At 48.0% G+C, this 71,455-nt stretch overlaps 1 pseudogene across 1 annotated transcript; it reads left to right on the forward strand.

Annotated features, from left to right (window-relative positions):
• The first annotated feature begins 8,118 nt into the window (after positions 1–8,118).
• LOC308467694 (inositol polyphosphate 5-phosphatase OCRL-like) lies at positions 8,119–49,884 on the forward strand (annotated as a pseudogene). Its single transcript has 16 exons — positions 8,119–8,160; positions 23,217–23,344; positions 23,427–23,630; positions 25,152–25,334; positions 33,481–33,580; positions 33,688–33,938; positions 35,577–35,630; positions 37,621–37,724; positions 39,171–39,306; positions 41,208–41,297; positions 41,785–41,938; positions 42,764–42,972; positions 43,352–43,375; positions 44,697–44,803; positions 45,584–45,710; positions 49,778–49,884. The product of its transcript is annotated as an inositol polyphosphate 5-phosphatase OCRL-like (transcript).
• The last annotated feature ends 21,571 nt before the right edge of the window (positions 49,885–71,455 follow it).

The raw sequence follows: 71,455 nt of genomic DNA on the forward strand, positions 1-71,455 counted from the left end.
CAAAACTCCCCATGACGCTGGAAGCTTAAAGGTTTGGTAAATCCATCGGCCAGGTTACTGTGACTGGCACAGTACTTCAGTCGTATCAAACCTGACTGAACACTCTGACACACATTTCGGAAACGTATGTCCAGATGCTTGGTTCTCGCCTTAAATTGCGCAGATTCAGCCAACTTCAAACAGGGCTGATTGTCTTCCCAAACCGTGATGGGCAAGCTACAATCCCCATAGATCTCTTGCACCAAGCATCTATAGAACTCTAGTTCTCGGCACAAGTCTGACAGTGCACTGAATTCAGCCTCAGTAGAAGACAGCGCAATGAGACTTTGCTTCCGGGACTTCCACCCAACCAGTGACTTCCCAAACTTTACCACCAATCCAGACACAGACTTGCGGTCCTGCGAATTCGCCCAGTCACTGTCCGCATAGCATGTGAGCTTCGCCTCACCTTCAGCTGGCAGCTTAAGACAGAAGTCTTTGGTATGCTGCAGGTAGCGCAGTACCCGCTTGATACCGTGCCAAGCACTCACACTGGGCTTTGACGCTTCCCTACTTAGCAGGTTGGTAGCAAAGGCAATGTCTGGTCTGCTCCATTGGGACAGATACAACAGACTACCTAGAGCTGACTGAAAGAGCTCAGCATTCTCAAACTCAGCACTTTCTGCTTGCTGGCTATCTTTCACGAAGTTCGTCTCCATGGGTGTCCGAACTCCTGCACAATCGGACATTCTGAACTTCTCAAGCAACTGCTCAATCTTGCCTTTCTGACTGAGCAAGAAGCTACCATCCTCAGTTCTCGCTATCTGGACGCCTAGGTAGATCTTTACTGCACCCAGGTCCTTGAGCTGAAACCGTTTCCCAAGCTCTTTGGCAAACTTCTGCACCTGTTTGTCTGCCTTTCCAACATGGATGATGTCATCAACGTAAAACAACACCAGTTCCTGTGAGTCTCCTGATCCTCTAAGGAACAGGCAACTGTCAGCAAGACTCTTCCTGAAACCTAGCTTCTCCAAAGCTTCATTCAGGCACAAGTTCCAATTCCTGGCCGACTGCTTCAGGCCGTAAATTGACTTGTGAAGTTTCCACACAGTACCTTGCTCATTGCCCTCAAACCCTGGAGGAGGAAGCATGTACAGATCCTCCTGGAGGTCTGAGTTCAAGTAAGCAACATCCACATCAAAGTGATGCACCAGCAAACCTCTTTGTGCAGCGATGGCCAAGACCAAGCATAGAGACTCACTCCTACACGTGGGCGCATAAATCTCCGTATAATGCAACCCCCTGCGCTGCGTGAATCCTCTCGCCACTAATCTGGCCTTATACTGCGGTTCTCCTGTCGCTGTGGGCTTAAGACGGTAAACCCAGCGGCTACCCACTGCCTTTTCACCCACCGGCAACTTCGTGAGGGAGAACACACCTAGAAACTCCATTGAGTTCATCTCCTTCTTCATCGCCTCATGCCATTTCCTGGCTTCTTCCTGAGGCAGTTTCTGAACATCCTCAAAACTCTCGGGTTCACACTGTGCCATTCCGACCCACACACTAGTGACGGCAAACCTTTCAGGAGGTTTCCCCTTGGTCGTCCGCGTTGAACGGCGTAGCACTACTTCAGGAACCCCCTCTGACCCACTAGGGCCAGCCAGAACGTCCTTGGCATCAGAGAGCTCCCCCTCTGACTTACTGCGCCTTCTGGACTTCTCAGCCGAACCTGTGGGGGAAGATGGAGCACTGCGTTGCTCACTCTTCACAGCCTTGGGAGAAGTTCTCCCCTCTGCCTGCACTGGGTCTGGACTCTGAGCCTCAGTAGCAGGTTTAACCTCTTCCTCTCCTTCATCAGCAGAGTCTAGCAGACTCTCTGACAGGATGTCAGGGTTCCCATGTATCCTTGCCCAGCCACTCTGCTCACAGAATTCAGCACTGTTGCTGAGCAGAATCCTGGACTGATTCCCTGACGGATACGCAAACCTCCACCCCTTGGTCCCTGGCTCATACCCACAAAAAATCATCTTTTGGGACTTGGGTTCACCTTTCTTGCGTTTGGCTTTTGGTATGAGGACCCAAGCCTCACAGCCAAAAACGCCGAAGTAGTGCACTTTCGGTTTCTTGCCATGGAGCAAGAAATACGGTGTGCCACCTACCACTGAATTGAACAACCTGTTCAGAATAAAGTTGGCCGTTCGCCAAGCCTCCCCCCAAAAGCGCTGTGGGAGCCCGGCATCAAACAAAAGAGCTGCGGACATCTCCCCTAGAGTCCTATTCCTGCGTTCCGCGATCCCATTCTGTTGGGGACTGTGTGGAGAAGTCAACCTGTGTTGAATCCCCTTTTTGCAGAAGAAACTTTGCAGTGCAGACCCGGTGAACTCCCCACCGCGATCGCTCTGAAAGTTTTGCACCCGTGTGGAAAACTGCAGTTCCACAGCCGCAATCCAGTCTTTGATTAGCGGCGCAGCTTCATCTTTGCGCCGAAGCGTGAAACACCAAGAATTCCTCGTATGGTCATCAATCAGAACCAGCGAAAATTTGGCTCCGCCCAAACTGCTCACAGAAAACGGTCCACACAAATCTGCATGAATTAATTGAAAAGCCCTGGTGGTCACCCTCTCAGACCTAGGGTATGTGCACGTTTTCACCTTTGCGGACTTGCACGCTCTGCAATCTAGAAACTTAGCACATGATTTCATTTTGCACCCTTGCGTATACTCTGGGATCCTTTTCACCGACCCCCACGACACGTGTGCCAGGCGTCGGTGCCAGAGATGTGCACACGCATCATGAACTGGAACATTGGCACACTGCGCTTGAGCCTCCTCCGTGTCATCCGTGTCATCTGGACCTGCAACAGAAGCATTTATCACAAACAACCTGTCTTTACATTCAACACTGACTAGGTGCTGTCCATTCTTGGAAATAGAACACTTATTGTTCTCAAAACACACTCTGTAGTTCTCAGCAAGAAGTGCACTGACAGACAGCAACGCGCAGGACAGTCCTGGAACAACAAAAGCCTGGATTGAGTCCTGCAAGAAAGAACAAAACAGTGAGCCAGTCTGCGTGAGTGGGTGTCGAGTCCCATCTGCTAAACAGACAGTCTTCCCAGATTTTACAGAGGTGCAGTTCTCCAGGAATCCACCAGATGGCACGAGATGATGTGACGCTCCTGAGTCGATAACAAAAGCCAGCACAGCATCCTGTTGACAACTCTTGACTACAGCCATAGAGGCAGCCAAATGTTTACGTTCAGTGTCTCTGCCAGCTGCCTTCGGCTTGCCTTTCCCACGCTTTGAAGAAGAGCTCTTTATCTGGTTGCTACGGGAGACGGCCTTCGGCTGTTCCTGTGCCTCCACTGGACATTCTCTCACCAGATGGGAGGGGGAGCCACAGCGATAACAGCGGCGACGCGTAGCAACAGCTCTCACAGCTCCTTCTTCAGCCATTCCTTTGTTCCCAGCACCCCCACCTTTGGGCGCACAGCCTGGGCCTGCACGCTCCCCAGCACTCTGGTTGTAGGCCTCAACATCACACGGCCCCTCGGAGACAAAGCAGCTACTCCCAGCTGTAACTTCAGGAACATGGCCAGCAGCCCCCTCTGGGCTCTCAGCTTCCTCCCTGCTCTCGGCTTTCTCCCGGCCCTGGGCTCCTGCTGAGCTATCACACAGACTCCTCAGCACCTGCCAGGCGGCCTGTGCCGACTCAATGCCCTCCAGGTGGGGCAACAGGATAGCATCCACGCTTGCTCTCAACATGCAGAGCTCCCTTTGCATTCTCAGCTGTCTATCTTCCAGGAGTGCAGCCTCCAGCTCTGCTCCTCCTTCTTCAGCAGCAACTGGCATGGGTGGGGCGGGCTCCTTCTGGGTTATACTCCAGAACCCTGTGGCCAAAAACCACCCCCTGACTCTTCTAACCCAGATATCCCAGGACTGGGTTGTGAGCTTTTCAAACGGGACATCATAAAAGTCCTGGAGCTCAGCCATCTCCTCCCCCAGTGCTCCCATTGGGGCTTTGAAGTACTCACGCGTACCAGCCAGCTTCAACGGAGAGGCCTCCAGTGGCTCTTTGCAGCACACAGCATTGCAGCCAGCTTCCCTGCTTTTCTCCCAGGCGAAGCCTCAAAACAGGACTTTTGCCTTCCGGCAGCAAAACAGCAGCTTCTCAGTTTTCAGCCTTCTTAAGCACACAGCACATCAAAGGCAGGCTTCCTCTAATTGCAGTTACTGCCTCCATAACCTGTTAGATTTATTGCTCAGATAAGCGTGAGGTCCGGCACGCTTCCCCATCGCAGGCCTCTGGCCGGCATTCCAAAGGTCCGACTCATTCCGATGCTTCTGAGCAAAGCATAGCAGAGATCAACAGCGGCTAGAGGAAGCTGCAAAACACTCCAGTGCATTCTTCAGTGTGCTTAAATAAAGTCCACTCAGGATCTTAGCAGCTAAAAGCAGTTTTATTTACAGCAGACTATCCATTATCTATCACAGCGAACAGCATCGCGAAAACACGTCCTCTCTCCTCAAAAGCGAAAGTAGAGAGAACAGAACAAAGACTTGAGTCTCTCGGAACTGACGTAGGAGTTCCCCCCTCCCACTAGTAGGCAGAGCGTACACTCTGAGCTGTTTAACCCTGTAAGCTCAGGTTCTCCTCACAGCTTCTGTGTAGGAACTGTTTTTGGATGTTTTGGTTGTTTAACTGTTGTGTCTTTGCTGCCCTGGACTCCTTTGGGAGGAAGGGTGGGATATAATGATGCCGAGTAGTGCCTCCTGCCCATACCTGAAGGTTTTGTGGAGGCGCCATAGCCTCAGTGTCTCAGCACCTGCATTGCATGCAGAAGGTCCCAGGTGCAGTCCCTAGCACCTGCAGTTAGAAGCTCAATGTAGGTAGGAGCCTTTCTCTGCCCAAGACCTTGGAGAGCTTCTGCCACTCAGGCTGGAAGTGGGCAATACTGGGCTAAATGGATCAATCAGGTTTAGGATCAGGGACTTCCTTCTCTTAAATGAGCTACCTTCCCAGGTGGATGAGCCCCACTGCTCGTCACTTCCCTCTACAGCACGGGCAGAAACCACCTTCTTGACTGTTGGACCCCCTAGTGGTCTCATCTGCTCAATTGTCCGGAGCCTGGCTGTCAGGGCTGATTCAGCTGCAGTTCAGCATCAAAACTCAGAGATGAGCAGTAAGGTGGACTCTTTCTTCAGGGAGACGAAACCCGACAGAGAAACTCCACAGGCAGGACTAGCCCCAGTTGCCAGAACGGAGGATCTTAGCCTCCTCCTAAGGTAGGGCTATCAGACATCAACAGCTTCTGGGTCTTCCTTTAAGAAGCTCAACAATTTGGGGGTCTTCCTAAAAATAGCTCCACAGCTTTCGGGGTGTCTTGCTTTCTACTTTTAGAAATATGGCATCCCTATCCTAAGGCTCCTCCTCAGTCGGCTGACTTCCCAACAGTCGTGGAGGGGCTCTCTGTGCCTTTTGTTCTGCTCCATGTAATGCCTCCCTTGTTCCTGGGGACAGAGGAGGAGGGGAGCAGGGAACAGTGGACATGGCATGTGCCTGGGGATCTGTTGCAGCCTCAGTCGCCACCACCTCCTCCTCCTACTCAGCTGCCTCAGTCTCACTTAAACCTGTTGCTTGTTTAGCCTCCAAGCCATCTGCTCCCCCTTCTTCTTCTTCTTCTTCTTCTGACCTGTCTCCTGCATCCCACCAGCAGTCTCCTGGCTTGGAGCCTTCCCACTTTGATGCTTCCCTGGTGGGTTCCCTGGCTGTAGCCTCCCACCATTCCTCCTCCTCTAGCCAGTACCCGACACTAGCTTTGCATGCAGGGGAAGCCCCTAACTCACTGAGGGTTTGAGACCCATCAACTCCCCTCACCTGGTTAGCCTGCCAGTTGAAGCCATTCCTGGGGTGTGGCTGCTGCTGCAGGCTGACAGTTTCTAAGAGCCGCAGGTGAGAGCTGTAGTGACCAAAGGTGGACAAACTACCCCAGAAGGAGCACAATGTGCCCCCCACCAGAGGTACTACCCCTCCCCTCGCAACCTTGAGTCATGAAGGACAGAGAGTGGAGAGTTGAATGTGTGTAGAAACCAGCCTCCCTTAGGAAACCAAAGTTTACATTCATCACTCCACCCACTTTCACCTGTGGCCCCTTCCACCACAGGCACACGGCCCCTGGAAGGTTTCCCAGAGGAGAATATGGCCCTTAAGACTGAAAAAGAGTCCCCAACTCCGAACTAGTGACGAACTGCCATTGATGGCTCCAGCTGGATGTTGAAATCTCCCTCTAAGCTCCTTCTCAGATCCATGTTCCCTTTCAACAACTGGCTTCCTCCTGCAGGTCAGACAGTCCCCTCAGTACAAGGACCCATTGTTTCTCCATGTGCATTTTCAGCAGCCTCCCATGTGACTGCCAGTGATATCATTTTTCCCATCCTCAGATTTTGCCCCACCCCCGGCAGCCTAAAATTCTCATTAGCTTATATCTAAAAAGGAAATAAGACATCTCCAGCTGAGCAAGACCTGGTATTTTCCCCTCTTCAGATAGCTCTGGATCTTCAGCTGCGGAGGGGAAATGCCCACGGTCCTTTCAAAATTTCCAATGTATTCATAGGAACATCACCTGTCTTGGCAAAAAGGAAGGAACAAATGTCTCAGATGCAAGCCCTTTAATCTGGAATTGCTATTCTTAACTCCATGTGGCTGGGGTGTTCTGGGGCTTCTGTACCTTGAACTAATAATTTCTTGTTTGCATGTTCTACCCCAGCTGCTGCTCCCTGTTCAGTTCAGCTGAGGGATTAATTATGCCTTGTCATTTGATTCGTCAGGGTCCGTTCCATACATGCCGGGTGGATAAAACGACTAATTCATGTCATGTCTAACTGGTTTGAGCGAAAGGCTTCTCAGAAGCTAGGGCATGTCATAAAATACGGCAATGTACAAAAGCGGGTGGAGGGTGGACATTAAAATCAGTCCAAAGAAATCAAATGTCTGGGTGCTCAAGAAATGTTTAAATGATAGCACAGAGCTGTTGGCACAGAAAAGGTCTTCAAGAGATGCCTGAAAGTCAGCATTTCATTACAGATCAGCCTTCTCACGGATTCAGTCACTTGTGCAGACAGCTCAACTTCTGCAACCAATGACCTCCTGCAGAGTGTAGCCACAAAAGAGAGTTTTGGGAGGACTGGAGGACAGGCTTGCAGTTCATTCAGGGCAGAAGCAATGGGAGAAGGGCCATAGCTTAGTGGTAAAGCAGCTGCTTACATGCAGAAGCTCTCCGGTTCAATCTGTTGTATCTCCAGCTAGAATGTCCTCTGTCTGAAACCCTGGAGAGTTTTTGCCATCCATTGTGGACAAGACTGAGCTAGATAGAGCCATAGTGGGACTCAGTATAAGGCAGCCTCCTATTGTCCCAGCAACAAGCCTTTGCCACGCACAGAGGACTCCTTAAAGACATGAAATAAATAAAGCTGCCCTGGAAAGGGATGCTGAAAATTAGAAAGCCCTGGGACAACAAAACACTCAGACACAGTGCCTTTAAAGCACGGACCTGGGCCTAGGAAGCATGGGGCACCAGGTACCTGTGGCTGAGCCTTGAGAGACTGCTGTCCAAGGTGCTGAAGGGATTGAATACAAAGATGCAACTGTTAGCATGTCAAGGGGCATGATGGTGCTTTGAATGCATAAAGCAGATGCGGCCTAACTTGCACAGTTGCAGAATGAACTGAACTGAGCTGGAAGAAGCAGGACTACATGGATTGTAGAACGCTATACAGGAAATGGCTCTGGGAGAGGCACATGATGCAAAAAGCAGCAGTTTCAACCCATTCATGGGAAAGAGAGCTCTGAAATCCTGGAGAGCAGCTGCTGGCTGTGGCAGACCATACAGAACTAGATGGCCCAGTGGTCTCACTGGGTTTTCAAGCCAGAACACAGCTTCAGCGCCCCCAGGACAAACCAATTTTTAATTCCCCAAACTCTTACTAATCAGAGTTTCCTTTTTAAAGCGACAGTAGTTCAAAGCATTGACTAGGGGCTTTTCAATGTTCAAAGGCAGTTCGGATGCCTTGACTTGCAATCCTTACAACAACCCTGCAGAGCAGTTCAGTGTTATCTCGAGTTGCAGAATAGCGAGGTGCGATGCCGAGGCGGGCGCAGGGTGGCCCACCTAAGGAGTTCATGGTAGGGGGACCTAATGAGGCCAAACTCCGTCTTTTGCTCTTCTTTCAGCTGTGTCTTGGCTCTGTGCTCGCAAGTGTTCTAGTGACTTTCAGGTAACTTGGAAAGCATGGTAATGATGTCTTGGTTCTGAAGAATGATATTTCCCCCAGTCTGACTTAGTTATCCTGGTGATGATTCAGCTAGATGTTGTACACGCTGACCATATTCCAGAAGGGGTTTGTTGTCTTGGCCTTGCTTTGGCTTACTGAGATCTGTCTTCTCCCTATAGGTGCTCATTCTAAAATGGATAATTGTAACGTTTGACTTCATTGATCAGAAGGAAAATATGAATGCTCTCTATGGTTTCTTCTTCCGCTTCTTACAATATGAGAAATTGGTAAGATAAAAAGGAATGTGTTATTTTGAAGGAACTCGCTTTTATTCTGACATTAACCCAAATCAAACAATAAAGAGTACTTTCCGACCACACAACAGGACACCATGTGAAAAGTGGGACCTTAAAAATACCTCTCCCATTTCCTTCCTTTTCCTGTCTTGTTCCTTCCCAATGGGCGCCGGTCGCAGCGCCCCCCGGGTGCACGGCATGTTCAGGCAGGCAGGCAGGCAGGCAGGCAGCTATCCGATGTCGATCCCGCCCGTTCCTCCCTCCACCCCCCTCAAAGACAGCCGCGCAGGCAGCTATCCGATGGGGGGGGGGGATCCTGTTCTGCATAGCTATCAATTTGGGTGTGATAGTCTTATGTTTGCATACTTATGGGAAAATAAAACTAATTTATTTTAGAGCTTGTATTTGTGTGTATTCATGGTATCATTTGTAGACCCAGTAGATGGCAGTGTGGTGTGGAGAGTGTTTTTGGCAGCTCCTGAAAGGATAGAGGGTGGAACGTTGACCGTTCAAAGGCAGTATAAGCAATATATATATATAACTCCACATTTTCCTAGCTACGTTTCCCCATAAAAGTATACACTTGAATACATTTGAATCAAATACATTTGGAACAAGTGATTGTTACATTTAGGGAACATTCTCTAGGCGATGAGTTTGGGGGGAAATACAAAAACCCATTTGGATACATTTGGATACATTTAGAAAAGTACAGCATTTTGAGGGAAAATACATTTGAGTCGAAAACTACATTCAGATCCATTCTTAAAGTCAATGAGAAAGATACAGCAAAAAGGATACAATTTGATACAGCAAAAAAGGATCCATTCCCCAAGGCACCGTTGACCTTCTTGTAGGGTGTGAAGGCAGAATACGATCTATTTGATATTGGTAGGGTCCTTCTCCTTCATTCCCCTCTCTGACCCTGACTCTCTTATGACACAGGGACCATCCCAGAGTGTGGGCACAACTTCTGCCGGTCCGGCCTGATCCAGTGCAGCGGGGCAAAAAGGAGGCTGGCTTCCTGTCCTCAAGGCCGAGTTGGAGTCCAGAGAAGGAGCTTCGTCCGCAATCGTCAATTGGCTACCTTTGTCGAAGTAGCCAAGACTCTCAGTCTTCCAGAGGGAAAGGAGGAGTCTGTGAGAAGCACCAGGAGCCCCTGAAACTCTTTTGCAAGGAGGATGAAGCCCCCATCTGTGTGGTTTGGGGCAGATCCAAGTAGCACTAACACCACGAGGTGATTCCTCTGGAAGAGGCTGTCGAGGAATACAAGGTACCTTGAGGGGGAGAAATAGCTGTGTATTCTTCTTGGCAGGTGATCTTCTTAATTCTCAGATCCAGAGTAGGCATGGTATTCATTGGTGGTTGTTTATTACCTTAGAAGCAGCCAAGGGGAAGCCTGAGGGCTGCTGGGATGGCTGGGAGGAGGGAGTCAAAGTCTTTCTCTCTGCCAGGGGGGCCAAGGGATCTTCCCTTGAAATACAGCAGCTTCATGGGACCATGGCAGGGAGAGAAAGGGTTAACCTCATCCACATCCCCCAGCAAGGTTGCTTTGTACATATTTAGAACACTACAAATGTGAATTGCACATGTCTCCTTTGGCTAGCAGGATGTCTCCTCAATACCCTGCCAAGCAGAGAGCAGCAAGGGGTCAGCTGCAAGGGGGTGGGGACTGGGGGCCAGTGTTATAAGGAAAAAACGGCTCCTTTTCCCTTCTGGGGTACCTCAGAGCCCATATAGAGTCCTTTGGTAGCTTCTCTATCGGTAGGAGAAAATAACAGAGGCCAACCAGAGAATACTGAGAAGCAAAGCAGCTAGTAAGCCAGATCTTTATTACCTGTTGCAACAGGGTGCTCACCCCCCCCCCCCCGCACGCAGGGGAGAGGAGGAGACCCCGAACCAAGTCCTTCTATAGACATTTGAAATTGCCCACCCTGGAGCCCAAGGCCACCCCTCCATACATCATACATACATCACAGAAGGGGTGGCCTACAACAGACTCCTGTCTGGCAGGAAACCTGTTGATGGGTTTACCTGGCTGTTCATGGGTTTACCTGCATATTCTTTTGTGATGAGAACTACTTTCGGTATTTATGTATGTGTTTATATCTTAGACCTTCTAATTCTCCTAACACCAGGAATTGACCAGATGGTGCAGGATGCCCCCCCCTCCAAGTATCTGTTGGAAGCAGATTTAGGAATGGGGGGTGGAAGCACCTACTGGTGGGGACCACACTTCTTCTGGGGATGCTTCCTCCTCCTCCTCCTCCTCCTCCTCTTCCCACTTCTCCCTGGGGCCTCAAGATGAGAAGTCAGGCTGGAAGTCTCCTCGGAGAAGACAAAGGAGCAAGCATGGCTGCCTTTCCTCTTCTCCAGACCAGTTAGTTGGACTAGAAACCTTTCCCATCCCAGTTCTGCAGTGGTTTTCAAGCAGTGTGCTGTGGCAGCTGGGGTGCCTTGAATGATGGTCAGGGGTGCCGCGGGAGACACTGGCCTCTGTCCCTCTTTCCTTCCCTCCCTCCTCGGATGCCATCTCTGCCTCCCCAAGGCTTGCCCAGCTGTTCTCCCCCAGAGAATGGTGCCTCTGGGGCTGGCCAGGGGGTGTGGGTTGCCAGGAGCTGAGGCGGCCTCAGAGGAAGCAAGCCAACTGGCGAGGGGCCCTTGCTGTTGGGAATGGACAGGCAAGTCCCAGGCCCCTGGGGGGCAGCGGGGGCAGCTCAGAGACCAAGAGGAGGACTCCTAAGGAGAGGGGAGAAGAGACGAGGCTGAGAGAGCACTCCGCAAGGGAGGCTGTTCGAGAAAGGGGGAGGGGAGGCAAGCAAGGGGGGACCTAACTGGTCTCCTGAGCCCCCCAGGGGTGCCACAGAAAGAAGGGAGTTGGTCCAGGGAGCCGTGGACCCCAAAAGGTTGAAAACCTCTGTACTTTTCTTTCCTCCAGTCAATTACTTTCCTATTATAGCAAGGCCACTGGACCCAAGAAGCCAGTAGAATATTCATCTCCTCTCTTTGTCGCCGCCTGGCGATTCGGAGGAAAGAGAGAGGGGAAATTCTGGCCTATCAAGCAGACCTGGACAAGGAAAGCAAAGACCTCCTTGGAAGTGTCCCTATTCTTACTAGTGAGGGAACAAGCACTTCAAGAAGCAAGTCCGGACTGAGGAGGGAGGGGGAAATCTGCCCATTTCAACTTCTCCCCATTTCTCCTTTCTCCATATCGGTTTGTTATTTATTTATTATTCTGAAAATGAATCAAATGCTAGGGTGGCTACCTTCTCGTATGAAGATTTTGATACGTGCTTTACCCTCGTAAATACATTTTTTGTGAACATTACCTGGCTGGGTCAACCTTGAGAAATTCAGAGGTGTGAATTTCAACAGATTGCTGTTTTGGTCTCCATATTTTCCCAAGAATTGTGAATTAGGTAAGTTCACCTTTGAATGCAGCTAAATGGAATTTATTTCCCATTGTTGTTTATTATGTGAAAAGCAGTCAAGGAGAAGCCTGAGGACTTGTGAGCTGAGAGGGTGGAAGCAGTTCAATTCAAATCCTAATTCTCTTGCTGATGTTTTGAAGGCTGACCATCTTCCTCACTCCGACCGCCTCAGAACCGGAGAGGCTGAAGACTGTGGAGTAGTTGAGACAACTGCGCCAGTTCCTGGAAGAAGAAGAAGAAAAGTGTCTGCTGAATCATGTGGAAGAGGTGGAGAAGGAGATTGCAGGGAGAAGGGGTGAGCAGCTGGCCAGACTCTGCAGGAAACTCTCCTCTCTTGAGAGGATCATCCAGGTGATGGAGGAAAAGGTGTTGGGAAAAAGCACCAAGGCAAAAGCCAGCTCCAGATGGCTGGAATGCAAAACAGTGCAGATGTACTGTTGGAGAAAAGGTGGAGCCTATTCTCTGTACTGAGCACCGGATGTTAGCTCAGTGTGTCATATGATCTGTACTGGAAGTACAGGGGAGGAGTGTGTGTCTCTTCTGATGGAGACTGAAGGGTGCAGTCACATTTCTATGTACTGTTGACAGACAGGAATAAAACATGTAGAAAGGACTCCTGTCTGTCTCATTTCCCCTCCCTGGGGGAGTGCAGGGAGGGAGAGAAGGAGGAGGGTGTGTCCTGCTCACGTTTGAGGAGGATCGCCGGTTTGTTTACCTAGCCTGCCGGGAGTCGCAGACGGACGGTAAAAAACAGTATCTCGCTCAATTGCCTCGGGGGAGGCCAGGTACCTCTGCCTGTGAGCTGATGAAGATACTAACATATGGTAGCAGAGGATGGTTGCGATTCATCGGACATCTGCATGAGAGGCTGGTGGATTGTCCTCCTCTGCTCCAAGGAGGAAAGCAAGCGTCTGAAAGAAGCCAGAGGCTCCACAGACAGCTGGAGGAAAGAAGAGGTGTTTTCCAAGCAACGGAGTTCAAGGTATGCTGCTGCATTTCGGGCTAAAAGTGTGAACGCAGGAAGATTAATTCCCTGGTTCACGGAGCTGCGTTTCAAAGAAAACAAAAGCTCCGGGAGAAGAGGCCTGCATTCCACAAATTTTTGTGGTTAAGATAAGAAGTCCTATTGGAATGCATTGTTGCTAAGTAACGGAAAGTTGGAAATTTACTGGCAGAGGGGCTGGACTGTGAGCCTGGGAAAGCGAAACAAAACAAGAGAATGTTTTGGCTATAAGGTTTACGAGCCCTTGGAAGGGACTTTCATAGCAGCCAGAGTTTAGCTGCCAGGTGCAAAAGACCGTAAACAACTTGCAGTTTGCTGCGTGAGAAAGGAAAAACAACTGTTGGATTTTACAGTTTGTTTGACAGTGTGAGCTGGAGGCTTGGCTTCAAGATGGATGCCAAGAAAGGGGGAGGTTTGCCTTGCCCACCTCCCTTAACCAATGATAATTATTCATCTTGGTCTGTAAAGATGAAGGCCCTGCTGCAGAATCAGAGGCTTTTTGATGTAATTGAAAACCCCATCCCTGCAGCACCAACCAGAGGTTGGGAGTCACAGAATGTGAGGGCCAGGACTGCTATAATTCTGTGTGTCTCAGATGATCAGTTGGTGCATGTTCAGCATTTAGAAAATGCGAAAGAGGTTTGGGACACGCTGCGTACAACGCATCAGAGAGATGCTGGTTCTTCAGCGTTGCTGTATTTTGAGAAATTGACCAATCTGAGACTTGCGCCTGATGGAGATGTTCAAGCGCACCTAACAGAAATGAAGTTTCTGCGTCAACAGATGGTGGAACGCAATTTCCGTCTTCAGGAGGAAGTGTTTTGCTTCATGATGATAAACAGCCTTAGCCGCACCTACAAGGTTGTTGCCAGTCAGCTTGGTTCCCTACCGGCCGCGCAGCTGACCACAGAGAGAGTTTGTGCTGTGGTCCTGAATGAACACGACAGACTTGCTGCACTGCAAGAAAAAGACAGGGGGAGGGAAGAACAGAGTTCTAATTCCCCCACTGCTGATGCTACTAGGGAGCATGATGTAGCATTGAGTGCTGTCCGATGCTACAATTGTGGACAGACTGGGCATCTACAGCGAAACTGTAAGAAGCCGCGCCAGTCAAGAGGAGCAAAGAGCAGCTCTACGAAGCCTGAGGCGTCAGGCAAAAGCCGTACCAAGTGCCAGGTGAAACCTGCAAAGGCTATGATGGCGAAAGGAACCACGCCAGATGTTGGGAACTCGTTCATAATCGACACGGGCTGTACAAAACATTTGTGCCCGCACAGAGGACTATTTTCGACGTTGAAGAAGCAAAGCTTCGTTGTGAAACAGGCCAACGGTCAGGAGTTGGAAGCGACTGGAATTGGGACTGTGTATCTTGAGAGTCTGAACTTGACTATAAGCGATGTTTACCTGGTTCCAGAACTGAGATTTAATCTGCTGAGCGTGTCGCAGATTGCAAAGAAAGGACTGAAACTGTCCTATGATGCTAAAAGCTGCAAGATCTACAAAGATGGAGAACTGTTTCTTACTGCCAGAGAGAAAGATGGACTGTATTTGTTGACTTTTGATCAAAGTGATTACATGAAATGTAATTCTTCTGATCCTAACGAAATCTCTCTTGCAGATGTGACCAGTGTGAGCACCAGGAAGGTGACGAAGGTCGACAGAGCATTTCAGCGGGTGTATGCTGATGTGATTGGTCCTCTAGAACCATCTAGAGGCGGTGCACGATTTTACCTTGTGTGTGTGGATTGTTTCACTAATTATTCGTGGGTTTATATGATGGAGAAACCGCAAGAAACTTTAGAAAAGTTTCAGGAGTTTTGTGACAAGGTTAAAAATATGCATGATGCTAACATTGATTGTCTTTTCACAGATGACAAACAAGTTTTTCTGTTACAGAAGTTTCAGAAGTTCCTAGATGGAAAAGGGATAGACCACAAAGTGGCAGTTTCGCAAGAAGCGTGGAACAGGGGGGTCTGTGTTAGAGTGAACAAAGAATTGCAAAAGGGGATGAATGCGCAATTGCTGAGTTCACATTTGCCACATGAATATTGGGCCGAATCGCTAGCGTCCTATCTTCATGTGTGGTTGAGAAAAGTCTCAACAGAGTTGGGATGTTCTCCTTTTGAGAAGCTGTTCAATAGAAAACCTTCTGTTGCCTATTTTAAGGTTTTCGGGTCTCATGTGAGAACAGAAGCTCCAGGTGGAGTAAAGAATGCCAGAGGCATTTTTGTGGGATATGAAAAAGGTCTCTACAGAGTAATTTTGTCTGAATCTGGTCAGGTGATTCTCACAAAGTTTCTAGAGAGTGCTCCAAAGCAAGAGCGTGTAGTACAAACATTTCCCACAGGTGGCGATTCAGATGATGATGATTTTTCTGATGTCACAGATTACAGTGGTACTGATGATGATGACACTGATAGCTCAGAGAGTTCAGTTGTAACAGTCATTGAGAGAAAATCTCACACAATGGATAGACCTTCACAGATGAAGGAAGAACCACTGATTGCTACTGGTTCTCAACAAAGTCCAAAGGTTGAACCAGTGAGCACAGAGGATCAGAACCTCATACGCAGGTCTGGGAGAGTTACAAAGGGTGTACCACCAAAGAGGTACTCAAAAGAGTTTGCTAACTTAGCTGTTGCATGTGTTGCTATTGTTAACAACTCAAAGCAGGTTGAAGCAGTGTCTAAGTCAGAGACAAAGACACAACAGAGGGTAGCTAGCCAAGGTAATGCAGAAGCACTCATTCCTTGGAAGCCAGACAACCAGAGAGGTACACTGGTGAAACCAGTGGTGGGGAGTTCCAAGGGTGGAACTGAAACAACAGGGGACTGTTATATGTATAACAACTGTTTGTTCTCTTCTCTGGATCATGTTTTGCCAATTGATGCTTTTGGGGGAGGATGTTGGGAAAAAGCACCAAGGCAAAAGCCAGCTCCAGATGGCTGGAATGCAAAACAGTGCAGATGTACTGTTGGAGAAAAGGTGGAGCCTATTCTCTGTACTGAGCAGCGGATGTTAGCTCAGTGTGTCATATGATCTGTACTGGAAGTACAGGGGAGGAGTGTGTGTCTCTTCTGATGGAGACTGAAGGGTGCAGTCACATTTCTATGTACTGTTGACAGACAGGAATAAAACATGTAGAAAGGACTCCTGTCTGTCTCATTTCCCCTCCCTGGGGGAGTGCAGGGAGGGAGAGAAGGAGGAGGGTGTGTCCTGCTCACGTTTGAGGAGGATCGCCGGTTTGTTTACCTAGCCTGCCGGGAGTCGCAGACGGACGGTAAAAAACAGTATCTCGCTCAATTGCCTCGGGGGAGGCCAGGTACCTCTGCCTGTGAGCTGATGAAGAGTGAACTGCTGCAGGTAAGACGGCTCCAGGAAAAGGCTGCCTCCCATCCTTTCTGTGCCCCTTTCATGTACGCAAGGAGTGTAGGGGCTCAGTTGACGGAGCCTCGAGTCAGCTTTGTAATGGACAGGAACACCCCAGAGACCTGGGATGCTGAACTCACCTGAGTGCCGACTAGAGATTCTTCAGTCTTCTTGAGGGAAGGGGAGGGGATTTTCTGCTCCTTGCTGATGATTTGCCTCCAAATGCCTTCCCGCTGGGCAATGCTGCCTTCCTGCCCTGCCCTGGGCTTCGCCAAGGATGCAGTCAGGCCTCCTTCTGACATAAGCCAGTCTCTTGACCAAGCTTCTCTTCCCGTTCCCTCCACAACTTCTGGGTGGATCCCCTTCCCCATAGATCCTGATCGGCCCCAAATGGTGCTCGGTCACAGTGACCAAAGAGCAAGACAGAGGGACTCATCCAGACTGCGCCACCTTCTCCACTCACAATCCCATATGGCCAGACGTACAAGTGCTTCTGAACGCCCTCTTTAAGGAGGCTGAGAAGGCTGACATACTGGCAAAGGCAGGAGAAGCCCTATTACGGAATGATTGCCAGATGTCCCTGTCTCCCGGGGACAGTCCCCGGATTTACAAATCTGTCCCCAACAAAATCCGTCCCCGGAATGTCCCCGGATTTCATATAAGGCCCCCAGATTTATATGTTAAGTGTTGTAGATTTATTAGTAGGGAAGGAATGTTGCGTGATTGGTTCAACGGCACAAGACACACCATATGGGGACTTCCGGCGAGGCAAAATGGCGGGTGCCACGGCAATGAGCAGCTCCTGAAGCCAGCCAGAGCCAAGTGCACTACCAGGCTGGCTCCGGGCTGCTGAGACTGCCGCCTGCGCTGCCACTGCCGAGGGGGAACCAGGGATGCCCGGCGCGTCAACTGGGGGAACCGCTGACACACACCCCCCGGACCCAAATCGAGGCGGGAGCGAGAGCACCTGGCCACGTGGCCGACTGCCCAGCGGCACTCCAGGGCCAGTAAAAACCCCGGAGCCAACCCAGGGAGAAGGAGAAGGAAGAGAGAGAAAGAGGAAGGAGAAAAAAGAGGGGAGCCCCAACCTTGCGGCCGCTGAGGAAGAGAGGTAGGAGAGCACCAGGAGGGCAAGGACACAGGGCCGAGCCCAGGCCCGACCTGAGCCTACTTCACGGCAGATAGCACTCCAAGAGATCAGGCTGGGGCCCAGAGGAAGGCCACGTGACAGAGGAGACCCAGAAGAGAAGGTATTACTTCTTATTTTTTTTTAAAAATGATTTTTAAAAAAATAACATTTGTTTCTCTTTTGGGGAAAAAAAAGTGCCCCCGGATTCTTTGAAAAAAAATCTGGTAACCTTACCTTAAATCCTAACCTTCTAATTCCAAGTCTCTTCTTTCTCAATATCCCCATTCCGTTAACCGCACCAAGCAACAAGCTGTAAAATGCAAGTTTAAAAAGCAAGCTTTCCTTTGCATCTCACAGAACTATAAATGTAATTCATGGTTTTTTTCACCTGTCCGCCAAACTTCGGTCGTTTTGCCTTCCTTTAAATGGGAAATCAGTAGTCAAGCCATACTTTTTGGTAAAACGTTCGTCTGGATCCCGCAAGTCCTACCTGAGAAGAACAATGGGAGTGTCCGCTAGCGCCAGCCACTTCTCCTTCTGCAAGCAGCGCCACCCGAATTCCCACCTGGGATGAGCCGCTAAACTGAGCCGCCGGAGAAAGTCTGGGGCGGGCGGCAAGTGGGAGGGGGAAGTCGTGCGCTTCTGTCCCGTCAGAAAAGTGCTGGTCCTCCCCGGAGGCAGCCTGCTTGCAGAGAAGGGGGCTGGGCTGCCTCAAAGCCCATCAAGGCCACGGGCTGCTAGCATGACTCATCCCGGCTTTATCATCTGAGGGGAAAGGGTGCGTGGTCTTAAATGCTGGCCTTGGCAACTTGGCTGAGCTAGCTTGGGCCAGCTTAGCCTCCCTCACAGAGGGTTGTTCTGAAGATACACTCAGGAAAACACCCGAGGCATGAAGAAGAAGAACGAGGAGAGTCTGGAAAGGGGGGTGGGGAGCGCTCCCACCCCAGCCGCTCCAGGATGGGAAGTGCGTCCCGGGGGAAGCGGGATTCAGGCGGAGGAGGACGTCGGGTTGGGTGGGGGTTGCCAGGAGCAGCACGATGTCCCTTGAACCCCCGGCTTCCACTCTCCAGGCAGGCGCCCAACGTGGCCAGCTGGCACTCCAGCCTTGGCGTGCAGATCCCGGGTTCAGCCCCAGATCTCTGGAGCGGAAAGGCTCTTGGGCGTGACTATGAAAGGCAGCATCTGTCAGAATAGGGCATACTGAGCCAGTACAGATGAACGTGACTATTGGTTCGCTTCCTCTGCTATCTGCCAGGAGCCAGGAGTGAAACCGAAAGTAGACTGACCAGCTAGCTGAATCCAATTATATTGCTATGGGGTGGGGGGAAACCTCTAACATTGTACTTTTCGATACTTGTAGTTCCAGGGTGAATTGAATAGGTGGGGGGGGGGGGGTTGGAGGAGCGGAGGAAAGAAGAGCTAACTTCCGTGGCTGGGGGCGCAATCTGGACGGTTTTGCCGGGGCGCAAGATCACCTAACTCCTGCTCTGTGCCTCTGGACCAATTCAGGGGTGGATGGTGCTCATTGGGACTGGTAGGGTGGAATGCAAGGAGGCCAACAGTAGGTGGCGCCAGAGCCAAGGAGTGGCAGAGCCAATGCGTTCTGTATCTGAGATGGAGTGGGAAGGGGCTGGCGGCCACCGCAGCCATCCCCTGTCTGCCCTCACGGACCGGCCAGAATCCACTGGGCAAATGCTCATCTTGCCAGAGTCTGGGTCTTCTGCTGTTGCTCTCTCAGAAACCGTTCCCAGGTGGGATTTTTCATTTTTCGTAGCTGCTTCATTCCTGAGGAAGTTGGAGGTGACGCAACTCCTGCATCTCTGACGTGGGAAGGTTTTGGGGTATAACAAATTCCACCCTTCTTCCTTGGCTCCCTGGAAAGAAGGCACCTTTAAATTTTGAGCGCATTTCACAGGCCAGGAGCCAAGCACCCCTTCCTGATGGGGAGAAGAGGCCCAGAAAAGATGAGCCCTTCCCAGCCCAAAGGCGTTCCCCTGAGATTCAGCTTCCGGGCTATGGCTAACCAGGTTAGGAGCAGGAATATTGGGAGCGGGAAGGAACTGATGTCATCTGCCAGAGCAGCTGGCTAATTGAAGGGAATGAGGTGATAACAAGGCTTTCAAATCTGAACTCTTGTTTGCGGCTGATTAGGATAGAGGGAGGTGGAGAACAAGGGCAATTGGAAGCAGACTCTGAGTAGTTTGTTCCTTTTCTTTGTTCGGGTTCCTACGTCACACCAGCAGTTTAAATAGCAACACTCCTTTGCAAGATTGTCCGCCTTTTTAATTGTTTGTTATGGAAAATCAATAAAATGATAAGTTGCCCCTGCCAAAGGGTTGCATGACATCTGGCTGAAGACTTTTTGTGCTAAAAGTTGAAGCTATGCTGGTGTGTGTGTGTGTGTGTGTGTGTGTGTGTCCGTCCGTCCATGTGGCTGCTGTGTATTCAACATTCCACCCCCTCCAAAGAATCCTAAGAACCTTAGTTTTCCTTTCACAGTGCTACGATTCCCAGCACCCTTAACAAACCATTGTTCCCAGGACGTTTTGGGTGTGGGTGGGAGATGTGCTTTACATGTGCGGTGTGCAGGCATCTCCCAGCACATGTGTGTGGGGATTCAAGACTAACTCTTATGCTTTTCTTCCTTAGACCAGCTTGACGTTGAAAAAGAGGTTCTCTGGGTTGAGGAACACACGCAATTTCACAGCGAAGCAGAACACGGGCCGAATGGTCACTCTGTCATTGGATTTGGTGAAGTTAGACTGGCTTTGCAAAGGAGCTTGCCCCTGGAGCCAGTTGGTTGCCTGCCTCTGGCTGGCTGGCGGCTTGGCATCACCAAAACACAAGGAGACAGCCCCATGCAACCTCACACCCAAAGATTTCTGCCCATGCTTCAGACATGCAGCCCTAAGAGCAGCTCTGACTCCCACTCTAGGCCCCTCTGCCCCAGTCTTCCTCCTGATGTAGGCTACAGGATCTGGGAAGTTTGATCCACCTTTGAGGTGTGGTTCCATATGGCTGTTAGTACTGTTGTGTTTTTGCCAGAGAGCCACGTGGTAAGGAAGATCTCCAAGCATGCTTCCTAGGGGGTCCTCTTTAATCCTCAGATGTGCCCACAAAGGCATGATCCAGCACCCTCATGCCACAGCTGCCTCTGGAGTGACCCTCCCTCTGGTAAGAGGCGTGCCTCACAGCTGAGTGCTTGGTTGTTTGTCTAGGGCGGAGGCTGGGAATCTTGTGGGCTCCCAGATATTGCCAGATCCAATGGCCTTCTGCCTCAGCCAGCATGGCCGAGGGTCAGGGGTGATGGAATCCAACAACATCTAGAGGGCCACACAATTCCCCATCCCTGGTCTAGTGAATTTGAGGTTCTTGGTTTCTCTCCCTCTGCCCCCTTTTGCCTGGAAAAGCACTTTGGCAGATTCCTTTGGAGGATTTGGGTTTGACAAGCTGTAGCAGCGCACTGAATAAAACAACTTTGAGAAGCTGGAACACCAGGCTGTTTTCTTTTCTAATAAAAATATTCACTGTGCAGTTCACAGGCACAAAACACAATGTTGATATTGTCCAGGAAATGGGTTTTCAGTTGGAGGGCATGGGTTGCGTGAGAGCATGTTGTGCGGGATAACCAGTCTCATATAACCAACATGCTTCAGTCTAATTAGTGCATGAAGGGGTTAACACCATAGAGTAAGCTGTCCTGCCATCTTAGCCATGTCTCTTCCCCTTACCTTGGGAGTGAGTTCTGATCTATTCTGGTATTCACTTCTTCAGCGTTTAATGTACTGTAGGTTTTTCCTGATTTTATGGTTTTATCTTTCTGTAAACGGCTTTGATGTTTCTTACCATCTGGTAGTGTATAAGTTTTATGAAATAAATAAATAATTTCGAACAAATAAATAAATAAATAAATAGGAAGATGTAAAACCACAACCTCCGAAATGAAAGCTACTGTGCCTCCAGACGGATGTTTTTGCCTGGAGGGGGGCCGTATTCTGCAAAGTGCTCTCGATGCAATAATAGTGCAGCTTTCTAATGGACTGTCCACGCAAACATCATTCTGCTTTCTCAGTTGCTCTGCAATACTTCGCCAGGGTTACCACATCATGGCCAGCTGGGGGTGCGCTCCTGTGTTGTAGCTCAGCAAAAGCAGGACAAAATTCCTCTAGTACGGCTCACAGTGAGGGCTGCTGAGAGTTGGGAGAGATCTCGGAGGCCAAAGAGTTTGCTTTTCTGCTCAGTACAGGGGATCTTGCCAGCTCTTCACCCCTGACTGGCCGAAGATGCCCATCTCTCATCCAGGCAGCTCCACAGCGTGCCTGGATGATGACTCAGATGGAGCTGGACACACCATTCCTGAAGGATGCAATAATCTTGCAATTGTGGTGGACCAACTACATGCCAACAGGATGTCAGACTGAATGGGCCTTGGCCTGACCCAGCAAGGCTCTTCAAATGCGCTTATGTTCCCCTGACTTTGGGGACGCCTTGCAGGAGTCTCACCCGTCTCATGGCTATTCTTCTAGTGTGGACCAGTTCGACAAGCTCTCCCCCGAAAGCAGGTGCACCATCCAGAACATGCTGGCGCTGTACCTGAAGAAGAAAGCGAACACAGACCAGGAGGCAGGGACTTCTAGGGGAAGCGAGGCCTTCATGCGGGAAGCCTTGACTCCTCACGTGCTCCCCGGGATCAGCTTCGACCCCACCACCCAGTCTTCTGCTGGTGTCACTCTTCCACCTGGCCCAGAACAGGAGGCTCCTTCCCAACACGCAGAATGCCTTGCACGTGATCGATGGGCCTGTGCTCACTGTGACATAGGCAGGGCCGGATTTATGTATAGGCTAAGTAGGCAGAAGCCTAGGGCCTCTAGATCTAGGGGGCCTCGCCAGCCTGCCCGCCCCCCAGCGCCACAGACAGTCTTCCCTCTCCCAAATTGCAAACCCAAGACTTCATGCAGGGCATTTCTCCCCCATTTCAAGGACATTTTGCTTCAAAAGGAAAGGTGGACTTGGAGAAGGCAAGCAAAATGCGAGGGAGATAGTGAAAGATACAGGAAATTGAATGCAGATTTCCAAAAAATAGCAAGGAGAGACAAGAGGGCCTTCTTAAACGAGCAATGCAAAGAAATAGAGGAAAACAACAGAATGGGAAGAACCAGAGATCTGTTCAAGAAAACTGGAGCTATGAAAGGAACATTTCATACAACGATTACCATAATAAAGGACAAAGGTGGAAAGAACCTAACAGAAGCAGAAGACATCAAGAAGAGGTGGCAAGTATACACAGAGGAATTATACCAGAAAGATATGGATGTCTCATACACCCCAGGTAGTGTGGTTGCTGACCTTGAGCCTGACATCCTGGAGAGCAAAGTCAAATGGGCCTTAGAAAGCACTGCTAATAACAAGGCCAGTGGAAGTGATGATATTCCAGCTGAACTATTAAATTTTGTTAAAGATGATGCTGTTAAGGTGCTACACGCAATATGCCAGCAAGTTTGGAAAACTCAGCAGTGGCCAGAGGATTGGAGAAGACCAGTCTACCTCCTTTAGAGGAAAAGGCCTTGAGGGGAGGACCTGTTGCCTCCACAATCCTTCCTAAACGTGCATAAGCTGAGAGGCAATTGTCCGGCAAATGTGGTGCTGTGGGGAGGCAGGAACATTTTCCTGCAGTTAAGTATTTTCTAAGTTCCTTTCCCGAAACCTCCCCAAACGGTTCTGAAGCCTCTCTAACCTCAGAAGTCTTTTCCTCTCTCCGGAATTCTGGGATTCGAGGATAACTTCATGGAGAAGGAAAGAAACCTGCAGAATCAGCAAATGAGTGCCCGCCGGGAGCCTCCACCCCCACCGCTGCCACCAAGCAGGCTGTAAGTTGCCTTAGAGGTGTACTGTGCCCTCCCGCCTCCTTGCTTTTATGTACTACTTGAGCTCTGTTCTCATCTCCCTGAGGCGTATCCGTGACAAGGAGAGCATGAGCAAGAAGCAACCCCAATGACCCACACTATGCGCCAGCTCTTTGTGCCTTCCACACATCCGCAGTCCGGACAGAGAGAGGGACTCATCAAGCACGTCCTCGCCAAGAGAGAGAAGGAATATGTCAACACCCAGAATTTCAGGTCAGATCATGCAAAAGTGCAAAGACCAGTGGAACCTGTATCAGAGTTGGGGCTGGAGAAAGCGACATCTACATGACAGCTTTATTGTTGGGTGCCAGGCAAAGTCTGTCCTGTTCACTCAGGCCACATGGGTGGGTAATGGAAAGTATTAGTTGTGGTGGGCAATTTTCCTTGGTGCCACATACTGAACCGTGGCTTCATTTTATGAGCAGGACGGCAGCCTCTCCTCCAGGTTTGCACACCTCTCCCCCACCCCAAGCCTATTGGGAAGCTTCCACTTGGATTTTAAATTAACCACAGTTTGGTGTGTCCAGATCCTATGGTGGTTAATTTTACCAGCTTTGTAAACCCACGATTGGAAGTTGGCTTGTTTCAATGAGCCATGGTTCAAATGAAGCAGTTTGTGCAGCTTCAGACATTGTGACAAGATGCAGTTAATCCAAAACTGAAGCAAAACCTTTGGAACTCCTCCTAAAAGCTGTGCTGGAGGACAGGGAGGTGTGACCCCCCCCCCAACACTTGGTGTGGGTCATCCTTATAATGCTAAGCTTACTACTTCAAACAAAGTTTTTGCTTTGGTTATTTCCTCGTACTGTTAGTAGTAAGGTAAAGGTAAAGGGACCCCTGACCATTAGGTCCAGTCGTGGCCGACTCTGGGGTTGCGGCGCTCATCTCACTTTATTGGCCGAGGGAGCCGGCGTGCAGCTTCCGGGTCATGTGGCCAGCTGGACTAAGCCGCTTCTGGAGAACCAGAGCTGCGCACGGAAACGCCGTTTACCTTCCCGCCGGAGCGGCACCTATTGATCTACTTGCACTTGGACGTGCTTTCGAACTGCTAGGGTGGCAGGAGCAGGGACCGAGCAACGGGAGCTCACCCCGTCGTGGGGATTCGAACCACCGACCTTCTGATCTGCAAGTCCTAGGCTCTGTGGTTTAACCCACAGCGCCACCCGTGTCCCACTGTTAGTAGTACCCAGTGGCCATTTGTTTTTCATGTCTGCTTTTATGATATGTTTATCAGTATGTGGTTAGCAGCTTCAGATGCTACTGTTTTACAGAGGCTGTTTAGCTTGCTCTTTTTACCCCTTTACTAGACAGGCTGTATTTCTGTGCTGTTTTCAGAGTCGGGAATGCCCATTCCTTCATGGCCAGCATGGAAACACAGAAGGCTAGCCATTTAGGAGATTTGCAAAGAGGACAAGGGTAATCTTCTAGCAAACCAGCTTGGCACAGCAGATCTGAGAAGTGGTTTTCTGCTCCCGGAAAGCCAGCCTGGAAACCAGGTTGCCAGGTGAAGGAAGAATGGAGAGATCAACCAACTCACTTGCCTTCGAAGAATTTCTGGTTGCCTGTGGCTACTGGGATAGTGCTTAGATATCAGGCTGGCTGACACATCTTAAAAAATACAAGGAAAAAGCTTTTTTTCTTTCATTAGCAAAGCTCCTTTGGAGCCCAGAATAGCTAAGCTGAGGAAGAAGTGGCTGGTATTACTTGTTTGTTCTTGGTCCTGATCTTGCCTGCCCTTGCACACTCCTGTTGTCTTTGCATATTTAACCAGCCCGTCTGTTCCGATTGGAGTCCTATTCCTGCAGTTCCACATCCTTCTCTTTGGCACTTGGGCATTCGGTTCCAGGAGCTGGACCTGAGCACAGAGGCTTTCTTCTACTTGGACTCGACAAAGGAGCAAGAGTGGCTGACAGCTGTGGAAAAGGCTTTGCGTTCCAAATCCAAGTACAAGAAAGTAAGTCCAACCCCATCCATTTCTTCAGCAGCCAGACAGCTGTCAGGAGCTGGAGGGAGGAGGAGGAGGAGGAGGAGGAGGAGGAGGAGGAGGTCAGCAAGAAAAAACACCTGGTGTCAGTGGTGTTTTATTCAAAAGAAGCCAACATTCTTTATTCAAAGAAACCCAAACCGTGCAGGCCTCGTGATCACAGAAACCTTTCCCAACAGGTCTTGCCCCAGTGAGGTAGTTGTGAAGGCTGAAGGTTGCTACCCTCCCACCACTCTCTGAAGTCTCCTCCTCCCCCTGGTCCTTCCCAAGCAACCTGAGACTGACACCTTGCCTGTCTTTGCTCCATGCTCTTAATTTCTCTGTGTTCTGGGAGACCAGCAGGGAGGGGAGCTGATCGCAGCAGGATGGGGAGACCCCCTGGCTTCTTCAGCAGCCTGCCTGATCTCTGCTTCTTGACCCCCGCCTCCAGCCTCCACTTCTGCCTCGGATTCTGGACTGCTGTTTGCCACAGAATCTTCCTGCCCTCCTGCCTCTTCAGTTTCCAACGCCTCCTCTTGCTCACAGTCTGCTCCCTCTTCTCCCTCTGACGGCTCAGCGTCGTCGTCCCTGTGGGAATGTTCTGGGGTGCAGGAGAGGATATATTGTGGGATTATATCTTAATCCAACTTGTGCTAACAAGTTCCCAAAATATCAGCAGAGTTTATAGACATTCCCCTTTAAGTTCGCAACGGTAACGCTTGCACAGGTTCGCTAGAACCTCTATAATAATTACTCTGGTGATTTCCCCTTTTGTTCCCTCTTAAAATACAAGACACAACACAGTCTTTATAAAAGTATAAAAGAGTTTACTCACGTTCTGTTCAGAATATGATCCCAGAAGGCAGACCGCTTAAAAAGGTAAAATACACTCAGAATCTATCTTGTAGTAAAATGGTCCCGTCCTCTCTTGGCTGAGAGCCAAGAGGGCATCCTTGGATGTTTCCTCATCGAAGGAAGATGGCAGAGAGAGAGAGAGAGAGAGAGAGAGAGAGAGAGAGACTGCCTGCCCTGTGCTTTTACCATTACCTGCACAGGTGAGGCCACACCCACCTCTGGTCACATGCGGAGGGCGTCCGTCCCAGGAAGTTTACCTGCTTGCTGGACTGACATCCCTCCCCATGTTCTAACATGTACACTCTAGGAATGTTGTCATTGACTGCTCCTGTGTTTACATCCCACATACCCCTTCTCAGGCAATACAACATATACAAAACATAAACAACTTTATTCAACCACCCAGAGTCCCAGCTTGACACGTAGATTCTGGAAACTCTCTCTTGGTAGGGGTTTTGTCAGGATGTCAGCAGTCATCTCTTGGGTGCTGCAGTAGGATAGTTCCACAAGTCCATCCTGGATCATCTGGCGTATGTAGTGGTATTTAACCCCAATGTGTTTTGTTCTGGCCAGGAACTTCTCACTCTGCGTCAGCTTCAGGCAACTTTGATTGTCCTCCAGCAAGCTGACAGGCCCTTTTCTCACCAACCCAAAGTCCTTTATGAGTTGATCAAGCCAGGCGATCTCTCTGCAGGCTTCTGTTGCTGCAACGTATTCTGCTTCTGTAGTCATTGTTGTCTGGCAACTGCTTCGAATCCTGCTGATTCTTCAGGAAGTCAGTAGCCATCGGTGTAGCAACTGGATGTGCGTCTTGCATCTGCATGTGCTCAATTAGCTCGTGGATCTTCTGTCTTTGGCTGAGAAGAAATGAGCCGTCCTCTTCTCTTTCCACCTGGATCCCGAGGTAGTACTGGACATCTCCTAGCTCCTTGACCTCCACCTCTTTGCTAAGGTGTTTTACTATCTGTGTATAGTCTTTCTCACTTGCTGTGGCAATAATCAGGTCATCAACAAAAGCTAAGATATATGAGAATTGTCCATTATTTGACTTACTGTACAAGCACTTGTCAGCGTCGCCTTGCTTGTACCCAAGTTGCGTCAGCATTTTTTGTTTGTTGTTTTTTTTTAAATGATTTTTATTAAGGTTTCAATAAAAAGTTAGACAGAAAAACATAGAAAAGAAATACACAAATACACAATACATAATCCAAAAAAAGAAGAAAAACACAAAAAAACAAAAAGCAAAAAAAGAAACAGAGCAATTAAAAACAATATCACTTTTCATTTCCGTTTTTAAATTTACTTATTTTCTGGACTTCCTCATACCTCCCTCTTTTGTATTCCAGTCCAAATTGTTTGTCCAGCATTTTCTTTTCCACTTTTTTAATCCAAATCTTTAATCTTAATATAATATAACATCAAAATTTTACCTCTTAAGTACCAAATTTCCATTTCCTTAGACTTCTTTAATCCTAATCTTTAATTTTACTGTAATATAGCATTGAAATTTTACCTCTTAAGTACCAAATTACCATTTCCTTAAACTTCTTTAATCCTGATCTTTAATCTTAATCTATCTATAACTTTATCCTGTACAGCTAGAAACCACTTATTTTCAATCCAACATCACTCTAACATTCTTTAATTTTGCAGTGTTTCTGTAGATAATCTTTGTATTTCTTCCAATCTTCCTCCACCGACTCTTCTCCCTGGTCACGGATTCTGCCAGTCATTTCCGCCAATTCCATATAGTCCATCAGTTTCATCTGCCATTCCTCCAGCGTGGGAAGTTCTTGTGTCTTCCAATACTTTACGATAAGTATTCTTGCTGCTGTTGTTGCATACATAAAGAAAGTTCTATCCTTTTTTAACACCATTTGGCCGACTATGCCCAGGAGAAAGGCCTCTGGTTTCTTAGGGAAGGTATATTTAAATACCTTTTTTAATTCATTATATATCATTTCCCAGAAAGCCTTAATCTTTGGGCACGTCCACCAAAGGTGAAAAAATGTACCTTCAGTTTCTTTACATTTCCAACATTTGTTATCGGGCAAATGATAGATTTTTGCAAGCTTGACTGGGGTTATGTACCACCTGTATATCATTTTCATAATATTCTCTCTTAGGGCATTACATGCCGTAAATTTCATACCTGTGGTCCACAACTGTTCCCAGTCAGCAAACATAATGTTATGTCCAACGTCTTGTGCCCATTTAATCATAGCCGATTTTACCGTTTCATCCTGAGTGTTCCATTTCAGCAGCAAGTTATACATTCTTGACAAATTCTTAGTTTTGGGTTCTAACAGTTCAGTTTCTAATTTGGATCTTTCCACCTGGAAGCCAATTTTCTTGTCCAATTTAAATGCCTCCATTATCTGAAAATAATGAAGCCAGTCTCGCACTTTGTTTTTTAGTTTTTCAAAACTCTGCAATTTCAGTCTATCTCCATCTTGTTCCAAAATTTCCCAATATTTCGGCCATTTGACCTCCATATTGACCTTTTTCAAGGCTTTCACTTCCATTGGTGACAGCCACCTTGGGGTTTTGTTTTCTAATAAGTCCTTATATCTTATCCAAACGTTAAACAGCGCTTTCCTGACAATGTGGTTTTTGAATGCTTTATGTGCTTTGACCTTATCATACCATAGATATGCATGCCATCCAAATACATTGTTAAAACCTTCTAAATCCAAAATGTCAGTGTTTTCAAGAAGTAGCCATTCTTTCAACCAGCAAAAAGCTGCTGATTCATAGTAAAGTTTGAGGTCTGGCAGGGCAAATCCACCTCTTTCCTTTGCATCCGTTAGTATTTTAAATTTTATTCTGGGCTTCTTGCCCTGCCAGACAAATTTAGAAATATCTTTCTGCCACCTCTTGAAACAATCCATTTTGTCCACGATTTGCAAAGTTTGAAACAAAAACAACATTCTAGGCAATACATTCATTTTTATCGCAGCAATACGGCCTAGCAGTGAAAGCTTCAAATTTGACCAAATTTCTAAATCTTTTTTCACCTCAGACCAACATTTTTCATAGTTCTCTTTAAATAAGTTCCCATTTTTTGCTGTCATGTTAATCCCCAGGTATTTAACTATCTTAACCACTGTTAAACCTGTCTCATTCTGAAACCTCTCTCTTTCAATCGGTGTTAATTTTTTCTCTAAAACCTTAGTTTTTGACTTGTTCAATTTAAATCCTGCCACTTGACCAAATTCTTGAATCAGTTCTAAAACCCTTTTAGTACTAGATTCTGGCTCCTGTAACGTCAGTTGCGTCAGCATTTTATGCAACTTCTGGTTCCAGGCTCTAGCAGCCTGTTTAAGTCCATAAAGTCCTTCTGGAGTTTGCACACTAAATGTGCCTCATGTGGTTTCACAAAACCTTTGGGCTGTTTCACATAAATTTCCTCAGAAATCTGCCCATGTAGAAAAGCGGTAGCAATGTCTATGTGTTTCACCCTCATTTTCTTGGAGGCTGCAATGCTTAAAAGCATTCTTATGCTGCTGTACCTCACGGTTGGTGCAAAAACTTCATCATAGTCTTCACCAAAACGCTGTGAAAATCCCTGTGCTACAAGTCTAGCTTTGTAGCGCTGCACTTCTCCTTCTGACCCCTTCTTAACCTTGAAAACCCATTTACTGCCAATGGCCTTCTTACCGGGAGGCAGCTCAGTGAGTGTCCAGGTCTTGTTCTGATGCAGTGCATCCATCTCCTCCTGCGCGGCCTTCCTCCAGAGACTGGCTTCTGCAGCTGGCACCTCCTGTATCTCTTCCCAAGTGGAAGGTTCCTGTGGAAACGCCGACCCTGCAAAGTAGGACAGCCGTAATGGTGGGACACCTCTGTTGGTTCTGGATGAGCGCGTGACCTCTGGTTCTGCGACCGCATCAGCTTCCTCATCCTCCTCCAACGCAGGCATGTCCCCATCTGAGTCCTCCTCTTCATCTCTGGTGCCGCCAGGGTTCTGGTCCTCTGCGTCTTCTGGTGCGTCGCCTGTAGGGGGGCGCTGTAACACTCGAAGGCAGATTATTACTTTGTGGGGTCTCAAAAGGGAAATATACAAACTCTTGAGTCCTTTCTGACTCATCGGAAGAGTCCACAACAGTGTTCTTAGTGTCTACTTTTCCATATTCATCAAAATAAACCGCATGGTATGCATTTGTCTTACCAGTTTGTAAGTCCATAATTCTGTATCCTTTGCCTCCAGAGGCATATCCCACAAGGATACCTGCTTTTGCCCTGGAGTCAAGCTTGTGTCTGTGTTCCTTGGGCACGTGGAAGTAACACGGACTTCCAAACACACGTATGTGCGACAGATTGGGAGCTTTCCCATGCCAAAGTTCAAATGGTGTGCGCTCTGCTCCTTTTGTTGGCAGTCTATTCTGCAAATAGACCGAGGTGTACACTCCTTCGACCCACAGCTTCTGTGGCAAACATGCATCCTTTAGCATGCACCTTGTCATATCCATAATGGATCTAAACTTTCTCTCAGCTATGGCATTCTGCTGTGGTGTGTAAGGAATTGTGGTTACGTGTGCAATTCCTTCCTTGGCCAGGAGAGCCTGCATTTCATTTGAGCAGTACTCACCTCCATTGTCGCTCATTAACACAGCTGGAGCTCTCTGGAATTTATTCTTGACCATGGCAATGTACTCCTGGAGCTTGTCCACTATCTCACTCTTCTCTTTGAGGAAATATACAACACAAAATCTTGAAAAGTCATCCAGAAATATTAAAATATATCTATTCTTTCCCAGTGAGGGAACATTCATAGGTCCACATATGTCAGTGTGCACTATGTCAAGCACTTTGTTGCTTCTTTGTTCTGCACAACGTGGAAATGAAGGTTTTACAGCCTTCTCAGTAATACAGCTTACGCACTTTGCTGGAGCTTTGTTGCTCTGCTTTACCTGCAAACCTCTTACAAGTTCTCTTTTCTGTAGATCCAGAATGACGTTGGTGTCTCTATGTCCAAGCCTTCTGTGCCATAGGTCCAGATCTGCTTCATTCTTCTGGCTGGAATGTGCCACTTTTGCAGACTGGTTCTCTGAAAGATCAAGCTCATATACACCATTTATTAGCTTTGCTTGAGCAACCACTTTGCCATTTTTAGTCACCTTGCATTCGCCATTTCCAAATGTGATCTGGAAACCTTTCTTGTCCAAAGTGGACACGCTGATTAAATTGCAGCTCAGCTCTGGTACGTACAAAACTCTAGAGATTGTGTTCTCAATGCATTCATTGTTTATATTGCATTTCAGACTCATGGAACCTGCACCTTTTGCTTTAACAATGTTGCCATCTGCAATCTCAATTTCAAATCCTTCATCATTTCTCTCATTTATCTCATTAAAATAGTCCTTTTTATATGAAAAATGCGAACTGGCACCTGAATCTAAAATCCATTTATTACGTTTATTTTCACGATTCTGGACAGCTAAGTTCCTTTCTTGCAGTAACCATGTGCATTCACATTTCCCCTTCTTTTCCCCTTTTGGCTGAAAGCGGTAGGGTTTCTTTGTTTTAGGAGCTTTGCAATTCTTTGCAATGTGTCCTTCTTTGTTACAATTGAAACAAATCACTTTCTTAGGCATCTCTTTCGACTTTGTAAATTGCCTAGATGCATAACTGCTGTCCATGCTTCTAGCATTTCTCACTGGAGATTCAGCTCTACCTCTACATTCTTCTTTTAAATAACCAATCAAGTCTTTAAAAGTCAGACCTTGTCTATGGTCCATCAAACTTTCAAATGCGCTAAAGCGTGGTCCAAGTGATGATAACAAAAATGCTATCTTTGTATCTTCATCAAAAGCTTTGGGAGTCAGATCAATTCTTTGAATAATCTCAGTAAACTTGTTGATGTGCTCTGTGAATCCCTCTTTTGAATTCATCCTCACTCTGGTTAATTTACACACCAAGTTTCTGAAGCAGTTTATGCTAGATTCTCCATACACGCGCTCAATATCTCTTAAGATTTGAGATGCATCATCTGTACTATTTATTAATGATAGCTGCTCATCACGAAGTCCACTCAAAATTATGTGTCTAGCTTCGCTGTTCATGCGTTTCCAAGCACTTATCTTGGCTAAATCTCTCTCAGTTGTCCCTGTAGGCTGAGGCTTTAAAGCTTCCAAAATGTGCTTATAATCTAAACATGCTATCAAGCGCTGCTTCCAGTGTATGAAATTGTGTTCATTCAGCACAGGCATTCCTAGCTTTGTATCACTATCAAAAGCTGCTCTAGCCATCTTAAAATCCAAAATTTGAAAATTCTTCAAAATTTCAAAATTTCTCAAAATTTGAAAATCAAAATCTCAAAAATCTCAAAATACAAAACAGTTCTTCACTGCCTTGGGTCACTGTGAACTCTGAGGGAAGGGGGGGGGGGTTGTTTAATCCCCACTGCACAATGGAACAAAGGACCATGTGCTTACCAGGAAGTTAACTCAGAAAAATACTACTCAACTCAAAATCACAATCCAACGCAATCCTTCAAAAATACGCAGCAATATGCAATACTGGGCCCATAACCCTTTGTGGGAATGTTCTGGGGTGCAGGAGAGGATATATTGTGGGATTATATCCTAATCCAACTTGTGCTAAAAAGTTCCCAAAATATCAGCAGAGTTTATAGACATTCCCCATTAAGTTCGCAACGGTAACGCTTGCACAGGTTCGCTAGAACCTCTATAATAATTACTCTGGTAATTTCCCCTTTTGTTCCCTCTTAAAATACAAGACACAACACAGTCTTTATAAAAGTATAAAAGAGTTTACTCACGTTCTGTTCAGAATATGATCCCAGAAGGCAGACAGCTTAAAAAGGTAAAATACACTCAGAATCTATCTTGTAGTAAGATAGTCCCATCCTCTCTTGGCTGAGAGCCAAGAGGGCATCCTTGGATGTTTCCTCATCGAAGGAAGATGGCAGAGAGAGAGAGAGAGAGAGAGAGAGAGAGAGAGAGAGAGTGGCTGCCTGCCCTGTGCTTTTACCATTACCTGCACAGGTGAGGCCACACCCACCTCTGGTCACATGCGGAGGAAGTCCGTCCCAGGAAGTTTACCTGCTTGCTGGACTGACATCCCTCCCCATGTTCTAACATGTACACTCTAGGAATGTTGTCATTGACTGCTCCTGTGTTTACATCCCACAGTCCCCCCACCAGTTCCCTGGCTCTGAGCCTTCTTCCCTTGGGGGATCCCCAGTTGGTGCCACCTGCCACTCCAGGACAGCAAGCAATGAACAGAGCTGGTAGACATCCCAGTACCTTGCATCTTCTAGGTGCAGCTGGTGCTCATCTTTGTCAGGAAGGACCAGCTCAGCCGCATCAAGGAAGTGATGAGGGAGACAGTGGGCACAGGCATCATGGGGAAGACGGGGAGTAGACCCTGACAGCGGAATTCCCTACGTCTATCTTTCTGTCTGTCTATCTGTTTTTCTAATCTCTGCCAACCAGTTCCCCCCTCTTTCCTGCTTGCTCACTAACAGGCATCTTTGCTCCGCCCCTGCAGGGTAACAAGGGGTGTGTGGCCGTGAGGCTTGTCTGCAACAATACCAGCTTCTGCGTTGTCAATTCCCACCTTGCTGCCCACGTGGAAGACTTCGGGCGCCGAAACCAGGATTACAAGGATATCTGTGCCCAGATGAGCTTCCTGCCCCCTGACCAGGGTCTGCCGCAGCTGACAATCATGAAACACGAGTGCGTTTCGAGGGCTTGGAGGGAGAGAGCCTTGGCTGATGTAACTTGTTGGTCTCCGCTATCTGGAGAAGCAAATTGAGTCATGTTTCTGTAACTTTCCTGCCTGTGTGTAGCTCAGGGTAGGCAGCATTTGTTGTTGTTTAGTCGTTTAGTCGTGTCCGCCTCTGCGTGACCCCCTGGACCAGAGCACGCCAGGCCCTCCTGTCTTCCACTGCCTCCCGCACTTTGCTCAAACTCATGCTGGTAGCTTCGAGAACACTGTCCCACCACCTCGTCCTCTGTCGTCCCCTTCTCCTTGTGCCCTCCATCTTTCCCAACAACAGAGTCTTTTCCAGGGAGTCTTCTCTTCTCCTGAGGTGGCCAAAGTCTTGGAGCCTCAGCTTCAGGATCTGTCCTTCCAGTGAGCACTCAGGGCTGATTTCCTTCCGAATGGAGAGGTTTGATCTTCTTGCAGTCCATGGGACTCTCAAGAGTCTCCTCCAGCACCAGAATTCAAAAGCATCCATTCTTCGGTGATCAGCCTTCTTTATGGCAGGCAGCATTGTGCTCTCCAAATGTTGATTGACCAAAATTCCCATAATTGCTAAGAATTGGCCTTGCTGACGGGCTCATGAGAGTTCCACTTCAGCAACACCAGGAGGGTGCAGTGTTGGCGATCCCTGCTGCTGCAGCTGCACCACTAAGGTTTCTACTAGAGCAGCCAGAAGTGCCCAGCACTGTAGGCTCCTGCTTCATTCAGGGCAGGCAGATACTAAACATCTGTGGAAGCGAGTGCTGGGCTTCATTCATTAATTTCTGTTTATTGTGGGGGTTTCTTCCCCAGAGTGGCTAATTTAAAATAATAATCAGAAATGCACCTCAAGATAATTTAAAGCATTTAAACAGTACCTTAATAGCAGCGGATCTAAAGAGAGCAACATAAGCCGAGTGGCAGAGATGTATTAGATTAGATTATAGCAAATGTGGGCAACTTCTCCAGTGATCGGGGTGGGAGTTGCAGTTTGTTATGGGCAGTAACACGAAAGCAGAGCGGCCATTTTGCATGGAGAAGGTTCCCGGCTCAGTCACCAGTGTGTGCAGATCGGGCTGGGCATGATCTCTGCCTGAAAGCTGCTGCCAGTCCATGTAGTCCGTCCTGAGCTTGATGGGTCAATGGTCTGCCTCAATATAAGGTAGCTTCCTATGTTCCTGTGTCTGTGTACTACAGCAGGGTTTGGAGGGCCACAAGCGCCCTGCCCATGAATTAACGAACCAGGGGAAATTCTAAAAGTCTTTGCTGAAAGGACATCAAAGCAGGGGCCAGGTGAACCTCTTTGGGAGATTATTCTGAAAGGTCGGGTGCCATGACTGAAAAGGCCCTGCCATGCTTGAAAGAGCAGGAGTTCCCTGGGAAAGGGATTCTAGTCAGTGGAGAGGCAGTGCAAACATAAGTGGGCCTTCTTCTGGTACCCTTTTCCCAAACCTTGAAACACTTGAAAGGCCAAATGGGATGCTCTGAATTGGGCCTGGAAGCAGTTCAAGAGCCAGTCTAGTTCACAGAGCACGAGCCTCATATGATCATACTGCCCAATCCTAGTTATCAGTCTTACTACATATTGCAGGAAGTGGCAGCAGGCTGCCCCCCGCCCCCCGACCCCGTGAGCTAGCCTGTAGCTGTGGTTGCTTTGCTTTTTTCCAGCATTGTCATCTGATCACTAAAAATGAGCTTCAGAGACTTCTGACCTACGACCAGGTGAGAGACATCTTTGTGTTATATGTGGTGGTTTAGGATATTGCCCTGTTTATTTCCTTTGTCTGGGATACCCCAGCCTAGGCTAGAGAAACCACTTTCAGGCAGTTAGGAGCAAAGAACATAGGATGACTGCGACTTCTACAAATGCTTTTTAAGGTTGCAGGTTTGTGCAACCTGAATTAGAAGCAAGTCCCAATTAAGTTGGAGGGTTGCCTTGGAATAAGTAGGACTGCTCTGCAATTTCCCAGTTAGAGGGCTTTCCTAGCTCAGCACACGCTCCAGATGTTGTTGGACTCCCATCAGCCCCAGCATAGCTGCTGTCCAGCAATATCTAAAGGTCTAAGGTTTCCTGCTCTAGGTTTTGCATCTGTCTGGAAAATCTGCGTTGCTCACATGTTCTTATCAGCAGATACTTCCATTAAGTCCATTTAAATTGCTGGTGCTTTTTCTTTTACATTTTTCTCTCCAAGGTTTGTGTGTTCATCATGTTGACGACCTTTCTCCCACTTGGCATAAGGATCATTGGTATTTTGTGTTGAAACAGAGGCCTGATTGCTGCACCTTATGGTGGATTTAAACTCTGTGAGCGTAGTCATGCCTTAGCCCTTTGAGAAGGATGCTGCAAGGAAGGCAAGGGGGGCAGCCTCAGACTTCCAACATATGCAAAACCATCATAAAACATTAAAAACTTCCCTAAAGGCTGTATAGTTACTTATCTCCTTGACATCTGACGGGAGGGTGTCCCACAGGGCAGGTGCCACTACTCAGAAGGCCCTCTGCCTGGTTCCCTGTAACTTCGCTTCTCACAGTGAGGAAACCGCCAGAAGGCCCTCGGTGCTGGACCCTGATGCCTGGGCTGAACAATGGGGATGGAGACACTCTTTCAGGGCTGAGGCCATTTAGGGCTTTAAAGGTTGGCGCCAACACTCAGAATTGTGCTCAGAAACGTGCTGGGAGCCAACGTAGGATGCAAAAGGATGGTTTTGCAGTTGCTCATATTGTCGGGGGTGTATTCTGGTGGTGGTTAACAGTTTGTATGGATTATTGGTACATATAACGTTGCATATTGTAGGTATGGCTAACCTGTGGTCTGCCAGATGTTACTGAGCTGCAGTTCCTGTTGGCTCCAGCCATCATGGCCAGTAATCAGGGATGATGGGAATTGTAGTTCTGCAGCATTGTGAGGGCCACGTGTCTGCTGCTCCTGAGTTAGAGGATTTTCCTGTCGTGTGATGCAGCAAAGTAATTTAAGATGACATGGGGCAAAAATGCACAAGCATCCTGTACCTTTAATAAGTGTGTATAAGATAGGATTTCAGCAGGTATACCCCTTTTTTTGCACTTGGCTAACCTACTAGTAGGGACGCGGGTGGCGCTGTGGGTTAAACCACAGAGCCTAGGGCTTGACGATCAGAAGGTCGGCGGTTCGAATCCCCGCAACGGGCTGAGCTCCCGTTGCTCGGTCCCTGCTCCTGCCAACCTAGCAGTTCGAAAGCACGTCTAAGTGCAAGTAGATCAATAGGTACCGCTCCGGCGGGAAGGTAAACGCCGTTTCTGTGTGCTGCTCTGGTTTGCCAGAAGCGGCTTAGTCATGCTGGCCACATGACCCGGAAGCTGTACGCCGGCTCCCTTGGCCAATAAAGCGAGATGAGTGCGGCAACCCCAGAGTCGGTCACGACTGGACCTAATGGTCAGGGGTCCCTTTGTTGTTGTTGTTGTTTAGTCGTTTAGTCGTGTCCGCCTCTTCGTGACCCCATGGACCAGAGCACGCCAGGCACTCCTGTCTTCCACTGCCTCCCGCAGTTTGGTCAGACTCATGTTTGTAGCTTCGAGAACACTGTCCAACCAGGGGTCCCTTTACCTTTACCTTTAACCTACTAGTACTTCACCTTGGTCTTCCAGCACAACAGTGGCTGTTAATAGACTCCATGGTCAGGCAACAGGGGGTCTTTTGCTTCTCTGCTGATTAGCGATTTCTTTTTGGCTTTAGCTAAACATTCAGCGTACCCAAAAGACAGCTTTTGCTGATTTCACAGAGGGAGAGATCAAGTTCATCCCGACGTACAAATTCAACTCTAAAACAGATCCTGCTTGATAGTTGAGCCTTTGTAAGTAAGTCCTCTCAATCATTCTTCTGCAAGGCTTGTTTGTTTTTCCTAGTCTGCCGAGATGCTAGTAGTGTCCTGCCTTTCCATCCTCCTGAGCAGGCTAGTAAAAATATATTTTAAACATGGCTTTCTGCTAAGCAAGCTGTTGGAGGAGGGCTAGAGTTGAGGGCTGGACGGACTTCCTTTCCTCCGCAGTCAGAATGGACACCAAGCCACGGAGGAAGAGAGAGATCCAGCTCTCCTTCACCTGCTCACTTTGCTTGCATGGAATTCCGGGTTGCCAAAGGCTGCTAGGCGAGTTGTGAAATGCAAGGCTGCGATATGTTGTCTTCCTCAAGCCATCCCTGCTCTGCAAATGTTTTGGCTCCTTTTCCCCACATTTGTCCTGATAACCAGCATCCTCTGTTTCGTGGTGTGTATAAGCGGTGTTGCAGTTCCTTGAAAGGTGCAGCAGGCTGAATGAGACTCCTCTTTGTGTCAAGGAAGTCTGGGAATTAGACTTGGTGCTCTCTCAAGATGAGTCTGCCAGGGCATAAGAGCATGAGAGCAGCCCTGCTGGATCAGGCTATTGGTCCATCTGGCCCAGCATCCTGTTCTCACATTGGCCAATGAGATGCCTCTCGGGGAGCCCACAAACAGGACCTGAGTGCAACAGCACACTCCCCTCCTCCAAGCCATACTGCTTCTCTTGGTGGAGTATGTTCTGTGGCCATTATGGCTAGTAGCCATTGAGCCTCACCATCCAGGATTTGGCATGTTCTTGTGGTTCTTGACAACTGTCAGAAGCCACCTAGGCCTGCTACTTTCATTGCTCTTGCTGTGGTAATGGGGAAATCAAAAGGACAGGCGGAACATGTAGTGACGAAGCCGGAAAACGGCAGGCTCCTTTGGGCAGCATATCAGGTGCCAGAAAGGGTCTTTTGGATCACTGAAAAAATAGTGTCTGAACAAGAATAACGGGGCCCCTTGCTTTGGGGAAGGATCATCATTTGGTGGTGTGCCATATGCTTTGTATGCAGAGTCTCAAGTTGAAACTCTATGGCACCTCCACCTGAAAAAGGATTGGGCCACAGAGAGCTGCTGCCAGCCAGAGTAGACTTAATTAATGAATTGTGGGGTTGGAAGGGATCACGAGGGTCATCTAGTCCAACCCCCTGCAATGTAGGAATCCAAACTGGGGGAGGTCAGAAATTCATTCTGACCTGGTAGAAGGCAGCTTTTGATTTCCTAACAACTCTCTCCATGAGGCAAAATGCCTGCACACCTGCAAGGTCCGCCCCTTCAGAAGCTGGACTCCCAAGCCCCATCATCTCCAGCTCTTGACCGTGGTCAAGATCACAGGCCGTGTGTGGAGCCAAAGTTTGACTGCGTGAGCCTTGTGTGTTGCCTCAGCCAGTCCAACAGTCCTGGTGTCTCTCCTGTCTCCTTGCAGTGGGAAGTGCCGTGTGCCAGCATGGTGTGAGCCAATCCTCTGGAGAGGAGGCAGCGTGAATCAGCTCAGCTACCGAAGCCACATGGAATTGAAAAGGAGCGACCACAAGCCCGTCAGCTCCCTCTTCCTCACAGGGGTAACACCTGCCCTGGCCAGGGCTATCGTCTATTCGGGGTTTTTAGTTGCCTGCTATGTGGCACCTCCTCGAATCTGGGCAGGCCCTGACCAACAACCAGGCCCCTTTCCTTTTTCTTTTTTTTTAATGATATTTATTAAGGTTTCCAATAAAAAGAACACATCAATAAAAAATTAAAAAGAAAAAAGAAATACACAATTCAAAAATACACAATACATAATCCAAAAAATACAAAAAACAAAAGACAAAAAAGAAAACAATTAAAAACAATACCACCTTTTCATCTCCATTTTTAAATTTACTTATTTTCTGGACCTCCTCGTACCTCCCTCTTTTGTATTCCATTTCAAATTGTTTGTCCAGCAATTTCTTTCCCTCTTTTTTAATCCCAATCTTTAATCTTAATATAATATAACATTAAATTTTACCTCTTAAAAACCAAATTTCCATTTCCTTTAACTTTTTTAATCCTAATCCTTAATCTTAATCTATATATAACTTTAAATCCTGTACAGCTGGAAGCCACTTATTTTCAATCCAACATCACTCTAACATTCTTTAATTTTGCAATGTTTCTGCAGATAGTCTTTGAATTTCTTCCAATCTTCCTCCACCGACTCTTCTCCCTGGTCCCGGATTCTGCCAGTCATTTCCGCCAGTTCCATATAGTCCATCAGTTTCATCTGCCATTCCTCCAGTGTGGGAAGCTCTTGTGTCTTCCAATACTTTGCGATGAGTATTCTTGCTGCTGTTGTTGCGTACATAAAGAAAGTTCTCTCCTTTTTTAACACCGTTTGGCCGACTATGCCCAGGAGAAAGGCCTCTGGTTTCTTGAGGAAGGTATATTTAGATACCTTTTTTAATTCATTATATATCATTTCCCAGAAAGCCTTAATCTTTGGGCACGTCCACCAAAGGTGAAAAAATGTACCTTCAGTTTCTTTACATTTCCAACATTTATTATCGGGCAAATGATAGATTTTTGCAAGCTTGACTGGAGTTATGTACCACCTGTACATCATTTTCATAATATTCTCTCTTAGGGCATTACATGCCGTAAATTTCATACCTGTGGTCCATAACTGTTCCCAGTCAGCGAACATAATGTTGTGTCCAACGTCTTGTGCCCATTTAATCATAACAGATTTTACCGTTTCATCCTGAGTGTTCCATTTCAGCAGCAAGTTATACATTCTTGACAAATTCTTAGTTTTGGGTTCTAACAGTTCAGTTTCTAATTTGGATTTTTCCACCTGGAAGCCAATTTTCTTGTCCAATTTAAATGCCTCCATTATCTGAAAATAATGAAGCCAGTCTCGTACTTTGTTTTTTAGTTTTTCAAAACTCTGCAATTTCAGTCTATCTCCATCTTGTTCCAAAATTTCCCAATATTTCGGCCATTTGACCTCCATATTGAGCTTTTTCAAGGCTTTCACTTCCATTGGTGACAGCCACCTTGGAGTTTTATTTTCTAATAGATCCTTATATCTTATCCAACCAGGCCCCTTTCCACAGAGCTCCTCCTTGGCCAATGACATCCGGTGCAAGGAGTGGGCAGGTTTTGGCTCTGTTAAATCCCTAGGCTTCCATTCTCCACTGTTCTGAGTACACGCTGCTCCTGCCGGCATGGCAGACCACATGGGCTGAACTGTATACCTTAACCGTTGGCTCCATTCATGCAATGGAGCTTCTGTGGTACTTGGCTTGGAGCATTTGGCTTCAGCCCATTGGCTCTGGAAGTCACAGCTGCTGCCATCCCTAGGGAAGCTCTCAGAGTTACAGTACTTGCCTCTTTCAGGGCTGGGAACAGGGGGGTGCATCAGGCCTTTCTGCTCTTAGCTCATACCCCCCCCTTTTAGTCCATAGCCCCAACAAATGTGCTCTGTCCCCCCCCCCAATAGGTGAAGGTTGTGGATGACCGACGGTACCGGAAAGTGTTTGAGGATATTGTTCAGTTGATGGACAGGATGGAGAACGAATTCCTTCCCTCCCTGGAGGGAGGTAAAGACGAATAGGATCCTCTCCAACCCCTTAAAGAGGGTTTGCTGCACAAAGATCAGGGGGGGAAGAAGCCCTTGGCCCATCTAGCTCAGTCTTAAGCGGTTCCCCAGGATTTCCGGGGGATCTCTCCCAGCCCTACCTGGAGATGCTGGGGATAGAACCTGGGACCTTTGCATGCAAGGCAGATGCCCTTCCACTGAGCGGCAGCCTCTTCCTCGCAGGCAAAGACTCGAGGGGTAGCCAGCGTGGTGCCCTCCAGATGCTGGACTACAACTCCCATCATCCCCAGCCAACATGGCCAGTGGCAAGTGCAGCAAGATCTGGAGAGCCCCACGTGGACCTGTTGCATGTGCAGTCCCCTAAATGAGAGCCCGGGGCCAAGGACAAACTTCCCCCGGAGCACGTTTCCTTGCCTCTGCTGAAGGCAAGCACTCTCTTTCCTCCCCCCCCCCTTTTGCTCTGCAGTTTCCATTTGAGAATGTGAAGTTCCGGTAGCTGCAGAAGGAGAAGTTCCAGATCACAAACAACGGGCAGGTCACCCTCCACTTCTCCTTTATCCCCAAGCTCAGTGACAGCCAGTACTGGAAGCCATGGCTTTGCGCTGAGCCCTGCGAGGGATACTTGGAGCCCAGCGCGTCTCTCTCTGGAATCAGGGAACTGTAGAGTTGGAAAGGGACCCCAAGGCTCATCTAGGGAAGGCCTTGGTTTCCTTTTCATCCCCCCTTTTCCCCTCCTCTTCCCAACCCTCCTCCCTCAAACCTTGGGAGTTTGGTAGAGCAGGGGAGGCTTAACATTTGTGGGCTGCATTGCCCCATGCTCCAAGGGCCACACGTCAAAGCAGCTGAGCCCAAAGTGTAAAAGTGTGTGTGACCAGCTTTAAACAAACACACACACACAAATGAATTGAAGCCAAACAATGCTGGAGGGTCCCCAAACACCTTTTGGCATCGCAGGGAACCAGTGAGAGCAGTCCGTCCAAAAATTACTTAAAAAAAAAAAAAAGCGTATTTTTATGTTGTGGAGGCACAAAAATATCTTGGGGAACATATAGAACTAGCCAAACTTTTAAAAACTCAATGAAATGTAAACTAAAAAAGAAAGTTACATCGGGGGCGCAAAAATCCTTTCCCTTTTTATATTCTTTTGTTAGGATCACTTTCTCTCACCCCCCCAGTATCCTGTCACCATCTTCTGTGCAGCTGCTGCTTTGGAGGACTAGAGAGGAAAGTGAGGTGGGGGTGGGAACTGAGTCGCTTCTTCTCCTAATTCTTGAAGTTAAGGTTTCCCCCATACACCTGTGAGAACAGGAGGCTGTACTAGATGGGCCATTGGCCTGATCCAGCAGGCTCACATTGTGTCCTTCTGTTCAATTCTTCACCGTCTTCACTTTTAATTTACAGACAAGCCAACGTGGCTGTGCCAAAGAGTGTATCTACCTGACCTCCTCCCGTTTTAGGTGAGACGGTGGACATTTCCCTGGATGTGTACGTCAGCAAGGAAGAGAAGATTGAGGCTATCTTTGTCCTTCACCTTGACCGTGGCAAGGACTATTTCCTCACCATCAGGGGGAGCTACCTACCAAGCTGCTTCGGGACCTCCTTGGAAGCCTTGTGCTGGGTGAGGCAGCCGCTTGGCGAAGTTCCCGTCACCAGACTTATTGACCTGGTAGGGAAAGGGGTTGATTTACCTGGCAGGTTCATCTGCTGGATGTCTACCCTTCCCACTCTGCTTGCCTGCTTGAAAAACAGCTGCTCTTCCACTCAGCAATGTGGGGGCTGGGGGTCCTCCGCTGCATTCAGCTTCAGCTTCTGTAGCTGTGCATCCGCTTCCTGTGTGCTGTTCATGCCCTTTGTTTGCCTTGACTGAGTCATCCCAGGTTCTGGTCCTCCCACCTGCCCTTTCGCAGGGCCACTGAACCGTGTGCATTTCCCTGCCATCTGCCCAGATACTGTTCAGCCAACAGGCTGTTTCTTTCTCTTCTCAGGGCCTGTGCCATTAACACCCTTGGTTGTCTTTTGCTCTTGCCTTCCTCCTCTGATCTCAGGGAGAAGACAGCTTCCTAGAAAAGGTAACAGTTGGTTTGCTATCCTCTAGATGTTCTTGTAGCGGGCTCAAATCAGGTACAGGCAACGCCCCGTTTACACGGGGGTTGCGTTCCGAGGTACCGTGCGTTTAAATGAAATTGCGTATATTGGGGACAGCATTGGAAAAGCCTGCAAACACCCTCTGAACTGGGTCCTAATCAACAGCTGCCCTGGGGATGAGGGGATCAAATTCTCCATCCTTGCCAACTCCTTTTAGTGATGGGCTGCTTGCCACTGCTGTGCTCCTAAAGCTCTCTTGCTCCCCCCTCCTCTCTTTCTCTTTCTCTTTCTCTTGAATGTGGTAGCTTGAGATAGAACTAACCACCCTGAACATTTCTGGAGAGGAAGATGGGAAGGAGGCAGGAGGCATGGTTCACCAGCTGCTGTGTGCTGCATTGCCCAGACAAAGTCGTGGGCTGGGGCTCCAGCTGTTGCTCAGTTTCTACCACTGCCTCTGCAACGTGCTCTAGACAAGGGGTGGTGAACATGTGACCCCATCATCTCATCATGCTGGCTGGGGCTGCAGCCCATCAACCTATGAAGGCCCATCCATGTTCTGTTGCTGTTTTTGTTCCTTATTTCCTGCCCTTCACCCTAAGGTCCCAGGGCAGGTTCCAGCAATTTAAATAAAATGTTAGCCAAACCTCATGTCCACAGCTGCATATTCAGTAAGCTTTTGGGTGAGCTGCACATCCGGAGTGGGAGGATTACGAGCTGCATATTAATAGGGGGAGGGGGAGCTTGGATTTGGGGTGCGAGCAATTTGTTTTTTGTTTTCCCCCTTGAGATGCTTGCTGTGGCTAGGGCCGGGCGATATGTCAATATAGCTATATTTTCAAATCAGCTTGAAGTCTAGATAGTGAGACTGGTTTCATAATTTCTGACCTGGCAATATATTGCGAAACATGATGTGTGTGTGTACTATGCAAAAAAACACCATGTGGGGGGAACCGTGAAGCCAGACAATGCTTCTCGAGATTCCTGCAGCCCCTGTGGACTCTGCCGGTTCAGCTTTCCCCTGCCCTCCTGCAGGGGGCAGCAAAAATCACAATGCGGGGGGAACCGTGAAGCCAGCCAATGCCTCTACATAGCTCCATCTTATTTCAGACATCGTGATATATTGGTGTATTGCAATGTTTAGCTAGTGATATATCACCATGTTGAAAGCCAGCTATCGCCCAGCCCTACCTAGTTGTGGCCTCAGAGGGCAAGACTTGTCCACCCAGCTGGAGCAAGGAAAGAATGCATACAGGCACACACTCTGTCAGGCTCTCATGCCAGTCCCGCTTGTCATTGGACCTCCAGGAGAAGCAGTTTCTGGATATCGTACCCCAGGATGGTGATGACTCCACTGAGCGGCCAAGGAGATCTGGCTTTTGGTGGACCACCTCTTCAAGAATGCCTGCCACCAGGTGAGCTGAGGGGGACGGTACCATTGAAAGGATGGGTGTTGGCTGGAATCCAGTACCAGTTTTGGGGTGTGCAGGTTCCAAACATCCCAATTGATTTATATCTTAGCTACCGACTCGCTCTTACAAGAAGAAGAAGAAGAAGAAGAAGAGTTTGGATTTGATATCCCGCCTTTCACTCCCCTTCAGGAGTCTCAAAGCGGCTAACATTCTCCTTTCCCTTCCTTCCCCACAACAAACACTCTGTGAGGTGAGTGGGGCTGAGAGACTTCAAGGAAGTGTGACTGGCCCAAGGTCACCCAGCAGCTGCATGTGGAGGAGCGGAGACGCGAACCCGGTTCCCCAGATTACGTGACTCTTAACCACTACACCACACTAGCTCTCAAACTCCTGCTGTGAGTATAGTGGCACCTTGGTGGAGCGGCAGCGGGTGGGGCATCCAGCATACGGTCTTCCTTAGAGCGGCTCAGAAGAACCCAAGTGTTCCCAACCATTGTCTGTCTCTCCCTAGCAAAGCGGCTCTCCGAGACTCGCCACTAGAAGAAGCGGGGAATGATTTCACTCTCCCATTGCCCCAAATCAGGAGAAGGGTAGTAGGAATGCTACTGTGGAAAGCAGGCGGGATACAATTCTCAGCCCTTGTGCCAGCTCTCTTGGTGATGGGCTTCTCTCCATTGTGGCATTCCTCGACCTCACATTATGCACCCCAGGGCTGGATTGTTCTGCATGCTATCCAGGATGTACCTCATCCCTTCCGAACGCATGGGTGATACTCTGCTTCAGGAGGACCTCTTCCAGACCCCGGGCACGCAGGACGAGCTGCAGGAGAGAATTGAGTGCCTGGACACCAGCATTCCCGAGACGATCCGTATCCTCTTTGGGGGGCATTGTTGGGGAGCAGGGCTGCTTGGTGGTTTTCTTTCGCTCTTGGCTGGAGTGGACCTCACTTTTATATACCTGGTGGCTTAGGTTCCTAGGCCACCCCATCCTTAAGGCTCTGGGACACAGCACAATGAAATGCCCACAGTCAAGTCCAGTCATGCATCCAAACAGCTTCACAGCTTTAACCCCCATTTGAAAACATCAGCCTGGCTAGATAGAGCAGAGGTGGGGAATCTTGACAGGCCCGCAGGCCCCACATCTAGCATCATACGTGGTGTCAAGGTAAAGACATGGCTGCAAAGGAGCTTCAAGGGTGCGTTCAGTTGTTCTTTGGCAAGCAGGGTTTCTTGACCGCACTTTTGGAGTTGACCACTAGTATTTGCTGTTTGGATTGAAACCATGCCTGCAGAAGGACATTTCCTCAGCAGATCAGCTTTGCAGGCAGCTTCGTCAAGAGGGGAGGTGTGGGATAATTACAGTGGGGTGGCTCAGTTGGTAGAGCGTGACACCCTTAATCTCAGGGCTGCGGGTTCAAAATGTGGGGTAATAAGCAAAGGATTTTAGGTATACTAAAAACAACAAGACCGCCCATAAAATGTATGCTATTGCCATGCCAATATGAGAGAAAATTAGTTGGAGGGTGGCAAGGGATGGGGCCACGGACCCCTGATTGGGAATAACGGAACTAGATGGTCCTCGGTGTCCCTTCCAACTCCACAATTCTAGGATCCTGTGTCTTAAACACAAATCTTGAGGAATAGTGTGTGTGTGTGTGTGTGTGTGTTTCTGTTTGAACTTTCCCAGCCTTTGCTTTATTCTGATTTGCGCTTGTGTCCCTACTCCCCACGTGTAGAATTGCTATACCTTTGGATTTGGACATTCAAGCGTTTCCCGCATGGACACTTGTTTCCAACGGCCAAATCCCGGCGGCGGATGGCAACCCTACCCACTTGTGCCAGATTGCCTGGCATACATTACAAGCATCTAGTCACATAGATTCTCCAGAATCCCGGGGCTAGCCCACCTGACGGGAAGAGTCCGCGACCAGAAGGAGGAGGAGTACCAGGAAGAATGGACAAAATTCAAAGATTATTTAGCTAAATATTTCAAGATAACCTAATTGGAAAAGCTTGCAAATATGAGAGAGGCTTAGGATTTAAATATGTAAGGATAGGAATTAAGATGTTTCAAGCTAGATTAGAAAGAATGAAAGATGTGAAGTGATCAAGGTTTTTTTTGTGTGTTTTTTTGAGAAGATTGATTTTGGAAAACTGTTAAAATGAAATACAATGAAATTCAACCAGGGGGATTTGAGGAAGTCACTTAACAATGTTATCAAGATTGGTTTAATTACAATTAGGATGTATGTATGTTTGTTTGTTTGTTTGTTTGTTTGTTTGTTTGTCTTAAATATTTTTTGGAAAATTAATTTAAAAAACTGAAAAGAAAAACACCATAGATTATCCAGAATCCCAAGCACCGACACTGTGAAACTTTCATAGGAATAAAAGGTAGGGGGAAAGGAGGCACAATGTCAAGCAGGCAACAGAATAAACCCGAGCACTGTGGGTCTAAAACCGGCCTCTGAATCTCTTGCTCCCCACTCTGCCCTTCTAACAATACCATTTTTTTGCTTGCTGGATGGCTGTGTGCAATGAGACCTCAGCCACTGAGGAAGGGTGCTGGCCCAGTGGGAGAAGTATGTGCTTGGCATGCAGGCGATCCAAAAATCAATTCAAGAGCAAAATTCCAGTTCTCATGTTTTCTGTCGAAATGGCTAATTTAAAGGGGAATAGCATGGTGCCTTCCACAGAGTCAGACCACTGAGCCGCCAAACTCCTTAAGGGAGGACCAGAGCTCGCTGGTGATGCAGGTCCCAGAACAGTCTCCAGCATCTCCAGGTGAAACTGAAAACATCACCTGCCTGGAACCTTGTAGAGCCACTGCCAATCAGTACAGACAGTGCTGAGTTAGGTAGCTATGATCCATCCACCATCACCCTTTGCCCGAAGCAAAGGCACATCGCTGGTCCAAATCTTTGAAAGACTTTCCCTGCTCACCAAGCCACCTGCCCTCCTTTATGCATTGCCGATGGCTTATCAAAGGGATCCTCACTGCAAGTCTCATCAAGGCAGACAGCTTGATGAAATCTTGGTGCCCTTTCTTACAAAATGCTAACAGGGACAATGGCCCCAGTTGCCCTCTGGACTCACAGGGTGCAGCTTACTTTGGAGCCATCAATTGTACACATTTGGAATGGCCCTTGAGAAAGGATAGTCTGCCTATATTCAGCAGCTTACCACCTTGTTGTTTGTTAAAAACTTGAATAAAAAGCATGCTTAAAATAAAACAGGAAAGATGAAATTTTGCTGGCTTCTTGAGAAAAGAATAATGCCTCATTATTTGTATCTGCTTTTAAATGTTGCTTCTCTTCTCTTTGTAATGAGTTTTACTGGGTCCGTGGTCATTTTAAGTTGCTTACCTTCCCTAAAATATATAAATCTACTCGACTGGAAACTTTTATTATCCAAATTCAAACCCACTTTGGATAGCAAAATTCCTGGAGTGGGGAGGAGGGTTCAATGTTCTAATAGATTAGATATGGACAGTCCTTCAGTACAGCAAAACTTGACACTTTGAAACCTTTGAGTCCTTTCCAAAAGGACTTCACCCACTATTTAGGGGGGAAGTACGTCAGAACTGACCTTCTGCAGTACTGATTCCACATTCTTGGACTCCTAATCTTACACGTAAGTTAGAGCTGGAACCATCTCAGGCCCTATGGCTCTTGAAATGACCATGACCTATTGAGCAAAACCACAGAATCCACCTCTCTGGTGACTAAACCCCACTTGCGTTTACAAAATAAATTAACAACAGAGGAAAATCATGGAAGAAATAAAATGGCTTTTGAAATTAACAAAGGCGATTCCTTTTATCCACATGTATTACGGGACATGTTCAAAGCGCCCCTCAGGAGAAATTCTGTAAGCAAAGGTAGCAGGCACACAAGGACACATTGCTAAAAGAAACAAAGGGATTTGGAGGGACCATGCGTGAACAGGTAGTACCAGAATGTACAGAATTGTACCTAGAAAAAGGTTACAACTGGATTACCTTTTTGTAAACAAAAACAACAACAACCCCCAAAATAAAACTCGGAAGCAGCAGGACGCCCTAGGAACTCTTCAAAAAACAAAACACAAAACTGCATATCCCTACCTAGTCACCAAATGTGAGGGGAAACGTAAACCAGCATCTTACACTGCTTTAAATGATAGCCAGATTCTGCAATTTTTTACCACACCAGAAGTAAAAGCACGGGGCATTCATAAGTTTTTGAAAAATCATGCACTTCATTTGTAGGCAAGGGAAAGCTTTCTGCAATGTACAGAATCTTACAAAGACACACAATCTGTTGAAATGACCAAGCAGCGGACGAGATTCGGGGACAGTGGTGTGCCGCCTGGGGAAATGTTCCTTTCCATTCACCTTAAGCAAAGATGTGGTGACCTTGTGCATCCATAAATAACTTTCAGAAATGTATTCCATTACTTCCCAAAGCTTCTCAATGGGCTACCAAATGGCATTTCTTTCTATTTTGGATGAAACTGGGGAAGCAGCTTTAGACGAAGGGGTTGCTGACATTCGCTGGCCTGGAAAACACCTGATGCCAATATGATGGCAAATTGTGGGTGGTGCATTGATGGAGAAACTAAGGCAACAAATGGGGACATGACGCCACCGGTGTTCTAAAGATACATTTCATGTAAAGATTATGATGGGCTTCTTCAAATGCCCATAGCCTCTTACAAGCAGAGGTTTTAGATCAATTTTCTGTAAACCTCTGTCATAAATAGTTGTCACTGGAAATACGACCAAAACAATGCAATGCCGGACTCATCCCTCCCGTTAGCGTGCCTGGAAAGCACGGGTCCCAGTAGTTTCCGCCTTACTCTGCTCCTTTCTCTGTGAAAGCCTGCTCTTTAGCTTTCACATCGGAGCAAACCTCAACCCACCCCCTCCCAAAGAAACCTTTTTTATGAGCCCCCCTACTCTGCGTGTGCTTTCTTTGGCTCCTGTCTCAATGTGCAGAAATTGAGCACGTGAATTTTCCAGCATCGGGAGTTTCCCCCAAGACAGTGTCGAGATCAGGCGTGTTTGTGTGGCTCCACGCTTGCAGTTATTGGGGCTTTGGCTAAGAGGAGTGCATGCACTTCCAGCAAGACATAGCTAGCTAGCTAGCTAGACAGTTTACCTCCCTTTGCTACAGTTTAAATTTCTGCATGCCATCTGCTGTTGTGGAACAAGTCATCCCCATGATCCCTCTAGCCCAGTGTTCTCTAGGGCGGCCCACAGAAACTCTCAAGGGTTTCAGACAAAACATTTGTTCACTTCAGCATATAGCAGTCCAAAGAAATGTATGCTCTAGAAGGTCACAGGCTCCCCCGTCTTTGGGGTAGAGGTTTGACGTCTGAGACTAGATCTGCAGGACTCATAAACATTTCACTCCGTAGAGATGAGTAGTCGGCACCGTCCGAGTATAGGAGGAGGGGGGTGGGGGTGGAATACAGGGCTGAGAAATAGAAGAATGCGTTCAATCTCCTACACGAAGCCAGAGCCAATTATGAAGATTGAGCAGTTGCTTATAGATCAAATGCATGGATCATGCAGCTGCAAAGAGGTCTACCCAGCCGCTCCCACAGGCAACATGGAATTCTTCTGTGCAATTTACTGTGGTGGTGTTGTTGTTGTTGTTAAAGATGTAAGACAAGCCTATATTGCACTTCATTAAAAATGCCAGGTCACTTCACAACAATATACTGATGGACTCAGTAGAATCAGCAATCAATACTGGGGCACGGGCCTTGGCTGGCACCCTGAAATGCACGGCCCCTGCGCCAGTCCTGAGGAGGCTCAAGGCCAGGGGTCAGCAACCTTTTTCAGCCGTGGGCTGGTCCAGCGTCCCTCACAGCATGTGGGGGGCCGGACTATATTTTGGAGAGAGAAAATGAACGAATTCCTATGCCCCACCAAGAACCCAGAGATGCATTTTAAATGAAAGGACACATTCTACTCATGGAAAAACACATTGATTCCCGGACTGTCCGTGGGTCGGATTGAGAAGACGATTGGGCCGCATCCGGCCCCCGGGCCTTCGGTTGCCTACCCCTGCTCAAGGCAATCACTTCCTGCACTTCACGTTAACGCAGAAGACGGCCCAGTTGTGCTCAGATGCTCAAAATTCCCTTTTCACCTTTGAATCTTTGGAGGGTCTGTTTCAGTTGGCATCGGGACAGCTCACCTAGCAGTGCAGCTGCCTTTATTGCAGAGGCAGGAAGTTTCCTTCCTTTCATATTCAGGATTTCTGTACTCACATAGAAATAATAAAATGGTTTCTGCTGTTTGTTAAAAGTCATGAATGAACTCTCACAACTCGTTGATAAGGTAGCTTGCTTGTGTTTCGAGAAATCGTATACGAGGAGCATTCATAGGAAGTTGCACTTGACAGAGTCAATCTAGCCTAGCACTGCCTACACTGACTGGCAGCAGCGCTGCAGGGTTTTCAAACAGGGGACAGTCCCAGCCCTGACTGGTGGAGATCCTGGACTGAACCTGGGATCTCCTGCATGCAAAGCAAGGCCTCCCTCAACTCGGGAGGCGTGAGTTCTCTACTGTATTTCAACAAATGCTTTCACTTTATCATTTCATTTTCATCTGTATATTTTGTGCACATATTTTCCTGTATATTTTAGACAGAGAGGAGTAGCAATACGGTTAGAGGCAAGGTTCAGAGTTAGTGTTGTGTGAGCATTTTAAAGCAGTTGACTTTAAACAGGAGGGGATTTCACCTGAAGAGATGGCCAGCATCGTGAATGTGTAAGTAGGATTCCGTCTGCTTCTTTTTTGTAATCTTCTGGGGCGAGGGCTTGGGGTCCCCCACACGGCCAGCATCCCCATGGAATTTAACCCCTTCCTGAACAGCTTAACTTCTCTTCCCACCCGCCTTCCCATTCTCCCTCAAATCTCATTGCAGCTCAGCTGGTTAGAGGGAGCTGCAGATAGCACCAAGGTTGCAGGTCCGATTCCCATAAGGTACAGCTGCATATTCCTGCATTGCAGGGGGGTTGGACTAGATGATCCCCAGGGTACCTTCCATGATCATTCTTTTGGGATGCTTTTCATTACATTCATAGCCCACTTTTCATCCAAGCAGTTCAAGGTGGCATTTATGGCTTGCCTTTCCCCCTGTTTTTCCCCTCACAACAAACCTGTTAGGCAGGCTAGGATGAGAGTGACTGGACCCAACATCAAACAGTGCACTTCATGATTGAGTGGGGATTTGCACTCGGATCTCCCAGGTCCTCCTAGTCCAGAATTCTAGCCACTATACACCCCCTCTCTCTCTACCCAGTGGGTAGAGAGTTCGACAGTGGAATTTGCTGCCAAGGAGTGTGGTGGAGTCTCCTTCTTTGGAGGTCTTTAAGCAGAGGCTTGACAACCATATGTCAGGAGTGCTCTGATGGTGTTTCCTGCTTAGCAGGGGGTTGGACTCGATGGCCCTTGTGGTCTTTTCCAACTCTATGATTCTATGATTCTACCCCTTCTCCGTTTCTCAACTCTTCAGCCATCAACTGCAACAGACAGGCATTCTGTCAGTCTTCCTGTCAGTCACTCTGGCTCTAAGAGAGTTTTCATTGCATTCTTTGGCTCATCTATGCCTTGATGCTTTGACGACCTTCCTAGCAGCCCCCTTCCCTCTCCAGGCAGGGCTGCTGTCCTAAAAGCATTATGCTGAGGGCTCTTTTAAATGCTGGAAATGCTTCCCTTATCTTTGCTTTGCTGGGGGTGGGGGTGGGGGGAGTGTTGGAATCCCCCCCCCCCCACATACATGAGATGCACCACTGTGTTCCTGTGGAGAGCCGTTTGGGGTCTGTGGGTGCATAAAAAAACAAAAAGAGCCCTATTGCGTGGCGAGTTCCCCCCCCCCAAAGTGGAAATAAAGACACATGACACAATGATTTCAGGTTAATGGGCTAAATATGGCCACAACTTTGTTGGTTACAGGTGATCAGTGGTATTGGCTTAGGCATTGGTCCTAACTGACTATCCGGCTTCAGCCCGTCCGCTTGAAGTCCGGGAAGGGTTAACCACCAGTAGGGGGAGTCCTGCTGATGCACATCAACTCGCAAACCCACTCCCCCCAAGCGAAAAATCAGGTCCGGCAAAAGAGGGAGATCCCGGCCGCGCCAGCGATAAATAGGGCTGCTCACGCCCCCTGAGCCAGCCGATTCCCTCAGTCGCACTTTCCAGACTAAGGAGAGCCCACTCAGTAGCTGCAGCAGCCTTGCTTGGTGCAGACTTCCTGGGTCATGTGGCTGTGAAATCCTGCCACAGCACAAAGATGGCCAAACTGCAGGCTTGGAAGGAGTCGTTGCCACCAAAGACAGGATCCATAAAGCCTCCTTGTAAATAGGGTGGAATGGGGGCCAGGTCAATTTGGTGAATCAGTAAATGTGGCAGAAATTCATCTCTCTTCTCCTTCATTCTCTTCCAGATGACATAAGACTTGATGTCAGTTTCGATTATGGGGCTAAGACACAAGTTTCAAGGCTCAGCGATGATGGAGTGGCAAGTTTTGCTTGCTGTTTCATTGTGTCTTGTTGCTAATTGTGATCATTGCTGTTGTTTTAGAATTCTTTCCTATGCAATATTCCTTTTTTATTGCTTTTAAATTGTTGCTTTTTAAATTGTCCTTGTAAAGGAAAGTGTTCTGCTAATGTTGATTGTATTCTGAATTGCTTCAAGAAGCCTCATAGCAATGAATACTATTAAGAGTAATAATTATTTTACCTGCCTTAATTATAATAAAGCATTGACATGCATATTTTAAATTAGCGGTTAAGGTCTTAAACTACACATTTTAATAGTTTCACATCTGTATTCTTTACTGTGTTCTAGCTTATAGATTTTGATTTTAACCTACATATATATGAGAGCTAGTGTGGTGTAGTGGTTAAGAGCGGTAGTTACGTAATCTGGGGAACTGGGTTCGCGTCTCCGCTCCTCCACATGCAGCTGCTGGGTGACCTTGGGCCAGTCACACTTCTCTGAAGTCTCTCAGCCCCACTCACCTCACAGAGTGTTTGTTGGGGGGGGGAGGGAAAGGAGAATGTTAGCTGCTTTGAGACTCCTTAGGGTAGTGATAAAGCGGGATATCAAATCCAAACTCTTCTTCTTCTTCTACATGTTCTCTATCTCTGTATAAGTCCATATTCTGGCTTGTGGCTGTAATAAATTGATTCGTTCATTCAATAAAGCTTCGGTGGTTTTGAAATTCAGTAAACTGTCTCTGCCTCCATTTTTTGGTACTGAGGGAAACGCTCTATAAAATAATCAGAAAACATCAGGGTTGTAGTCAACATCAGTCCTTTCCACAGCAGACCTATTTAAATTGATGGGCACAAATTACGTGGCTGTGTTGATTTTGACGCATCTCTTCTGAGTAAAACTCAGTTGACTACTGTAGGGATAATCGCGGAGTGGGCAGTGGGGTCCGGAGGGAGCACACTCCCCACCAGCAGGCAGCCACAGTCTGCCTGCACGCGTGACCCTGGGGTGCGTAGCATACTCCCCCTCACAGACAAAGTCATGGCTGTCTGGAACATCGTTTCCTCTGTCTGACCTTTTGCGGTCTCAGCAGTCTACGGTGTCCTGTCTGTAACCTTTGTCCCCGAGACCTTTTGTCTCCTTTGTCATACACTGTGCAAGGGGAAAATGACGCGGTGGAAACAGGTGCCAAAATAACTTTGTACCACCCCACGATCTCGGGACCAAAGGTGTGTAAAGGTCACAGCCCAAAATGTATCTGCCTAGCTTGCATATTTGTCTCAATAAAAGGAGGCTCCACAGGACTGGTCAGCAGCTCGCTTCAGCCCACCTGTGCGCAGCTCACATGATGATCAACTCCTGTCTTGTGCCTTCACTTCAGACTACTCCTCACAGGATATCATGGAATTGTAGAGTTGGAAGGGACCACAAGAGTCATCTAGTCCACCCCCCTGCAATGCAGGAATATTTTGCCCAACGTGGGGCTCGAACCCACGACCCTGAGATGAAGAGTCTCACACTCTACTGACTGAGCTATGGGCAGATATCTTGTTTGATAAATGTGTCCCTTTGAAACATTTTGGTTTTATCCTCTCTGCAGGAGTTGCTATGCCTGATCATTCCATCTAGTTCTGTCAAAAGAGAGGTGGGGGTTGTTTTCTGATTTCTTAATTGTGAATATTTGGGGGGGAGGGGAGGCATAGGTGGAAAGGAGATACTCAGATGGACCAGAGTGAAATGGGGCCGAGTGAAATTGGGGCTTCGGGATGGCTTGGGGAAGTCTCAAAGTGTCACATCCAAACCAAAACTCTTGGTTGTTGGATGCCCCTGCCTTCTGTCATCATTTGAGCTTTCCTCTGCTTCCCTTTCAAGCTGCTGTCTGGAAGGAGGCCAAAGCCCACTTAAACATAGGAATGATTATAAGAAAGCATTCATTCAACAGCCAGAGTTGAATGAAGACGATGTGCTAGGAGGAGAATGAGCTAATTAAACCATTCTGCAACACACACACACACTGCAATCCGAACCCCAGTGCTGTTATGAGGACAATGGTCACAACCACACATTTCAAGAAGCATTGCACTAAGAGTCACAGATTCACCCAACACATCCTGGGAACCTCTGTTTGCTACAGATCTAACATCTCTCAGCACCCTTGGCAAACTACAGTTCCCAGGATTCTTGAGGGAAAGCCTGGACTCTTTCAAGTGGTGTAAGAGCTTTAAATGTGTGGTGTGGAATTCCTCCAAAATAATCGGGGAACTGTGCAACCCTCTCTCTCTCAGGCTACGGTCCTGCCCCAGGCTCAGGAGGAGGAGGAGGAAGAGGGCTCTTTATTAGATTAGGTTTGTATCCAGCCTTTCTATTTTCATGCTCAAGGCAGCTAAACCGTCAGAACTACATAAATCAATTATAATAATTAATACAATAAGAATAGCAATAAGAATTATTTACCAAATCTAAATAATCTGATAGAAAATTGAGGGAGGGGTGATCTCTCCATCGGCTGCAGTCTTTGGACACAACATTTCAATGAACATTATTGTTATTGTTATTATTATTATTATTATTAATTTCATTTCTATACCACTTTATATTTTCAAGAAAAAATTCAAAGCAGTTTACAGCATATTAAAACATAAATAAAACAATCTGAAGAATGTCAAATATAGAGTATACAGTTAAAGCAACATAGTTAACCAAAAACTGAAATATTAAAGATTTCAAAATAAAACATTACAAAGGAAGTCAACTACAGAATACATATTTAACACAAAATTAACAAAAACAAAACAAAAAACTTAAGCATTCCCCCCCCCCAAAAAAAACCAACATTGCTAAGTAAAGTCAAATATAAAATGCACATTTTAAACAGCAGAATTCCCAAGAGAATAAAATATTATCATAAGCATGACACGGCTGTTTAGCAGGCACAAAAAGATGGGGCAAAAGAATCCAATAGTTTGGGTTTCTTGTCAGGCCGAGCGATGTCCCTCTGGTCTCACCAGGAGCCTCTTTAGTAGAGCTGGTGTCTGGGCCCTGCCCCCCAGGCCAGGTGAAAAGGGCCTTGCAGGAAGCGGCCTTCACAACTCACAACCGGCCAAGGCCATCATGATGACACACAGTTCAATAGGGCAAGGTTTCTGGCAGGTGGGCATCTAAAGCCTACCAGACTGTCCACGCACACCTTGTTGGTCCACTTGCAACCTCTCTAGGTGGAGCAAAGTACTTCATGGTATTGATTGATGCTTTTTCCAGGTACATTCATGTGTTCATGCTCAAGCAGAAATCAGAAGCGTTTCCGAGGTTCAAGGAATTCTGTGCTTGGTGGCAAAATGTCCATGGAAAGCAACTGCAAAACCATTGGTTGGCTTTGTGGGAATGTTCAGGGATGCAGGAGAGGATATATTGTGAGATTATATCCTAGTCCAACTTGTGCTAACAAGTTCCCAAAATATCAGCAGAGTTTATAACATTCCCCCTTTTAAGTTTGCAACGGTAACGTCTGCACAGGTTCGCTTGAACCTCTATAATAATTACTCTGGTAATTTCCCCCTTTTGATCCCTCTTAAAATACAAAACACGACACAGTCTTTATAAAAGTATAAAAGAGTTTACTCACGTTCTGTTCACAATATGATCCCAGAAGGCAGACAGGCTTAAAAAGGTAAAATACATTTAGAATCTATCTTATAGGAAGATAGTCCTATCCTCCTCTCTTGGCTGAGAGCCAAGAGGGCATCCTGCTTCTTCAAAAGATGAAGATGAGAGAGGCAAGAGGCAAGAGGCAAGAGAGAGAGATGGCTGCCTGCCCTGTGCTTTTATCATTTACCTGCACAGGTGAGGCCACACACACCTCTGGTGACATGCGGAGGAAGTCCGTCCCCAGGAAGTTTACCTGCTTGCTGGACAGACATCCCTCCCCGTGTTCTAACATGTACACTCTAGGAATGTTGTCATTGACTGCTCCTGTGTTTACATCCCACAGGCTTTCATTGATTTCTGTGGACACAGTAAAACAAAGCTGCCATCTGGTTTCTCTCGGGATGTTCGGATTGTTGAACACAGATTTGCTCTCCTCCGTAACCATGTCTCTCAGCATACCACTTTATTTCCCCCCAGATAGGTGGCTACTATTCACTTGTAGGAAGATGTGCTTATTTAGATTACAACATTGCAGTGGGAGCAAAAGCCACCTTTCTTCTCTCAAGAGGGTTAGTCGAGTTTCTGTTGCTATGGAAAAATCCAGGTGGGAGGCTGCTCAGAGCCCGTGGGTCCCTGCGGAACAAAGAAGGAGTCCAGCCACCAACCGGAGCAAAGAGCGGAGACCAAAGTTTATCGCGCAGCAGGTTCAGAGAGGAATTGAACCCCGAGAACGGGGTGACAAGGACTTTTAAAAGTTCCTATCTTATCCCAGCAGACAGTTCGCTAAACATCACCACTCCATCAGAAAAGGGGAGGGTTATACATGATTAACATAGGAGGAATGTGTTGGGGTAACATGCAAATACAGGATATGTCTTGGGAAATCCGCTCCACTTCCCAGTGGGGAGGAGTTGCGGTGGACCACGTGGCCACCCACTCCCCACCAGGGGCGGGGGACTCTGTCCCCCGTTGCCTATGGGATCCCGGCCACGTCAGAGCCCGGCCAGCCAACCCCCAGAGAACTTCCTCTTTGGCTCGCTTCCTCAATCACCCGCCCTCCCTCCCTATTTTGCAGGTTAGGCAATGGCCTTGCTATGGACTACGGTTGGTCGCCTTGGTTGTCCGAGGGGCCTGGTAGGAATTTTTCCACTTGGCAAATTGGCACTGGCCACTTGGTTTTCGCCTACCTCGTAGCAATCATCACAACTTTGTTAGGGTTGCGGTTAGGCATTGTTTGACCTTGTGTGGGGGAGGGGAGGTGTGGCCATCACCTGCCCCTCCATGCTTAAGGGTATTCCGTTAAAGGAATCCGGGGGTGTTGATCTAGTCTGAAGCCCGGCTGGGGGGCTAAAGCCTTGACACGACCCCGACGGGAGCACCAGGGGGAGCTTGAGTTGGTTCGCATCGACAGGGCTTCCCCTACCGGTGGCTTACCCTTACTGGGACTTCCTGCACAATGGGCAGGAGTCAGATATAGTCAGGTCCAATCAATGCCTAAGCCAATACCGCTCACATTCGCCGAAGAATTGACGCTTTTGAATTCTGCTGCTGGAGGAGACTCTTGAGAGTCCCATGGACTGCAAGAAGATCATAGAATCATAGAATCATAGAGTTGGAAGAGACCACAAGGGCCATCGAGTCCAACCCCCTGCTCAAACCTATCCATTCGGAAGGAAATCAGCCCTGAGTGCTCACTGGAAGGACAGATCCTGAAGCTGAGGCTCCAAGACTTTGGCCACCTCAGGAGAAGAGAAGACTCCCTGGAAAAGACCCTGATGTTGGGAAAGATGGGGGGCACTAGGAGAAAGGGACGGCAGAGGACGAGATGGTGGGACAGTGTTCTCGAAGCTACCAGCATGAGTTTGAGCAAAGTGCGGGAGGCAGTGGAAGACAGGAGGGCCTGGTGTGCTCTGGTCCAGGGGGTCACGAAGAGTCGGACACGACTAAACCACTAAACAACATCTAGTTTTGATTGGATTAACAGGGTAACGAGGTTTCGATTGACTCAGTCCGTTGTTCTCGCAGCGGGAGCTGTCATCACCTTGTCAACGCTCAGTGGATGAGCGTGCAAAACAGCTGGAGCTGAGCTGCCTCTGCAGAGCCATGGCATTGCTGCGATTGGCTGAAGGGCTACATTCAACGCCATCTGATTGGCTAGAGCGCATCCTCATGCAAATACATTGTTCATTCATCAAATACATCGATCGTGTATAGCATCGGGATACGGGGTCAGAAATGGCGCTTTCTTCTCGGGGTTTTGGACTTTTGTGCGGTGCTTGGTGCAACGTTGTGACGGGGCGAGGGGAGTCCTAGTGTGGCAGGGTTCCCTTGAGGTCATCGCCTCGGGCTCTACGTCTCTTACTCGGGAGTAAGACTTCGTTCATATGCCCCCCTCCATTCCGTAACACTCTTCATATGGACTTCATGGAGTGTGCACTCTTGCAGGGTCTGCTTCCAGAAACTACTATTGCAGATGTATATATTTTGGCAGAAATGGTTTACAAATATGCACGATGGCAAGCAGGCAGGCAGGAACAGTTACAAATCAACCTTGGTCCTGCCTAGCCTGGAAGCTGTTTCCAACTAGTGAAATGGAAACCTTTACAACCATCTACAAACCCCGAAGTTTGTATTTTCTTGAGCTTTCTCTAGAGAAGGGGCTGTTTTGTATATTGGAGCAGAATAGTGTATTAGCTCTCATGTTTTGTGTAAAGCAAGCCCTTGTTAAGTACCGTCAGCTGAATTGGGCTTGTGCCCAGATCTTAGCACACTAACCGATAAAACAGGTGAGGGTAACCTCTGGCCCTCCAGACGTTGCTGAACTACAATTCTCATCATCCTGCCCATTGGCAATGCTGGCTGGGGCTGAGGAATTTCAAGGAAGCTTTCGACTTGCCCCGACCTACACCTACCTACCCACTGAACGAAGGAGCAAGAAAGCAAAAGGCAAGTTCAGCATTCCAGAGTTTTCCAAATGCCATGGCATCTCAATGGGGCTCCCTTGCCAATTGATGGTAAAGCAAGCCATTGGACAGGCCATCATGCATGAGGACGGTTTTTCGAATGGATTTGAATCACACTTTGCCTTTTTTCTAATTCAAGATAGTGCCTCACGGAAGCAGGGAGCTTTGCAGAGTCCTTTGGAGACTGTGGAAAAGATTGCGCAAGAGAGAGGCTTGGCACCAGAAGAAATTCAGAACTTGCTGAACATCGCACTCAGTGCCAAGCTTGGTAAAGAAAACATGTTTTGGCTTCTCTTTCCCCTTGGCAGCAAAGTATGTCAACGGAGCTGCATTGCCCTGCCTTCTCCCTTAACAAGAACCGGGGCTGCTTCGAGCTTGTGAGAAATTATCAAGAGTGAAGATGTTCAGAATGTTAAGCAGTGTCTTTCAATGTCTTGCAGGCACAGTGATAAGCACTAGGCTACTGAAGACTCTGGTTCCCATTTCCGTAATAACAGAGGATTCTCTTCTTTCAGCTGTGTCTTGGCTCTGTGCTCGCAAGTGTTCTAGTGACTTTCAGGTAACTTGGAAAGCATGGTAATGATGTCTTGGTTCTGAAGAATGATATTTCCCCCAGTCTGACTTAGTTATCCTGGTGATGATTCAGCTAGATGTTGTACACGCTGACCATATTCCAGAAGGGGTTTGTTGTCTTGGCCTTGCTTTGGCTTACTGAGATCTGTCTTCTCCCTATAGGTGCTCATTCTAAAATGGATAATTGTAACGTTCTTCCGCTTCTTACAATATGAGAAATTGGTAAGCTAAAAAGGAATGTGTTATTTTGAAGGAACTCGCTTTTATTCTGACATTAACCCAAATCAAACAATAAAGAGTACTTTCCGACCACACAACAGGACACCATGTGAAAAGTGGGGCCTTAAATACATTTGAATCAAATACATTTGGAACAAGTGATTGTTACATTTAAGGAACATTCTCTAGGCGATGAGATTGGGGGGAAATACAAAAACCCATTCAGATACATTTGGATACATTTAGAAAAGAACAGCATTTTGAGGAAAAATACATTCAGATCCATTCTTAAAGTCAGTGAGAAAGATACAGCAAAAAGGATACGATTCGATACAGCGAAAAACGATACATACATCACAGAAGGGGCGGCCTACAACAGACTCCTGTCTGGCAGGAAACCTCTTGATGGGTTTACCTGGCTGTTCATGGGTTTACCTGCATATTCTTTTGTGATGAGAACTACTTTCGGTATTTATGTATGTGTTTATATCTTAGACCTTCTAATTCTCCTAACACCAGAAATTGACCAGATGGTGCAGGATGCCCCACCCCCAAGTATCTGTTGGAAGCAGATTTAGGAGTGGGGGGTGGAAGCACCTACTGGTGGGGACCACACTTCTTCTGGGGATGCTTCCTCCTCCTCCTCCTCCTCCTCCTCCTCCTCCTCTTCCCACTTCTCCCTGGGGCCTCAAGATGAGAAGTCAGGCTGGAAGTCTCCTCGGAGAAGACAAAGGAGCAAGCATGGCTGCCTTTCCTCTTCTCCAGACCAGTTAGTTGGACTAGAAACCTTTCCCATCCCAGTTCTGCAGTGGTTTTCAAGCAGTGTGCTGTGGCAGCTGGGGTGCCTTGAATGATGGTCAGGGGTGCCGCGGGAGACACTGGCCTCTGTCCCTCTTTCCTTCCCTCCCTCCTCGGATGCCATCTCTGCCTCCCCAAGGCTTGCCCAGCTGTTCTCCCCCAGAGAATGGTGCCTCTGGGGCTGGCCAGGGGGTGTGGGCTGCCAGGAGCTGAGAGGAAGCAAGCCAACTGGCGAGGGGCCCTTGCTGTTGGGAATGGACAGGCAAGTCCCAGGCCCCTTTAATATATCAATAACAAATCAACACAATGGCGCTATAATGATACAATCTGAATCATTAGGGGTGCATTGCAGCAGTCATTGCAAATCTCCATGAGTCGCCTTTCAGCCAGAAGCTCTGCAGCACAGGTGGTTCTGATGATTCCCCTGTAAGGAAGGCTTACAATGTAGGAGGCTTTGGGGCTTTGCAAGAGGGGGGAAAGTGGGGACATCATAGAAGTATGCATGATGTGGGAAAGGTGCAGAGCGATGTTTCCTCCTCCTAATATCAGAACCTGGATCTCTTTAAGAAAGCAGAATGATGGCAGATTCAGGCCAGACACAGTGCCTAGTGACACTGAAATTTCCTCCTTCCAGAGGCACTGATGGGGATGGCTTTCAGAAAGGATTCGTCAAATTCATGGAGGGTTAGACCATGTTGCACCTCCAGCCGCAGAGGCAGTCTACCTCTGCCTACCCGTTGCGGGTGTCCCCAGTGGGGAGAGTGGGGCTGCATTTGGAGTCTGCTTGGGGCTTCCCTTGGACATCTGCTGGGCTGCTGAGAGCTGGACTAGATGGGCCTTGGTCTGATCCTGCAGGGCTGTGACAATAAGAGCCTGGAGTATGGCTGCTTCACGAGCAATTCAGGGAACAGTAGTGCAGAGTTGCATCTCCCTGGGAAGGGGCACGTGCTCAGCAAAGCTGTCTCTTGCTTCTGGTCCTAAGAGTTGGGGTGGGGACATGGAGGAAAGGGGTGCAGCCTTCTGTAGAGGCCGGAGTCTCTCCCCTGCCTCTCTCTGCCACCTCTGAGGTGCCCGAAAAGGCAGATAGCAGAGGAAGCGAACCAATAGTCACGTTCATCTGTACTGGCTCAGTATGCCCTATTCTGACAGATGCTGCCTTTCATAGTCACGCCCAAGAGCCTTTCCGCTCCAGAGATCTGGGGCTGAACCCGGGATCTGCACGCCAAGGCTGGAGTGCCAGCTGGCCACGTTGGGCACCTGCCTGGAGAGTGGAAGCCGGGGGTTCAAGGGACATCGTGCTGCTCCTGGCAACCCCCACCCAACCCGACGTCCTCCTCCGCCTGAATCCCGCTTCCCCCGGGACGCACTTCCCATCCTGGAGCGGCTGGGGTGGGAGCGCTCCCCACCCCCCTTTCCAGACTCTCCTCGTTCTTCTTCTTCATGCCTCGGGTGTTTTCCTGAGTGTATCTTCAGAACAACCCTCTGTGAGGGAGGCTAAGCTGGCCCAAGCTAGCTCAGCCAAGTTGCCAAGGCCAGCATTTAAGACCACGCACCCTTTCCCCTCAGATGATAAAGCCGGGATGAGTCATGCTAGCAGCCCGTGGCCTTGATGGGCTTTGAGGCAGCCCAGCCCCCTTCTCTGCAAGCAGGCTGCCTCCGGGGAGGACCAGCACTTTTCTGACGGGACAGAAGCGCACGACTTCCCCCTCCCACTTGCCGCCCGCCCCATTCTTTGCTCAGTTTAGCGGCTCATCCCAGGTGGGAATTCGGGTGGCGCTGCTTGCAGAAGGAGAAGTGGCTGGCGCTAGCGGACACTCCCATTGTTCTTCTCAGGTAGGACTTGCGGGATCCAGACGAACGTTTTACCAAAAAGTATGGCTTGACTACTGATTTCCCATTTAAAGGAAGGCAAAACGACCAAAGTTTGGAGGACAGGTGAACAAAACCACGAATTACATTGAAAGTTCTGCGAGATGCAAAGGAAAGCTTGTGTTTTAAACTTGCATTTTACAGCTTGTTGCTTGGTGCGGTTAACGGAATGGGGATACTGAGAAAGAAGAGACTTGGAATTAGAAGGTTAGGATTTCAGGGTTAGATGGCTTGGATATTTGTGGTAGATCAAGTCAGAGTAAATGCGCACCTTGAGAACCACTGTATTAGACGTGTGTGGCGTATTAAGAATCTGAAAATAGATATAAAGTTAGTTTATACACAAAGACTCTATTTTGGGTTTCACCAGAAGACACTTTTTATAGACAAAAGGGTGACGGATAAAGAGAAATGGTTAATCTACTGAGAGTTCTTAAAGTGGAAACGGGGAGATTGTAAAATTTAAACAAGGGGTTTCTCTTTTACACTTAATAAAAGAGGGTTGGGGTGTTGTTTATGGGTTCTTTTTTTCGGGGGGGGGGTTTGCTGTTGCTGATGTTAATTTATTTTTCTCTTTAGCTTGGATTATATGATTTACGTGGAATCTTATTATTTATGTGGATTTTTTTTCAATTTCGTTGTGTACTTTTTGATATTTTGTTCATTGTTTACGACTAGTTTTGTTATGTTTGCACTTATGTAATTTTTTTTTTTTTTGGTAAGCTGCCTTGCACATGGTTTGAAATTTGGAAAGGCAACATACAAATAAATGATTGATTGATTGATTGAGAGATTCTAGTTGGAAATGAAGACTTGGGGTATGGAAGAGTGGAAGACGGGTTTTGAGATACAATTATGCACATCATGTGATATCAAAAATGTACAAACTTTTGTTGAAATCCTAAATGGAAGAGGAACAGATTAAAAAGTGCAGGATTAAAGGGGCAATATTTTCTCTTTTTTTGGTTATATTGTACAGTTGGAATAGTGGTAACATATGTGGACTAAAGAGTTAAAATAATAATTGAGTTATGACTTAAAATAGACTTTTAAATATATATATATATTTAAGTATTGTTGGTATCTAACTCCCGAGAAGTTATTTAGAATACATGAAAACATACCAAATGTTTGTTGGAAATGTCAAGAAGATGAAGGGACATTTTCTCGTGCTTGGTGGACATGTGAAATAGCTTAAAACATATGAGAGACAAATACATACATTGTTTTTGAAGGTTCCTATTCAACTGTTGGGACTTACCGATATACAGAAAGCCTTTCCTGACTATAGCGCTGCAGCAGCTCCCAGCCAAGTGCTAGGAAATGTTCCCCAGCAGATGGCATGCTAGGAGGTCCTGCACCACTGGGTTTTTCAAGTATTCAGAGAAATTGTGGATTTTAGGACTTAGAAATGGGTCAGCAGCTTCATTTGGCAATGCCAGAAAAGACTGCCCCTTCAAATTCTGTTTCTAACGCGTATAATAATTTAATAATTATATTTTTTAATTATTTCTACCCGGCCCATCTGGCTGGGTTTCCCTAGCCACTCTGGCGGCTTCCAGCAAAAGATTAAAAATACATTAAAACATCAGTCATTAAAAGCTTCCCTAAACAGGGCAGCCTTCAGGTGTCTTCTAAATGTCATATACTTGTTTATTTCTTTGGCATCTGGTGGGAGGGCGTTCCACAGGGCGGGCGCCACTACCGAGAAGCCCTCTGCCTGGTTCCCTGTAACTTCGCTTCTCGCAATGAGGGAACCACCAGAAGGCCCTCAGCGCTGGACCTCAGTGTCCGGCCTGACCGATGGGGCTGTATTGAAGCACAATAGGGGGTGGCGTAGGGACTTTGCACAGGTGATTGATGGTCAAGAAAAGGCAACCTTTGTGCTGTTTTATGTCAGGAGTTGGGAAATCTAGAAGTAGTACTCCTTTTTGCACGTTCTTACTTCCTGTACTGCTTGAATGGAAGAGGAAAACTTCACTTCCTAATTAATTATGTTAAGCGAGGCAAATGTTAGGTCAGGAAGCTGAGCGCAGTATACCTGAAGGAGCATCTCCACCCCCATCCTTCAGCCCGGAGGTCCTCCTCCGAGGGTCTTCTGGTGGTTCCCTCCCTGCGAGAAGCGAGGTTGCAGGGAACCAGGCAGAGGGAGGGCCTTCTCGGTGGTGGCAGCCTCTCTGTGGAACGCCCTCCCTACAGGTGGCAAGGAGATGAGCAACTATCAAACCTCTGGAAGGCAGCCCTTTATAGGGAGGCTTGGAATGTTTGTTGTTTTAATATGTGTTGGAAGCCGCCCAGAGAGGCTGGGGAAACCCAGTGAGGTGGGTGGGGTACAAATGACACAATTACATTTATAGCCCCCATTTCCTGCAAGGAGGTCCAGTTGGTGTGCAGAGTTCTCCCCCCCCCCCCCATTTTATCCTCACAACAACCCTTTGAGGTAGGTTAGGCTGAGCGTGAGTGCCTGGCCCAGGGTCACCCAGTGAGCTTCAGGGCTGAGTTTGAATGCCTGCCCCCAGCATTCCTCCTCTGCAAGGCCTGCCTCCTCCCATGGCAAAGTCTGCTCACACACTCTCAAGCCCCCATGGATGGCTGAGGCAGGTAAGGTTGTCTGTGTTGGAGGAGGGCAGGAGCAGGCAAGGTGAGCCATGCCCCCAAAGGAGGCAGCTGCAGCAGCCCCCTCCTCCTGCTGCCCTCCAGGAACAGGGCGGGGAGGGACCAGCCCCCAGGAAGGACATGTTTGCCTCCCTCTGCAGTGCTCACAACAAGAGGGGAATGAGGCCACCCAGGCCCTCTGGAGCACAGAAGGGCTCACCATCCTTGACTTTCCCCCTTCAACTGCCTTTTTACCCAATCCCTCATTTTGAGGAAGTCTCCTCTTTTGAAGTCAAATGTGACTGTTCTGGATTTCCTTAGCAATTGTCCACTTCCATGCTGTGTATGTTGAATTTGATAGCACTGTGGTCACTGTTCCCATTTGATTCAACCACACCTACATCTTGTCAGTTGAGAGCATCAGGCAGAGCACCCAGCACCTACCGAATCCTTTTTTTATTCCAGCAGGTCTTTTTAACGGAAGTCTGATGTCATCCATGTTAACTTTTCCTGCAATGTATTTCTCGTGTGTCACTTCAGAGATGATTCTAGTCAAGTGGTGTATAAGCTGTTTAAATAGTAAATAGTTGAATGCAATTTTAAAAATAATAATTGTATAACAAGGGGGAAAGCATACTTGTATCTGACCATATCTTAATGGGCACAGACTTTGATAAATAGCATCCTAGCCATAGGCTAATTTTGTGGAGTTTAAAGCTAAGCATACAAGTTCTCAAAGCATGCTTTGAAATCCATATGAACTCTAGTATGCTGTGGGGGGAAGAGGGAGGATGTGGTTGGCTGAAATGAAGTCCGATCCTGTACAGATAAATCACTAGTGGAAGCGCCAACAGAAACGTGTACAGATTCCACACAATCATGAGGAAGCCTGAATCTGGGCAGGACCTTGTCTCTTTGCCTGTCATTTGTGGCTGCTCCACCCAGGTCTGAGACACCTTCCGGAGTGAAACAGTGATCGGGGGGCGGGGGAGGCAAGAGGATGGAGCCGCCTAAACCCCTCGGCAGGTACTTTGAAAACAGACTCCTTTTGTCTGGATCTTCCCCGCGCAAAGATGGCTGTGTATGCATTTTGAGCAGAGGAGGAGGGTCTGTGGAACTGCCCACCACTGCGGTGTACTGTTCCCAGGATAGGTAAAGATCATTCAACAGTTTTCAAATCGAAAAACGGTGTTTCATTTTGAGACCCTTTGTAACACCATCCACTTCATTTAAGCACAACCTACGACCCTTGAGGTTTTTACTGAAGCAAAAGGATTGATTCCATCCCTGTATCAAACAGCTGTGATTTGAGGATCGTCTGTTTCATAGCAGCTCCTGTGCCCCTTCCCTCTGCTGCATTTGGCATGAAATTGCCGGTGATTTCCCCAGGAGTAAAAAGGCCTCCCTACTCTGGGCTTATTCTTGGGAATTACTTTGCAACAAAGAAGAAAGCTTTTTGTCTTCTGTTTCTTCTCGTTTTTATGTTTTCAAAATGCTTGATATCTGACACTGATTTCTGTATATTGTGTTTTCTTTGTTTTTCAAGCTTTCATAAAAAATAGCCTTTGAAACCAGCTGGTACAGTGGTCAGAAGACTTGCCTTCGTGTCCACAGAATGGAGAAGAAAAGTTCGCCCAACGAATCCCTGGGTGCGACCACAGAGACCTCCAGCTGCCACCTGGCTGAGCCTTCTCATTGCCAGCTCACTTCGATGCCCTCTGTTCCCAGAGCTGCTTCCCTTAGCCAGGAAGCGTCGGGGTCCCAGCAGCCTTCCCAGCAGGCCTCCCACATTTCCTCCTCCTTGGGCAGTGCTCCATTGCAGGTCCCCGAGCAGCTTTCCGAAGAAAGGCCCCCTGGCACTGGCCAAAGTGCTTCCCTCCCATCTCTGGATGAGGTTTCTTCTTCCCAGTGCACCACCCAGGGAATGGGTCACCAGCGTGCAGTGATGTTCTCTAGCCTGCAGTCTGGGAGTAGGAAAAGTGTGATCTGCTTTGCGGGCATCTCCTTTGAGAGTGCTCTCCAGGGGACCCAGGCTGTTTCCTCTACCTCTAAGTCTCCAGAGGGGTCTGTCCCAGCTCCGAGCACAGCTGATCTGGCTAAAGGCAGCCAGGGGCAAGGCCAGGTAAGTCCAGATTGAGAGGTAGGGAAAGGGCTTTGAGGCTGTAATGCCCTCCTTGAGTCTCTCCAGCTGGTTTGGACAACTGCCCCCATCCCTGACCCCTGGCCATACCGCCTGGGCCTGGTGAGAGATGGAGCCCCAGAACACCGGGAGTGCACCAGGCTGGGGATGTCGTGAGGTGGAAGGCAAAAGAAGGCAGACAGCCCATCCCGGGGTCGGTCCTTTTCCTCCTTCTAGCTTAATGGCTCACCTGAGCCACCATCCTTTAAACTGGGGAAGCAGCAGCGGCTCATCAGAACTCACAAGTTAGGAAGTCCTATGTTATAGTCCCCATCTTCTTGTTATGTCCTGTTGGTGGGGAGAATCGTGCCGTTTTCCTGTGGGTGGGTGGGCAGCCAGCCAGCAGCAGGCTGGCAGGTGGGCCCAGGGAAATGGCTTTGTTGGGGGAGCCTCAGAACTCGTCCTCTGCATGTTTGTTCCCTGTTGCCCCAAAGTGGGAACTGTCTTGCAATTCAGGCTTGTGGCACACAGGTAGAGAAGGGGAGCCGTTTGTCTCTTCAGATGCCTGGGAGAAGAGAGCAGTGGGTGGGGGCAGCCTCTGCCCCCCCCCTTCTAGAAAGGAGGCCTTTGCCAACATGGGTGCAATTCTGCTCCATGTGGGGAAAGTGTTTATCCATCATGGACTTGGGGGGATGCTGCTGCCAACCAATATGGGCTTTGAAGGATATTTGTTTACTGTAGGCCTGTTTATTCTGCTGCATTTCAATGTTTGCCTATTTTCGGACCTAGTTGTAAAGTACCTTGAGATTCCCACATAATAGGTTGCAGGTAAATACACTAAAAATAAGACCTCCCCCCCCCATCATGTCACAAAGTCAATTGACACAGAGCCTAGAATAATGCCAACGAGCTCTTCTACCTGGAAGTGCAACATCAGCCCTTGAACACATCAGCATGATGTGCAGTTGTCACACGGCTACGACTCATAAACCATGAATGCAGGTCTGAATAGTGCCCCTTTGGAAACCCCCACCCTCCATGCAGAAAAAGAGCATCAGCCCCTGAAATCCTTTCAGTATAAAGTGTAGGAATGACAGGCAGCTAAAAAACTGTCTCCTCGGCTATTTGGCTCATGTGTCTCATAGAACAAACTCCGTGGACGAAAACAGCCTTGCCGGGAATGTGAGCCGACTTTAATCCAGCCTGCCCTGAAATATCTCAGAAGTGAAGCAGGAGAAAGAGGCCCAGTTTATGGCGGTGAGCTGACTTGGTTTTGAGTAGGAGGGTGTGCGCTGCAGGGGACTGGTCTGCTTATGTGAATAGGCTGGACTACAAAATCTCTGGCTGCTCTTATATTCTTTTCCTGCAAGGCTGCAGTTAGGTTAGTGAGCGGCAGGCTATTGCCTATCTTGTGTATCAGCAGCACTGTAGAGTCAGGCCAGATGGCAAATCCTGATAGTTGGGGTCGGGATGCATATGGAATGGGTTGGGGAAAGAGGGGTGGCCACTTCCAATCTACCAGGAAGCATTTTTCTGCTGGAGAAACAGCTTGCACCAGCAGAGGGAGGCAGCACTCCACAGAAAACCTCTCTGTCATACAAGCAGTCCTCTACAAGGAGATCCATGGGCTGGGAGGGGGCTGGAAGTGACCATATTCCAGATGAGGGGGAGCATGAAGCCAGGCTCTGGGCTTTCGTTTCGTGTTGGAATGGAGATGTAGAATCACTTCTTTTGTATTCAGGTCAGGACAAGAGATCCACACCTGGGAGCTTGACGGCAACTGAAGGGATCCATGGTGATCCAGGGCAAGCTGCGCTTGCTGCTCAGGTAAGGCCAGAAGGAGGCTTACCAGGCGTCCCCGGTTGCCAGGGACAGTCCCCGGATTCAGCAATCTGTCCCCGGCAGAAATTTGTCCCCGGAATGTCCCCGGATTTACGCCTGGGGACTTTCAGCGCTGCAACATGGCTGACGCCATGGCAGCAAGCAGCATCGGAGGTCCCGACTACATCCGGGGACATTAATTAAATCTGGGGACATTCCAGCCAGCCAATCCGCTGGCTGGGGGGGTGCCCCGACCTTGCTGCAGCCACCGCCGCTGAGGAGAGGGAGAGCCCGACCCGAGAGAGCAGACCCAGAGGAAGGTCTGTCTGCTTTAACGCCTCATTGCTGAGCAAAAAACAGCGTTCTTGGCCGTTCCTGTGGCGTACACCCCTCCCCCTTTTCTCCAGCTGGACGGCTTGTCTTTGGGGCGTTGAGGCAAAGCACAGCAGCGGGGATCCCCTGTCCCCCCCCCACTTTGTGGGAGAGCTTGCTTGCAGATAGGGATAGTGCACGGTTGGAGAGCCTTTTATTTGTAATTGCTCTGGTTGCTTAGAAGGGTAGTTGGCGGATGAAGTTAATCAAGTCAACTTTAATCGTTTAACCTGCCAGAAAAAGGGCCAGTTTAAAACAGCGGCTGTCTAGTTCACAGAGTTCCTAAACAAGCATGCATGGAAACTCCGGTTTCTATAATAACTGAAATGTGCTTCATTTGCAACTAAGTAGAGCCTCTCTGCTAATGCAGAGCACAATCCACAGCTTCAGGCAAGGCCATTGATATACCCAGAATCCAGAGCAGCCTCTTCTCCTACTCCTCTGAAGTACCACCACTGCAACACCAGCGCTTGGCCTTCTGGCACCTGCAGGCTAGGGAAAGAGCTCTTTGGCACCCTGGGGTGGATCTCCTTCTCAGCAATAGCACTGTCTGCTCATTCCCAACTTCTTCAACCAGTGCCTCTGTGTCTTCTGTAAATGTCTGGAGTAAATGTCTAGCAGGAAGTGTCTGTCCTCTCCAGGATGTTGAAATACTGAAGAAGGCACCCAATAGCCCTAAGACGGGGGCGGATACAGTACTTAAGGATGATCAAGCATTGCGTATGAAGGTCCAGGAGCTTGAAGAAAAACTCCAGCCGTTGCCAGAAATACTCCAGGATCCGCAAGCAAGAGGTATTTTTGAGAATCCTGTCTTCACAAATTCCGGGGCCATGGCCCTCCCAGTGTTAAGGTGGGGAGGTGGGGTTGGGAGTTTGCAGATAAGAGTCAAAAGTTAAAAATGTAAAGGCTACTGGAATTCTATTTAAAAATCAAAAGTCGCTGTGGTGGTTCAAGTTACAGTGTCAGACAAAAGACATGATGGAAAAGAAAAAATATGGAAGAGAGAAAAGAGATAGAGAGAAAAAGAAGAAAGAAAGAAAACGAAAACACAAAAAATCCTACTGAAAATGGTTTGATTGTTTGTTCAGAAAAGAGAAGGAAAAGAAAAAATCCATTGTAATAAGTAAATAGAAAATGGGGGAGTGGGGATGGAAAAGTAGTTATATATATAGAGAATTCTTTAATGAG

Source organism: Podarcis pityusensis (genome assembly GCF_964106645.2).
Source record: "Podarcis pityusensis genome assembly, chromosome: W".
Taxonomy (NCBI): Eukaryota; Metazoa; Chordata; class Lepidosauria; order Squamata; family Lacertidae; genus Podarcis; species Podarcis pityusensis.